This window comes from Nicotiana tabacum, chromosome 8, assembly GCF_000715075.1.
Source record: "Nicotiana tabacum cultivar K326 chromosome 8, ASM71507v2, whole genome shotgun sequence".
Lineage (NCBI taxonomy): Eukaryota > Viridiplantae > Streptophyta > Magnoliopsida > Solanales > Solanaceae > Nicotiana > Nicotiana tabacum.
The window spans coordinates 38,695,060-38,767,148 of NC_134087.1; the positions used below are offsets into that span (position 1 = coordinate 38,695,060).

The 72,089-nt window shown below is 36.6% G+C and overlaps 1 protein-coding gene and 1 non-coding gene across 2 annotated transcripts; both read right to left on the reverse strand.

Moving 5' to 3' along the window:
* Positions 1-7,875: 7,875 nt before the first annotated feature.
* LOC142163648 (small nucleolar RNA R71) lies at positions 7,876-7,982 on the reverse strand. The gene has a single exon (XR_012694594.1). It is a non-coding gene; the product is annotated as a small nucleolar RNA R71 (small nucleolar RNA).
* Positions 7,983-33,162: 25,180 nt separating this feature from the next.
* On the reverse strand, positions 33,163-36,589 carry LOC107790770 (cytochrome b561, DM13 and DOMON domain-containing protein At5g54830-like). The gene has a single exon (XM_016612731.2). The coding sequence runs from the start codon at positions 36,275-36,277 to the stop codon at positions 33,575-33,577; it is 2,703 nt and encodes a 900-aa protein (XP_016468217.1). The 5' UTR covers positions 36,278-36,589; the 3' UTR covers positions 33,163-33,574.
* Positions 36,590-72,089: the final 35,500 nt, after the last annotated feature.

A 72,089-nucleotide genomic window follows, 5' to 3' on the forward strand; every position in this document is an offset into this window, starting at 1 on the left:
ACCATCGGGCAAATCGATTGATACAAATAGACTGGGTCGGGAATCTATGGTGCACATCATGATCACGGGGACCAGTCATGTCCTCCAGATAAGTTCTTCTGAATTTCTTCTCCCAACAAATATCGGTTCAGAAAGATTTTTTTCCCTTTTCTATCTTTTATTTTTCTTCCTAAAAATTTTTCTTGAAAGAGATTTTTCAAAGCTTACTACCAAAGACCGAAGGGGGATTTATCCAATGCAGGATAACCCCAGCAGTCTTAAAGGCTGGCCCCAGGCAATGCAATGTTGTGCCCTGCGGTTTTGGAAGAAGTAAAACTCCTAAAGGGAGTGGTTTCGGGAGTAAAAGCAGACTCCCACAGCATGTACTGTAAAGAGAAAGAAGAAAAGGGGGATAAATTGAAAACCAACCCCCAGCAGGCCAGAAACCCCCAGCAAGCAATTTTGTCCACCAACCAATTATGGGGACATAGAGCAAGAAAAGGGAAAGAGAGGAAAAATCATCCGCCGGAAAGGCACCTCCTCCCACCACGATTAAAACTAACTAAATCCTTTTGTCTGCTGCAGGAAAACAAAGGATTGATGATGGCAGCAAGACGCAACGCCAGGGAAATCACCAAAAACCGGGGCAGAAAATTTTCTGCCGATTGTCAAAAATTTTCTCGGAAGAACGGGGAAACAATTTCAATACATTATGTTCTAGGTCGCCCACCAGTAAAATGCGGGAATACTTTTAAGTTCTAGGTCGCCCACCAGTAAAATGCGGGAATACTTTTAAGTTCTAGGTCGCGCACCAGTAAAATGCGGGAATACATTTAAGTTCTAGGTCGCCCACCAGTAAAATGCGGGAATACTTTTAAGTTCTAGGTCGCCCACCAGTAAAATGCGGGAATACTTTTAAGTTCTAGGTCGCCCACCAGTAAAATGCGGGAATACATTTAAGTTCTAGGTCGCCCACCAGTAAAATGCGGGAATACATTTAAATTCTAGGTCGCCCACCAGTAAAATGCGGGAATACTTTTAAGTTCTAGGTCGCCCACCAGTAAAATGCGGGAATACATTTAAGTTCTAGGTCGCCCACCAGTAAAATGCGGGAATACTTTTAAGTTCTAGGTCGCCCACCAGTAAAATGCGGGAATACTTTTAAGTTCTAGGTCGCCCACCAGTAAAATGCGGGAATACATTTAAGTTCTAGGTCGCCCACCAGTAAAATGCGGGAATACATTTAAGTTCTAGGTCGCCCACCAGTAAAATGCGGGAATACTTTTAAGTTCTAGGTCGCCCACCAGTAAAATGCGGGAATACATTTAAGTTCTAGGTCACCCACCAGTAAAATGCGGGAATACATTTAAGTTCTAGGTCGCCCACCAGTAAAATGCGGGAATACTTTTAAGTTCTAGGTCGCCCACCAGTAAAATGCGGGAATACTTTTAAGTTCTAGGTCGCCCACCAGTAAAATGCGGGAATACATTTAAGTTCTAGGTCGCCCACCAGTAAAATGCGGGAATACTTTTAAGTTCTAGGTCGCCCACCAGTAAAATGCGGGAATACATTTAAGTTCTAGGTCGCCCACCAGTAAAATGCGGGAATACTTTTAAGTTCTAGGTCGCCCACCAGTAAAATGCGGGAATACATTTAAGTTCTAGGTCGCCCACCAGTAAAATGCGGGAATACTTTTCAGCTCTAGATTTTGGAATCAGTAACCCCACCTTAAGGCGGAAGGTTACAACAGAGATCCCCAAGCAGGAAACAATAAAATCCCCAGCACCAAGAAGCAGAAGGCTGCAAAGGCAAGCACGCGATTCAAAAGGAAGAAGGAACGCGTCTCGAAGGAAGCATTTTGGGGGAACGTTATAGCATGCCCAACATAACAATTTTAATGAAGAAAGTCATACCATTGAAGAAACCATTGAAAGGCTTAAAGAAGAGGGCCATGTTCCCAGCAGATCATGCGAAGTGATGAAAACTGGCATTTAGAAAAGGCGAAGGACCAGTATCATCCCCCAAGTTCACAAAATAAAGGCATCGGAGGAAAGCGCTAGCCGACAAGAAAGCAAGGCAACAAGAAACAAGTCGAGGATAGACGAGATCTCATAGTCTAGCTTAGCTTCTTGTTTTTCCTTTCAGAACAATGTAACAAGGAGATCGGTGAGCGGCAGCATCCTGCAGCAGCATGCAACAGCGCACAACAGCAGCGAGCACTATAGTCACATGGTAGTCCCAGCTACCAAAATTTCCCGAACTACATTGACCTGATTCCTGTTCAGCCCAGGATATGTAGGAAACCTCTGAAGCAAAGGTTCGGTCAACTTTTTTTCAAAAAAATGGTTCACACGGAGTACTCGGACGAGCAAAAATCGCCCGCTTTATCTTTGCGCGAAAACCCTTCGTATCTTTGGGCAAAGAGGGGCAGCAGTAAGCATGTGATTTTTGCTTCACGGACAATCGCTCCAAAAGAAAACAAAAATAGTGACAAATGACTCCGCTGTACAATTTTTCGATTTTTCGTGGCATGTGCTGTTAGTCATTTGTGGTTCGGTCCATGTTGCATTTGATCTTATCAATCAAAATAGAACTTATGTCTGTCATGGTAATCAAACCGTAATTCGGTCGTTGAAAGAAAATTCAAAAAATATATATATGCATCGTTCGTTCTAGGTTGTGATTTAACTTACTTAAACATTTTAATTTGGTGTGATAATTGTGTTGAAGTGTTACATTGTTGTTTGTTTTAATTTCATTTGTTTTATTATTTATTTTGTTATTTCATTTTTGTTTTAAAATAAGAGAACAAAGAAAAGAGTGATTTGGGCCCAAGAAATGAAACAAAAAAATAGGCCCAAAACCAGCACACAAGGACCCAGTCCAAGTCAGGCCTGCCCAAACACTGATTCAAACGACGCCATATCAGCGTCCTTATCATGACCGTTGATCTGACTCAAACAAACGGTCCTGATCAGGTTGATCACTTCATTTCAACGACGTCGTTTCAGGCAAATTAATCTAAGCCGTCCAACCCCTTGATCCAACGGACCCAGGCCTTTCCCCCTAAACCCGTCAAACTTTGACCCGATCCAGCCTTACCCGCTCTCACCCACTATCAAACCCAAAATGACACCGTCTTCCCTAAGTGAATAGATCCTGGCCATAGATCTCATTTGATCCAACGGCCAGGATCTAAACCCCTAGATCGTATATAAGCTTTCCCTCACACCTCACGCCCCCTATTCGAACCCCCTCCACTCATCGTCTTCACCAAATACTGAAACCCCCCAAACCCTAGCAGCCGCCCTGATTTCCCTTTCACCAGAACCCGGCGGCATGAACGCCGGTGACCACCTCCTGAACACCCTAGGACCACCTCACTGTCCTGAACATGGATCTGCTATCCATTTGCCTCGAATAACCTTCCTTCGTCTCGAATCTTCATTTGAAGATTCGAGTCGAACTCTGACCTATACCAAACCTCACCATCTTCATACCAGACACTCCCCTGACCTCCCTCGTGACCAAACCAGGCTTGGTTTGGTCCGAATCTACTCACAACTCCTAAAAAAACAGATCTGAAGATCCAAACCCTAGAACATGAATAGCCTTGGAAACCGGCCAGTATTAACAGGGTTTGAGGTCTAATAGGCCTTAATCAAGGTGTTCTCGTGTGATAACACCCTGATTAAAGTTTGTTCGGCTTCAAGGGGTCAAAGTTGAGTCAGATTTGGGTCAATTCTGTTTGGACATTTTTCGGTAAGTTTTTCTTTTCCTTTTTGTTTTATTCAACTGCTAATTAAGTTGTCAGCATGTTTCGTTGTGTTTGTTTGTTATTTTTGTTATTTTTCATTCGGATTTCTTCCATCTCTGTCAAAGACCCTTTATTTGGTCGATTGTTTTCTGTATATGCTTTGAACGTATCATGTGATAAACATGTTCAATTAGATTAATCGTCAAATAAGTTAACTCATATAGGTTCCCAGTAATTGAACAAAAGATATTTGAAGTCATTCGGGACCCTGTACGTGTTGTTTATATGAGCGACTGATTATTACCTGTTATAATTAGTATAGTCGATTCGATACATGTCGTTAAATAGTTTTAGCTGTTTGAATGGTAACAGCTTGATTTGTCTCGTTGAACATTTCTTGAATCAAAATTGAAGATCGACTATAGCTATTTACAATTGATGTATTTGAATCAGAAATATAAAGGGATTGATTTTGTTTAGTTGCAGTTAGAATTGGAGGGCATGTGCACTTGTGCACAACATGTGCACTTGTGCACAACATGTGCATAAAGCCCTTTCGGATTAAAATAGTCTGACAGCACATGCTGTCAGATTATATTCTTGCTGCCCATGGCCTGTTTTAGTTTAATAAATGTTAAAAGGGGGCTGTCAGGGATGTCATGGGAGTCTGTTTATTTAAAATAGCTGAGTGGAAAAAAACAGCAGGGAGGGGGAATTTTGAGTTGTCACACAGGCTGTAAAGTGCTGAATTCAGGCTATAAAAGAGGCAGACCTTCCATTGAGAAGAGAGAGATTTTTTGGAGAGATTTTTGGAGCCTGTGGAAAGGATTTTCTTAAAGGCTGGACATTTTTAGTCTTCAGGAAAAACAAGAAACATAAAGTCTCAGAATATCGTAACCAAACACTGTCTGAAAAAAATTACATAAGAGTTCATGTTGGTCTAGCTGTTTTGGCCGATTGATGTTGGTTGCCTGTTGAGCTGCTTGTGATTGTTGAATTGCTGGTGTGGTTACATTGAATACTCTGCTGTTTCTGTTGGTTCATTACTCTGTTTCTGGGATTGTTTGTTTGTTACTCGACTGCTCGTGAGCTTCATCATTGTTGGCTGGTTGTTGTTGCTGTGTTGTTGCTGTGCATCTGTTGTTGCTGTATTTGTTGCATACTACTCAGCTGATCATTCCCTTCTTCTTTTGCTTGGCTATACCAGGTACACGATTAGAACATTGTCAATGTAACTTGAAGGCTAAGCATGAATACAAAAGAGAAGATCTGAAGATTTTTTTATATATAGACTGTTATGTTAAACCTCATGTAATGCATGATAGTTTGCAGTGTTGTTTGGATACTGAAGATAGTTTGCATGCCTAGTAGATATCAATTGTAGGGTAATTAAACGTTAATTTGTATATGCAGGCTGGTAGATAGAAGTATTCCCAATGCAGTAGTTTGAATCTTAGATTTGGTTTAATTGTGTAGTATATTCTATAATGTATGCCAAGCATGAAAACTGTACATTATTAGCTAAGCTCTTTCTCTTCTGATAAATTGTCTCATATAACTGGTAAACCACACGTTAAGAAAAAAAAACACAAAGCTTGCAATCTCAACCTCATGAAGGTCGAGCCCAGGTCAAAACAGACCAAGCAGGCCCGCATCGAACAAACAGTGGCCCAGGTCTGGCCCATCCCGCATGAGCTGGATTTGGGCCCGTAATGTTCAATTAGTTGTCCGTGTGCGTAATCAGGTTTACTTATTCTGTAAAAGCATTTTGAATCCTGTTATAAATAAGCCTACAAGCATGTAATTAACTAGGACTATCTCTGTTCTTCTATTAGTAGAGACAAGCGCGATAAGAAACGTAGTTGCTATAGGATATCCTTTTAAAATAAGGACGAGATGAGCCTCGACAAAAAATAAAGAAAAAAAACGCACAAGCTGCGGGGCCCTCGTTAAATGTATATATCGAAGCATTTAGTTTCCAAGGTGGGTCGTTAAGCAAATCTCACGACCCTCCCGGAATAATAACGCGATAGTCTCTTTAAGCGCGTATTTAATAATTTTACCTTCTTAAATTCGGGTGCACATTTATGTGACCCAAATCCAAATCTCGACGGATTCGAGATGTGTTTCTAATCACGGGTACATTGATTGTGACGTGGTTCGAGATGCATGTCCATGACGTCGCAAATTCCTTTTAAAAAATAAGAATGAGACGAGCCTCGACAAACAAAAATGTACAAAGCTGCGGGGCCCTCTAAATGTATGTATATATTAAATTATTTAGAATTCGGGATGTGCCGTTTAACGAATTTTTACGACCTTCCCCAAAATAACAAGATGCTAGTTGCTTTAGGCGCGCCTTTAACAATTTATTTTCCTTAATTCGGATGCACATTTATGTGACCCAAATCCAAATCTCAACCGAGTCGAGATATATCGATAACCACGGGTACATTGATGTAACGCGGTTCGAGATATGTTTTCACGACGTTGCAATTCTTGTAAAATAATAATAATGACAAAAGCGATTAAAAGTTAAAATTTGCACATAAGTTCATATTGTATTTAAAATCAGATAAATAAGCCAAATATAACAGTTGAGCGACCGTGCCAGAACCACGGAACTCGGGAATGCGTAACACCTTCTCCCGGGTTAACAGAATTCCTTATCCGGATTTCTGGTACGCAGACTGTAATATAGAGTCATTCTTTTCCTCGATTCGGGATTAAAATTGGTGACTTGGGACACCCTAAATCTCCCAAGTGGCGACTCTGAAATAATTAAACCAATCCCGTTTCGATTGTCCTTTAATTGGAAAAAACTCCCTTGCACCCTCTCGGGTGCGTAAAAAGGAGGTGTGACAGAATGTACAATCTTTCCTAGTTTAAATAAAGGTAAGCATGACTTCTTTATTCCTATCGAGTTGGGTAGATAGCGGTTGATAAGGCTTGCTCAGTTGGGTTCACTCGATTGAGCGTCAGTCGCGCCTCCCGAAATTGGGGCGTGACAATATGGTACCCCTGCATACAAATACAGAATACATTATGAGTTAATTATATCATCTAGGGCATCAGTTGAAATTCGGTATTTTTACTCGGCAAATATAAAGAGAGTATATAACTTCTCTATAAACATTATAAAGAAAGTCTTAGACTCTGATGAATGGGGGCTCAGTACATTAAAGGAAAGGGAATACGCCCATCTAGAACAAAAGGTCTCAGTTAAATTCAATTACTAGGAGTATATTGATAGTTTTAATAAAATTTTATTATATGAAAACCCCAATAAGAAATATTCCTGGTTCATAAAATTATGTTCCAACATGTTTAGTCAATATATTCCAAATTGGTTTTGCAAATGGTTGATGTCATTTAGTCCTTTCTCTAGAAATTCTCCAAGATCAATTTAAAAGATTATATGCGGAATGGGTAGATATATCTCCCAAAATTATCAATGTCCAAAAGGAAAATATCTTTTTTAAAGAGATGGCTTTAATGTATTTCTTTGTAGAGTTCTCCATACCATGGATTATGAAATGGAATGTGGAGGTGAATCAAATAAAAGAAGGATTTCCTCGTTTAAACATAATTTTTTATACCAAATTCTGAAGTAAATTACTTCACAAAGATCCAAAAGATCAGGGGGAAATCCAAAAGATTAGTTGCAAGAGAGGCAGCACAACAAGAAGTTGCACGGAGAATTACTGATGAGGTCGTCAATAATGTTGGGGGTCGAAGATTCAATGTAAACCGACCCGTGTTTGAAGACCAGCTGAGAATGCAGCACATTGGCCTGGAAGAGTCTACAATCAATTACTATCAAGTTTTAGTCCTCCACCTATAGCAGCAAACAACTTCAAATTGAAGCAAGGCTTGCTTCAAACTAACCAAAACAACTGCATTTTTAGAGGGAAAGTGAACGAAGATCCTAATACTTACTCGATGGACTTTGAAGAAATCATGAACACCTTCCAATACAATGGAGTATCAAAAGATGCAACTTACTTAAGGGTATTCCCTTTTCATTGAAAGATGACGGGAAGCAATGACTTTGTAGCTTACTTACAGGTTCTATCAGGACATGGGAAGATATGACCAGGAAGTTTCTCAACAAGTACTTTTCAGCTGCAAAAACAGAGAAGTTCAGAAGGGAAATCCACAATTTCTGCCAGAAGGAGACAGAAACTATTTTTGAAGTTTGGGAAAGATTTAAGGAGATAGTCAGAAAGTGTCAGCACAATAAAATTGATTTATGGATGCAACTCCAGGATTTTTGGGATAGACTGACACCGTCATTGCGACGAACTCTGAATATTGTATATGGAGGTCCACTAATGAAGAAAACTCGAGAGGAGGTTGTCTTAATCCTTGATGAATTATATCAGGATGTTAATCAGTGGCCGATGAGAGTAATGATAGAAGAAGATCCGTTGGGGTTCACTAGGTGTACTCTAATACATCCATGCAAGCCCAACTAGACACCATGGCTAAGGAGATTAGAATGCTGACATTGACCAAGGTATAGAGTAAGCCGCAAGCAGCATATGATTTTTGTGGATTAGGACACCCTACACATGAGTGCCAAGCTACAACTGAGAAAGTCAACATTGTGGGGAACTTTAATAGATGAAACTACCAAGGTGGGAACAACTATAATGCTATGGGTAGAAAACATCCAATTGTTTTGTGGAGTTCACCTAATGTGAGCTTGAACTCATGGCAGCAAAATAATCTCAGACCACATGGTCAAGGACCACTAGTTTTTAGAACCAGCAGAGGCAGCAATACCATCCACCACAGCCAAATCAGCCAAGTATGGAAGATCTCATAAAGGCATTCATCAACAAAACAGATGAAAAATTCGCGACTCAGGGCACAACTATCCGAAATTTAGAAAGACAAATGGGATAGATTGAAAATTTTTTATATGAGAGGGCTTCTGGGACTCTTCCCTAACATTAAAAATAACCCAAAGGAAACAATCAAAGTTGTATCTCTGAGAAGTGGCAAAGCATTAACTGACCCAGTGGTGAAAGCTAGACCTGAGGTGGTTAACAAGCAGACTGAGACATCAACAGAGAAAAAAAGTGCAGAGAAAAAGGGCTAGAGTAGTGGGGTACAAAATGATATTGAAAAAAGTAGACATATGCCACCTCTACCATTTCCTCAAAAGATGAAGCTGGAGAAACTTGACAAATATTTTGGGCGATTCTTGGAGATGCTCAAACAACTTTATGTGAACATTCCCTTCACAGAGGTACTCACTCAGAGGCCTGCTTATGGAACATTCTTAAAGAAAATCTTGTCTAGAGGAGACAACAATGGTCAAGCTGAATTCCCACTGCGGTGCCATATTACAAAACAAATTTTCTCAAAAGTGTGGTGACCCAGAAAGCTTCACCATACCATGCTCATTGGGGAGTGAGAAATTTGACAAGTCCCTTTCGATTCTAGTGCGTCTATAAATCTAATGCATTTGTCTGTATTCAATAAATTGGAAGGTGAGCTTGAAGTGATCAAATCAATACCGATGTCCTTACAACTGGCTGACCAGACCACTATTTTACCTGAGGGAATCATTGAGGATATTCTAGTGCGAGTGGACATATTTGTGTTCCACATAGACTTTATTGTGGTGGATATGGAGGTGAACAAGGAGGTGCCTTGAATTCTAGGGAGGCCATTCTTATGTACAAGCAGATCTATCCTTGATATTTACGAAGGGCAGCTTATGCTCAGAGTGGTCAATAAAAAAGTAGTGTTCCAGATGAAGAGGATGATGAAATACCCCAGTGATGAGTCGTCTGCCTACTCGTGTTTCAAGCTAGATGTTGTTGGGAAATTGACTGAAAAATACAAGTTTGACAAGCTTGCAGGGGATACTTTAGAGAGATGTATTACTCAGTCTAGCACAGTGGAGGATGAAGATCCTGAAATAAAGAAAAAGGTTGAAGCTCTTGAAACCGAAGATCAAGTGGTTGATGAGGAGGAACTAAAAGAGGAGGCTTCTAAGCCTAGTGTGGAATTGAAAGTCCTCCCCACTCACTTAAATATGTTTTTCTTGAAACTAACAATTTTCCTATGATTATTTCTACTGATTTGACAGGTATATAGGAGCAAAAGTTGGTGAAGCTACTGAAAAAGCACAAGAAGTCTATTGGCTGGAGTATACCTGATATTCAAGGAATTAGTCCAGCCATTTGCATGCACAAAATTTTGTTGGAAGAAAATAGCAAGCCGGTGGTGCAGCCCCAACACAACTTGAACAAAAATTTGGAGGAGGCAGTGCGCAAGGAGATTATCAATTGCTAGTTGCGGGAGTGATTTTTCCCATCTCTGATAGCCAGTGGATTAGTCTAGTGCAATTTGTACCTAAGAAATGGGGCATGACCGTGGTGAAAAATGAAGACAATGAATCGATCCCCACAAGAACAGTCACTGGATGGAGAATGTGCATTGATTATAGATGGATGAATGATGACATAAGGAAAGACCGCTTCCCACTTCCCTTCATTGATCAAATGCTCGAAAAAGTGGTTGGACATGGATGCTACTATTTCTTTTATGGGTACTCATGCTACAATCAGATACCCATTGCCCCAAAAGATGTTGAGAAGACCACATTCACTTGCCCGTCAGGTATTTTTGCTTGTAGGAGGATGCCGTTTGGGTTGTGTAATGCACCTGCCACTTTTTCCAGATGTGCATGATATCTATATTCTTCGATTTAAACGGGAAGTGCCTAGAAGTATTCATGGATGATTTCACCCTTTTTGGTGATGACTTTGAGGATTTCTTGAAGAATTTAGAGCTTGTACTTGAACGTTGTGAATCCACTCGCTTGGTTCTTAATTGGGAGAAGTGTCACTTCATGGTGAAAGAGGGGATTGTCTTGGGCCACAAAGTGACTGCACATGGAATTGAAGTTATAGAGCTAAGGTTGATGTAATTTGCTAGGCTCCCTCCACCGACTTCTATGAAGAGCATAAAGAGTTTCTTGGGACATATTGGTTCTATAGGAGGTTCATCAAAATCTTTTTCAGCATTACCAAATCGCTGACTGCATTGCTAGTGAAAGATGTCAAGTTTGTTTTCAATGTGGAGTGCTTAAGAGCATTCGAATTGATAAAGGAAAAGCTTGTGAGTGCTCCTATTATGGTGACACATAATTGGAGCCAGCCATTTAAGATAATGTGTGATACAAGTGATGTAGCTGTGGGGCAAAGAAAAGATAAAATGTTTAGGCCCATTTACTATGCAAGCAGGACGTTGAATGATGCTCAAGTCAATTATACCACTACTGAGAAAGAGTTATTTGCTTTTGACAAGTTTACATCATACTTGGTGGGGAGTAAAGTGATTGTACACACTGATCACTCAGCTTTGAAATATCTATGGAGTAAGAAGGAGTCCAAGCGGCGTCTGATGCGGTGGGTGTTGTTGCTCCAAGAGCTTGACTTGGATATCAAAGATAAGAAGGGCATGGAAAATCAAGTCGCAGATCATCAATCTCGGCTGGAGAGACCTTCAATTGTAATAATTGACGTAAGAAAAGAGTTCTCTGATGAGCAGATTTTCTCCATTGATGCGGTCTCCGAAAGACCATATTGGTATGCTGATATAGCCAACTTATTGGCTAGTGGATGGTGGCCTCATGACTTATCTCGTGATCAAAGAAAGAAGCTTCAGGGTGAGGTAAAAAGTTATTTTTGGAATGACCCTTTCTTGTTTAAACTGTGTGCAGATGGTGTAATTCGAAGATGTGTGCATGAAGGAGAGATGGCAAGCATTCTTTCTCATTACCATGATGGAGCAGCTGGAAGACACTAATTCAACTGCAGTAAAGGTCATGGAAGCCAGTTTCTATTGACCTGCTTTGTACAAAGATGCACGGGCATATGTAGCTGCATGTGACAAGTGTCAAAAGGCAGGTAACATTAGCAAGAGGGATGAGATGCCACAAAACTCAATTCTTGTATGTGAAATTTTTGACGTTTGTTGCATTGACTTCATGGGCCCATTCCCATCATCTCATTCATATAAGTATATCCTAGTAGTCGTTGACTACGTCTATAAATGGGTCGAAGCAATCCTTACTAGGACCAATGATGCTCGGGTGGTGTGTGCGTTCTTACGGAAGAACATCTTTACCCGCTTTAGGACACCTTGAGTGTTTATCAGTTATAATGGGTCATACTTTGTGAACAAGCAGTTCGATGCATTGTTGTCTAAGTATAGGGTCACATACAAAAGAGGAACCCCGTACCATGACCAAACTAGTGGGCAAGTTGAAGTGGCTAACCGCAAACTTAAACGAATTCTTGAAAAGACAGTCAGTGCTTCTCGTAAGGATTGGTCTGTAAAGTTGGATAAAGCTCTATGGGCGTATAGAACTGCGTTCAAAACAACCATAGGGACTTCACCGTTCAAACTAGTGTATGGAAAATCATGTCACCTACCTGTTGAGATAGAATATAAAGCTTATTGGGAAATTAAAATGCTTAATCATGATCTTGGTCTTGCAGGTGAACACAGGTTAGCGCAGATGAATGCATTGGAGGAGTTTAGACTGGATGAGTACGAAAATGCGTGGATTTTTAAGGAAAAGAGAAGAAGGTGGCATGATCGTCTGATTAAGCCAAAGGAGTTTCATGAAGGGGACGGATTCTCACTACACAATAGTAGACTTAGGTTGTTCCCCGGAAAATTTAAATCAAGATGGACAGGTCCGTATGTGGTGAAACATGTCTCACCGTACGACGCCATTGAAATTTAAGATGAATAAGGGAATGAAAGCTTTAAGGTGAATGAGCATATGTTGAAACAATACCTTGTTAGAGGATCTGACAAGCAATCCTCTAGTATCGTGATCAAATGAGCCTAAGTGACGGAAACAAGCTGACGACTATAACTCAGAACTACTTCTAACCATTTTTTCTTGGTTTTGTAAAATAGTTAGATAATGTAGTATAATATTATTAGAGTTTAGGAATATGGGTACTTGTTTGGGCATGTATAAGCATTAATTAAACATAAAATAAGTACATAATAGAGTAAGGATGCAACACGTGGCCTAAAACAAAAAAAAATCGCCGAAACTCTGAGAAATTCGGCCTACCGTATCGCAGGGGGCGCTGCACTAGTCCAAATGGGAAAATTTGTCAGAATCAACTCTCTGGAAAATCCCACAGTCGCGCCGCATGTGGCGTTGCACCCAGCGATGCGGCAGTGTATTTTTTAAAAATAAAATAAAATGAAACACTTAAGAAAAAAAACGGACACCCATTAACACCCGACCCTTCCCCTCTTTCCCTAATTCCTTCACTTCCTTATCTCTAACTCTTCTCTCTCTCATTTCAAATCCCTCCTTCTTCCTCGTATCCCTCATTCATTCAACTTTCTCTCATCTCCATCACTCATCAAGGTAAGTTCTTCTTCTCTTCTCTTAATCGTGTTTTTCTTACCATTTAGTTGTAGAATTAGATAGTTTTAGTTTGATTTTCTTAACCCTAGGTAGTTGATTTTTGCTAATATTGTAGTTAGTTTTTTTTACTTTGGTTTAAAATTGTGCTTAACCTTGTGGTTTTTAAATTGTTATTATGCTTGGGGATAATTTTTGGTGTGCCTTGATGGTGTTGGGATTGTTTTGTGACAAAGCTCGAAGGGGGTGCCTTTATGGCCGGAAATTCATGATAATTTTGTGCAAATTTGAAGCACTTTGTGCTATTGTTACAATGTGGTTATGCTTTAATTGTTGTTGGGTGGTTGATTAATATATAAGTGTGGAGTTTTTTAACCATGCGAAGTGAAAATAAAGGGGTGAATTTAGTGCCTACTATGTGTTTGAAAAATGACTTATTGAAAAAAAAAATTAGTGAATTTTGTTGCTTAATTGGAGGATAATTGTTTGGTACTAATGTAATAATAGAATATAAATGTGGGATGGGCGGTCATGTTCTTAGGTTGTGAAGCTTCAACATGTTAGCCCTGAGTGCTAATCGATTGACTGCCACATGCTAATATATAGCTAGTTGCTAATTGGGATGTCTGATTCATGTGAAGTATTTGTGTAGGGTTGTATTGTACCATCGTAATTTTGTAGTGGTGAATTTGTATAACTTCTTTTTTTCTTACTTACTAGTTTAACTTTTTGATTTTGTATTTTACAGTATAGTCTGTGGTTATGTTGTTGTAATACTATATTGGTGGTTGGGTGAATTTTTGATTACTTGTAGCGTGCTTTCAATGGGGTAGTCTGAGTCCCCGATTTACATTGTACTTGTGAACGTGCCAATAACATAAGTATGGGGTGGTTACCCCGTAGGTATTGTTTTGTTTTAAGTGTTGTAGCTAAGGTTGTTCGTTTTGTGCAGGTACAATGTCTCGCCACCCTAGCAAATGTTCTAACACAGGTTCCTCCGAGGTTGCCTTTAGTAACCGTCGTGGAGGTAGGCGAGCACCTCCCCCCTCCCCTGTGCAGGAGGAAGAATAGCGCATTGATCCAGATGAGGATGTAGTGCCAGGCTGCAAGTATGTCATTCAGATTGTGCCAGCTCATGCTAGAATGTGGTATCGGACCTTTGTTCTGCCAGTGAGTCCCCACCCAGAAGTCGGTATTGATGTTGGTAAGCTCGCTAGAAAATACTTGGGGATTTACAACAACATCAGATACTTGAATTTTTAAAGCTTGTTCCATCCTGATGAGTCGGTGAATGTGAATATGGTCAAGGAAATCTACGCTAACTGACAACATGAGGTCAGTTTAGATGTTGTGTATGAAGTGGAGGTAAGAGGCTAGAGGATTCTATTTTTTTCCCAGATAATAAATCAAATTATGGGATTCACGGAGCACTCGCATAGGTTGTTCTTGAGGATGCTGTATTGTCCCCTTTATCCTAACATTAGACGCCAGCCCAGCTGTGTGGCGCGGGGTCTCTTTCCACATGGACACGAGATTCTGATGAGTTTCACGAAGACATGAAGAAGTGTCATTTCCAGCATCCCGTTAAAATCATTCTCCACTTAATTAATGCAAAGATCATACCTACCCAGAATGACATTGATGTCTCTTGGTTGAAGGCGTGTCTTATTTATGCTATGTTGACTCGGATGCCATTTGATTTGGGTAAAATTATGCTTGAGCACATGTCTCGAGTCCGACCACTTGGGGCCCACCGTCTGTATTTCTCGAGCATGATCACGCAGCTTCTGCGGACACATTATATGGAGGGGGAGTACTATTATGATCGGACGATTCCGGTTATGCGGCCTCTTAAGCCTTTTGATGTCATAGTTGTGACGGACCCCCGTCCCCCATGTTGATGTTGTTCCTGTAGACTAGAGATTTGTTCATGTTAAGGAGACACTGCAGCTGCTATTTGCTAATATGCGGGGGGAGATTGACATGGCAGAGCTGCAGGAGAACTATCTCCTCTCCGCGGACACTCAGTAGTGGTTGAGTTTAGCAGAGGGAGTATAGATGCCACCGGATGAGGACGTCAACTCTATTCCTTCTGATGATGAAGAGTACATGCGCACCTTTGAGGGTGGTGATGAGGAGTAGGCCACGAGCCTCAGAGAGTTACCTTTTCACTCTTATTTTATTTATTTGCATTGGGGACAATGCAATTCTTAAGTGTGGGGTGGGGTGCTCTAATTTGATTGTATTTGTACTTGTTTTCTATTTGCCAGTTGGTGTTGTTTGATTTGTTTCTTGCTTTGTTTGACAATATGGTCTGTAATCGTAACTCTGAATTCTATCGGCATGTAATAGTTAGTAAGCAAGTGTTTAGTTTCGACTCTTCCTAACGATGGATTTCGTCGACTGGCTTCTTGAGGGATTTGAAGTCGAACGGGGGAAAACAAAAAAAAAACAAAAAAATTAAAATTTGAAAATCCAAATATACGTCTTTTATTTTATTTTACTTTCTTAGGTAGTGCAACAATTCCCCCTTGGTTTTTCTTTGTGTCACAGTTCTTTTCCAGGGCTTTTAATTGAATCGAGTGTAGTTAATTTTTTGTTTTGTTTTGTAGGAATAAAGAAGCATGAGTCATCATGCTAAGTTGAAGCAATTTTCCTTGACTGCATATGCCTTGAGAGTGGTGAGTGCCTTAGTTGTGACGCCTAGGCTCAGTTCTTGACTCTTAAGTAAGTGCCTTAAATTGGTTAATTGTAACTTTGCGTAACTGATTTGACTAGAGAGTCGGGCTAGATCCGATCCTAAGTGAGTTATGTGTCAATGTGTTTGTGAGGTTTTGTGATATTCTGTGCATTTCAGTGATGTCTAGAACTTGTCTTGTGTGTTTCCAAAGCGAAATAGAAATCTTGTTCAGTCTAGGAAGTGATATAGGTATTTCTTTATTGAGCCAAGTATATGTCTGTGACCCACCTAGTTGTTGTGCATCCTAGTTAGCCCTTTAAGCCTTGTAATCCTATTTTCTTTGGCAACCACATTACAAGTCTGACCCCCTTTTTTGAATTGACTATCTGTTTGAACCGTCTATCTCTCTTGAGTACCTGATATATTTATGAGCATGTTAAAATCTAAGTGGAGGCATGGTTGGATTTTTGAGTGGAGTTATAGAAAAAAAAAGAAAGGTGCATTGTTTGAAAAAATTGTGAGAGCCACTTGTAGGTAATTGAGAAAAAAGAAGAGAAATTCAGAATCTAGAAAAAGAAAAAAATTGTTGGTGTTTGTATACATTATAAAGAAAATTATTGCTTGCTAGTGGTAAATCTTGCTTTGTCTGTGCTTAATGAATTTGGAAGCTTGATGTTAATATAATGTGAAGGTTGGGTTTGGTTCAATATAAGTGTGGCGTTTAATTTGTGAAATTATAAGTATTAAAGTGCCCATTGAGGTGTAGCCACTATATCCATATATATCATACCCGTCCTGCAGCCTACATTACGACCAAAATAAAGTCCTACTTGATTTTTGACTGAATTAGCTCAATTAGTAGAGTATTACACTACGAGCAATCTTATGGTACATTCTCTGTGGTGCATGAATTTTATTTATGAGAGTGAGTGAATTCTTTCTATCTTGAGTTTATATTTGTTCTCGAACTTTATTGTGTGTGGAACTACTCTCTATTGTTTGTGTGAGGGCACGTAACTTGTGAAGGTAAGATAAAGTCTTTGACTTCTATGTTAGAGTAAGTGAACATGTTATGAAAAAAACGTGTGGTGCTTTTGTGTCGAGTCTTGAGGGCAGGATGTTACGATATGGTGTTTAGTCTATTTTAAATATTCTTGGCATGGTGTGTTAGGGAGGTTGTTTAATGAAAAGGTCGTCTTTATACGAAGTGTAGTTTGATTGCTCGAGGACGAGCAATAGTCTAAGTGTGAGGTGTTGATGGTAGGCTAGAAACTCGTGTTTTAGCCATAGTATTTCACTCTAATTACTGCATTTTACGTGTTTTTGAGCTTAAATGATCGTGAATTATACTTATTACGTGTTTTATTCCTTGTAGGAATGATTCCGAGTTATTAAGGTAATTTGGAGCTAAATCAAACAAGTTGGAGCTTTGAAGTCTGAGTAGAAGCCCAAGAAATTAAGTCGGGATCACGTTCGGGGGTCGAGGACCAAGTCCGGGTGTCAAAAAAATAACAAACAAACTTACACTGAAAAAAAGGCACAGTCGCGTCTCATGGGGTTGTTTGATTTGTTTCTTGCTTTTTTAGACAATATGGCATATAATCATAACTCTAAATTCTATCGGCATGTAATAGTTAGTAAGTGTTTAGTTTCGACTCTTCCCGATGATGGATTTCGTCGACTGACTTCTTGAGGGGTTTGAAGTCTAACGGGGAAAAACACCATTTTAGATGGATTTGGATACAATTTCGACCTAAGGAGGCTAAAGAGGAGATGTAAAACACAAGCACAAGGATTCCATCATTCCTTCCTCACTCAAGATCCGGTTTGGATTGAATTTATGTTTTCCTATACTTTAATTATATTTGTGAAGAACTTCTCCGTGTCTATGGAGTGGTTCCTTTTGGATTTTGATAGATTTTGTGTATTGATGATTGTTTGTGGATTATAACTCTATTTTATGTATTTGAATCCTTTTGGAAGATTTAACTGTTGTATCTATATTCACTACTTGTAATCGAAAGAGGCATAACTCGTGATATCTTTACATTATATTGTTGGTTGAGTTCATAGATTATTCTAAGTAATCGAAAGGCTAGATGAATCATTGAATAAACCTAGTTAGGAGAATAACCGAAAGAGGTTTTCCTAAAGACCAATCCACTATGAATTCTTGCATATCTTCATAGTGCTTAAATTGGTTCATCTCGTAAGGTTAAGACTTAATCGAGAAAGGAGTTTTTGTTGAACATTTGAACTAATAATAGAGTGAATTCAAGAGACTCACTTGAACATTGGAAGTAAATTATCTAGAGTTAGATCCCGAATAATTATCTTGCACCTATTTTGTCAAAACCCTATCCTCTCCAACTGATAACCTTAATTACTTATTCCTTGTTTCGATAGTCACTAGTCAATAGCTGTAGATTTTTGATTCTTAGTTGAATTTTATTATTAATCATATAAATCTCAATTGTTGAGCCTCCTGGATAGCAATCAAGCTAGAAACTACGAGAATACTATTTAAATCCAATCCTTGTGGACACGATATTATACTGTACTATCTTTGATTTGCGAGCACAATTTAAGTGTGTGTTTTGCGCTCGCCAGGACTTAATGAATAGGTAGAGGTATCAGATGATATCTCAGTGGCATTCGTAGGCAATACAACAGATTATGAAATATGTGTTGCAGGAGAAGCCCCAGAGAAGCCAAGAAGAAAAAGTAAATCTCTATAATATTGAAGAATACTTGCACAAATTCAAAGAAAGTTTAGAATAATCTTCTACAACGGAAAAAGACAAGGGAAAAGCAATCATGAAATGACTCAGATGACCCAGCAACAATAAAACAAAGACCCTGTTTTAATAATGTGACTAGAGTGCCCCTCGTCAATAATCGAGGGAATCAACTTTATAAAAGTTGTTTGTCTTATTTTTGGCCATTATAAAGTTGTAGGCCAGGGTTTTTTGTTTTTCTTGTCGGCCATAATTTTTTTTTAAAAAGTTTGGTGGCCATTTTACTATTAGAGTTTTATTTTTTTAGAGGATCCATTATAAAAGGATCATTGAATTCTTAGAAGAGGAAGGCTTTTAGAAACTCCTCTCTCTTATTTCTTTGTGAAAACACTCTCTTGTTTACAGTTTTATTAAATAAAATCTGAAAAGGTCAGGCATTGGCCGCAATCTCGGCTTGTCCAAGTACTTCAACTTTAATATTATTTAATTCCTATAGTATGGATATTCATTTGGCCTAAATGATAGGCTAAATAGTGTTGTGTTGAGCTTAGACACACTAAGCTACTACTAACATGTCTTGTTATTACTAAGTACTGCATCATCCGACGGTTCTAAGGTGGAGACTCTAGAGCCCATGCAACATGATAGTCAAGGCAGTAAGTCCAGGTTGTGGTAACATAACTATCGGTCCTTTGAAGACCCGTTATAGCCGAGGGGGCATTAAGGATCGATTGGGATTCAGGTTTTGGACTTGCTTGACAGGATTATTGTCTTGACAGCATAAAAATCCCAAACGATTGTAGATCTCATAATTAATATGGCTTGACAGCATAAAAACCCCAAACGATTGTAGAGCCAATAATTCTGTCAAGCAAGTACAAAACCTGAGTCCCAAACGACCCTTAACGCCCTCCTCGGCTACAACGAGTCTTCAAGGGACCGTCGGTTATGTTACCATAACCCGGACTTACTGCATGGGCTCTGCAGTCTCCACCTTAGAATCGTCGGGTGATATAGTACTCAGTAATAAAAAAACATGTTTGTAGTAGCTTAATGCGCCTAAGCTCAACACAACACTATTTAGCCTATCATTTAGGCTAAATGAATATTCATATTAGAGGAATTAAATAATATTAAAGTTGAACTTGGACAAGCAGAGATTGTGGTCAATACCTGACTTTTTCTGATTTCATTTAATAAAACTGTAAACAAGAGAGTATTTTTACAAAAAAAAAGAGGGGTATCTTTTGTACAAAAACTAATTTTTATTTTTAAATTATGTCAAGACCCAAACCGATGGGACGCGATGGGCACCCGGTACTTTATTCAACCGAGTACCAACATAACGTATCTTTTCATGTAATACTATCATGGATAACTGAACTGGAGGTTGTCATGAGATAAGTAAAATACAACATATGAAACCCACTTATACATAAGACATATGGGCCTATAAGGCCAAAATAACCACTCGTACACTGAACATAGGCCGACAAGTCCATACAATCTTTTATGTATATGACATTTGTCTACAAGTCTCTAATAATACACGTCTAAATCATACTAACCAAACAAGCAACTCCGAAGTAATGGAGCGCACCAACATCTTCCACTGAGCTGATAGCCTACTTGGAGGGCTCTCGACCTGTCTATCGGGACCTGCAGGCATGAAACGCAGCGCCCCCAGGCAAAAGGGACATCAGTACAAATAATGCACCGAGTATGTAAAGAATGAAAATTAGTAAATAATAGACATGAGAGAAACATGGAGTAAAAGACTGCACATGTACGTTTTCATAACTCTGTAAATCATTTCATTTTTTTTATATAATGTCATGCATATGGGTATAAATGTCATACCATGCATGGCTGTATGTGTTAATAACATCATCAAGCCTCTGAGGACATCCCATCATATCATCTCGGCCATTGTGGGCAAATCATCAACATATACCAACTGATCAGGTAGTGGTGCATATATAACGCCGTACCTTTTTCCCATATCCCATATACATATATATATATATATATATATATATACCACTACCTGATCAGTTGGTATATGTTGATGATTTGCCCACAATGGCCGAGATGATATGATGGGATGTCCTCAGAGGCTTGATGATGTTATTAACACATACACCCATGCATGGGTCAATGTATATGAATGCAATGTATGAAAAGTATGTCAGTAAAATCTCTTGGAATGTCATAAGACCATTATACTTTTGAATAATATCATAAAGTAAACTTTTTCAACTTACGTATTTTTTTGAGATCCATGAACAGATGATAGAATAATATGACACATGGGGAATTAAGAACATAAACATCTCTAATATTTCTATGAATGGAGTCATTTATGGGAATTGTGCATTTTTCATTGTATCATATGGAATATGCCAAAAGAAAGAAGGGATGGCCTTAATATACCTGAGCCAATTCTCTTTACAATCCCTCTAACACACGTTAATTGCGATAACACGTAACGGCGGATCGGAGTAGATGAAAATTCGTATGATATTCTTGAGAAAAATTGCACCATATTCTGTTATAATTGCAAAATCTCACTTTGATTTGAATTGTTGAAAGTATTTGCGTTGCTTATGCGATATATGCATATTAATTGAACCAAAAAATGTGATGAAGTTCTTTAAGAGTCATAAGACTCTTAACTTAAAAATGATAGCGTGATTTCAGATCTGGATGATAACGTGAGTTATATGACTCACGTTCTTTAAGAGTCATAAGACTTAAGTTTACGACTCTTTAGCTTATTATTTCTTATACAAAGATGTGGGCCCACTTTTCTAGTGACTAAGCTACAAAAAGGCTCTCTTAATGTCACCTTAAAATCAATAATTACCGGATTATCTTATAATTAAGAATTATCGCAAATTACTTATTACTACTCACTTTTAATACACCTTATACACCTTACTATCATGGTCATGTGGTACCTTGTATGGTACTAGTCTATAAATACCGGGTATTTTAGCTCGGTCTGTATTTTATCCCAAAATGTCGAACCTCGATGAAATTTATTTTCTTCGACTTGCTTACCCTCTAAACTTCACGAATTTACTCATCACTTGTTTAAAATAGCATAATGCTTATAATCTCAAAATAATCCAATTCCCGAACTTACGTTGATTAACTTATGACGAAATTTTAACGTACGAAAATGCGAGATGTAATATTTTATTTCCGAGCTTTCATCAATTTACTTATACCGTACTTTTACGTACGAAAACATAGGGTGTAACATTATTCTCCCCTTTGGAACATTCGTCCTCGAATGTTGACGGATGCACTTATCATTCCCCTAACCTATAGCTCTTGCGAATACTCTAATATTCTCCTTTTCATTCAGACAACTGTTCTTGGATTAAATCCAAAGTCCAGGGTATTCTCACCTATAGATCTCTTTATCACACCACGAACTGTGGTCAGAATTCTTCTAATCTCGTAACTCCTGTTACCTTCTATCATGCAGCCTGTACGACTTTTTCCTTGTATGTGTGCCATCTATAGGCCTCGCTTTGGGAACATATACAGAGCTTGATTAAATGTCCCCCCGGGCATCTGTAGGTATACTGAAGTTCTTCGTTGGGTACTTTGTTGAACTCACGAATATTGCTATACCTTATTTCGTTTGTCAACCCATATGACTTTACTGCACATAGGTAGGTCATACTATACCATAACTTTTACCTTGATTTATCCTTACTAAGGTCTGCTACCAAACTCCCAGTTACTTTCGTTGCTTATCCCATATGTATAAATTCAAGTCCTTTAATGCTCCCTCAATACTATTCATCTTAAGAATGACAACCTAATCTCATCTTATACTTTGTGACTTTTGTCTATCCATTGTTGATTCACCTCAATATTAATCTACAATTTACCACTGATAACTTGCAACTTCTTACGTTATCACTAGGGCTCACGTTGCATTGAGGAACATTTGAAGTGATTTTCCTGACCCACCTAGGGGCAATACTATACTTCCATAACCGTATTTCATAGCATCCCAATATGATTCACCTTACGTGGGTAAATTAATCTTGTACAATTCATGAATCCCTTTTTTCAAATCATTACTCAATCGAAGGCCCAAACGTCATCTTTTATCTGTCACAATTACACCTTTATTTTTATTACTAGGTCAGCATTCCATTTCTTCTAAATTCTACTAATCATAGACTCCTTTGAACTTATTCAGTCTATACTGAGCTTTATATAATTTAGAGAACCCATCAGCTCTCTCTCATTTTCGTGGGCTTAATCCCGAGGTCTTATCCGTTCTCGTCACCTCCTCAATCGTCCTTTCTTATCCTTACTCCTCTCTTCCTACAATCTTGTTTCTCTACCATACTTTAGCTTGCGACCTATACATATCCATTTATACTACTTGCAACCTTCCTTCAACTTGTTTGCCCCATAGATTTTCTTATGTTATTCTGGAACATCAAGCGAGGGATCACATTGTCTCTAACTCTTCTTTACTCTCTTGACTAGGCCTCTTGATACCTAAAAACCATAGGCTGGAAGATATGCCACTATCGACGCCGCTATCATTCCTGGATGCCGAGGCTCAGTACTTGTGGCCTTTTGTCCGAAGTATGGACAATTCACAACCTTCTGCATTTGATTATCTCATAAGTTGTTCAACTTTATCTTACTTACCTTAAAATCTTGCATCATATCTTCTATTCCTTTCATAAGCTCCCTTCGACATAGGTATAATTCACATCCACAACTTGAACTTCTATTATAATCCTTGCACCTCTTTACATGATTCGGTGAGAGCTTCATACTAACTTCTTATGAGGCTGGTACTCTTTTAACTGGTTTTATCATAGAGCCATTATAAAATATGGCTATTGTACTGTCCCTCTTGTACCTCTAATATTAAGAGTGATTCTGCTATGTTATTCCTATAATTTTCCGGGTTCAATAATCAAACTCCTGATTTACTTAGTTGATGTAACTCTTTAGTTTCCTCTTTCCTCTGCTCAACTTTTATTGTAGGCTTAAGCTATCTTCGATCAGTGGCTCATGGTGTTAGTTATTACTTTTAGCCTTTCATGGCACTATGGAATATCCATGATAAAATTCTTTAACAATTTAATCTTTTGTTTATGACTCGGGCTCAATTCGTCCTTTTAACTTATACCGGAACCTTCTACGACTGTATGATTGTCGATATATATGTTGCATGGATAATAATCTGAACGCTTAAGTGCGTTCATAATGCAACCAACTCTGGATCATTGATCGATTAATTCTGTTCGTTCCATCTTAGCTTTCTTTAAACGTAAGCTATTACTTTTCCTAGTCTTTCTACCCCCTTGTTGCCTCCATACTAGATTATCTTAGTGCCCACACATATTAGAATTTCATATAATTCATATGACCTTGAATATCACTTCTGATTTTACTCCACGTTCATTAGCCACAGTAGGTTCCACTTTCTTATAGAGTGCATACAATATTGTTTTGAGACTATTGTTATAAGACCATTTCCTCTTTAGGTGATTGAGTTTAGGCTGAAGTCTTCTTCCTTATTTTCCTTAGATAGTCTTTCATTGTAGTGCTTAGGGAGGGCCCTCTAACTCTTGTAAAGCTATGAGCTTATTACACTGTATACTCGACGGACCTCTTAATGTCTTTCCTTTCCTATACTTATCCGTAGTTACTTACCTCCATGCCCTTGTGCTTGTGGGGTTGCTTCTGAACTGATATTTTGACTTTCTTCCCAATTGTACTTTCTTTTATTCCTCTAACACTCATATGGTACCTTTAACTACCCCATTGCTATCTGAATATTTCTCAAAGATTACAATATCATAACTGCGAGACTGAATTCATTATGTTGGGGTTTACTATGTTTATCTCGTACGATCTGCTGATTTGTCTATATCCTATTGTCTAGCCATAACTACGCTCTTCCTGAATTAACTACTAACTACTCGTTGGCCCATTCTCATATCAATATTCCGCGTAATCTTTCTTACATTATTTCCTTTATCTTAACTTTCGTCTCGCACTGGCTCCTTATCAATCAATAACACCTCGGGCAGGAACCCATACTTCCTCTCCTTGACATCGTGCTTGCATAATGTTCTGGAATCATAGCATATCTGTAGGCTTTGAATAAATGCAATTTCATCCCTCTTTCATTTTATCACATTCTTCCTTTACTATTCCATAATTACTAAAACCACTTAATTCTGACTTAGTGCCACGTCATTCCATATTCCCCCTTTTAGGGGAGTACTAATATTTAACACTACGATGATCTACCTATAGATGTTTTACCTCTTCATCTTTGGCGTCCTTTCACATCATCGATGACCCTTACTCACCTTGCGGTAATCCTTCTGTACCAAGGATAACAAAATTCCTTACTCGCGAGGGTGACACTTAGTATAACTGGCACATATAGTCCCTTAAGCTTAACTTTGCTCACATTGCTTTGCTTTAGGGAAGCGTCTTCCTGAATGACCATTCTCTAAATTTCTCCTGAATCTTCTTCTGTTGTCCATTCTACTATCGCCGGAACAAAATCTTAAATTCTCATGATGCTGGCTATTATCAAATCACTAAATCCTTAATTGGTGTTTAGTTTATTTTGCTCACTAGCCCGTATTGATTTCTATTATTTTGGGGTCTAGATTCTTCCTATTGGCAATTACGTTAGAGTCATGAACTTATTTCTCGAAAAAGGATATGACTTTATGGCTTATATTCTTTTGTTGTCTCAAGGCATGTCACCTTTAGTGTTTTTTTTCACCTGACTATGGACCCGATAATACCGTGATCTTTTTGATCTACCGTTGTCATCCATGTATCACATCTTACTCATAATTCTTCTTTATCTCTCTTCTCATTTCTCTGCTGAAATTTCTGCCTATCCCTTTCTTGTGAAAATTTCAACAAGACATTCTTTTGCTTTTAGCTCCCCTTGCTTCATTTATCGGCTCTTCGGGTGGCTCAACATCCTTGCTCTACTAGGAACGAGAGTCACACTAAGGTAATATTTATCTCTTCCAGGCTTTCAGTGCCTATCTTCTTCTTTTTTGATCATGATAGTATTCACATCTAATTGTAATATTCTAGAGTGCACTATCTCGGTGTCTCACAAGGAGATCTATTAGCATATTTGCACTATCCTTCAGAAATGTCAATTGACGCAAACAATTCATTAACCACTTTGGGTTACTCTAAACTCAGCCGGATTCTGATATCCCGTCCTTCTCTTATACTACTTCTGTTAACTTACATAAGACATAAATGAGATGGGTGTGGCCATTTGTACGTGCCTCTGTTACCAACCGTCTTTTTGGATGCATCTATTGTTGTATTACGAATTAGATAGAGTTTAGGAAATTGAGTTCTTACAACCGAGCTCTACCACACGATCTAGAGTATGAAGAAAGAGTGACAATCTTAAATATCTTGTAGCCTCCTGCTTATAAGTGTGGTGCACGACACACCCATAAACAAGACTCTATTAGACACGGCTTGTAGACTCCCTAGGACAAAACTGCTCTGATACCACTTCTGTCACGACCCAAACCGATGGGCCGCGACGGGCACCCGGTACTTTACTCAACCGAGTACCTACATAACGTATCTTTTCACGTCATACTATCATGGATAACTAAACTAGAAGGTTGCAATGAGATAAGTAAAATACAACATGTGAAACCCACTTATACATAAGACATACGGGTCTATAAGGCCAAAATAACCACTCATACACTGAACATAGGCCGACAAGGCCATACAATCTTTTACGTACATGACATTTATCTACAAGCCTCTAAGAATACACATCTAAATCATACTAACCAAACAAGCAACTCTGAAGTAATGGAGCGCACCAACATCTTCCGCTGAGCTGATAGCCTACTTGGAGGGCTCTCGACCTGTCTATCGGGACATGCGGGCATAAAACGCAACATCCCCGGGAAAAAGGGACGTCAGTACAAATAATGTACCGAGTATGTAAGGAATGAAAATCAGTAAATAATAGACATGAGAGAAACATGGAGTAAAAGACTAGACATGTACGTTTGCATAACTCTGTAAATCATTTCATTTATTTATAATGTCGTGCATTCATATACATTGACCCATGCATGGGTGTATGTGTTAATAACATCATCAAGCCTCTGAGGGCATCCTATCATATCATCTCGGCCACTGTGGGCAAATCATCAACATATACCAGTTGATCAGGTGGTGGTGCGTATATAACGCTGTAACATTTTCCCATATCCCATATACATACGCGTATATAACGCCATCTGGTCATGGATCATTGTATATGGATGCAATGTATGAAAAGTATGTCAATAAAATCACTTGGAATGTCGTAAGACCATTATGCCCTTAAATAATATCATGAAGTAAACTTTTTCAACTTACGTATTTTTCTGAGACCCATGAACAGAAGATAGAATAATATGACACATGGGGAATCAAGAACATAAGCATCTCTAATATTTTTATGAATAGAGTCATTTATGGGAATTGTGCATTTTTCATTGTATCGTATGGATCATGCCAAAAGAAAGAAGAGATGGCCTTAACATACCTGAGTCAATTCTCTTGACAATCCCTCTAACACACGTCAATTGCGATAACACGTAACGGCGGATCGGAGTGTCACACCTCCTTTTTCACACCCGAAAAGGGTATAAGGGAGTTTTTTCCAATTTAAGTCACAATCGAACCAGGATTATTTTATTTAAAAATTAGAGTCGCCACTTGGGATAATTTATGGTGTCCCAAGTCACCGGTTTAAAATCCCGAATCGAGGAAGTTGACTCTTATTTATGGTCTGCGAACACAGAAATCCGGGTAAGAAATTTTATTAACTCGGGAGAAGGTGTTAGGCATTCCCGGGTTCCGTGGTCTAGCACGGTCGCTCAACTATTATTATTGGCCTATTTATCTGATTTTAAAATATTTTTTGAAACCTATGTGCATTTTATCCCTTTTAACCGCTTTTAATAATCCAATTGCCATACAACTAGTTACTTGGTTACACATTGTGAATTGTATCACGGGAACCGTACCCACGATCTACAACGTATTTGTTTTATTAACAAGATTAAATTGTGGCCGGGTCACATAAATGTACCCCTCAGATTTTAGAAATTAAGCATCACAACTACGTCACGGGAACCATACCCGTAGTTATGACAATTATTTAATTAACGTGCCTAAAGCAAACTATGAAAGTTCGAGGCATTTTCTACACTAGTTAAAATATCGATGTGAGGGCCATAGACTAGGTGATTGGATAGCACACCTCAATTTTATTAAAAGAAAAGCATTCAACTAAGTGAACTATGGATATTTATTTTTAAAACTAATTTGAAATTAAGTATCACAACTATACCACGAGAACAATACCTGTAATTGTGATGATTTTTATTACGTGCTTAAAGCAAGCTACGATTGAATTATTTCCTAAAAAAGCTACTTTGAGATAATTGAGGTTATTGATTATGAATAAGATATTATCGGAAGAAATGTATGGCTTCAGCTATCATGAAGTTATTTACACACAAAAAATACTTAAAATTAAAGCTAATGTTGCAACCCAACCTACAATGATCTGATGAACAGTCCAAAATCAAACGAGACAAATAGTGACCTACGTTAATTTTATCAAAAAAAAAATACTCCTTCCAATTCGAGATATCCAGCTAACAACAAGGGAAAGGGAATTGCTAAACATGGTTTATACGTTTAATTATTCCAAAATAGAAGTATATATCAATTTATTTATTTTCAAGTAAAAATAGGAAATAAAGAAAGGAATAAAATAGAAAACAAAAAGAGGCAGTCAAACTTAAGAAAAGTCCAAAATTTTCTCATTTAAAAGCAATAAATGTAATTTCTGGATTGCAAAATTAAATAAAGCAAGCACTTTATTCACTAATCTTAACCAACGTTACAACCTCTTTCTTTTGCTTTCTTTTACCTTTTACTTTTTGACATGACTCACTACTTAAAAATACACTACACCTTAACAAGAATTAATGTCATTACTTCCAAATTTATGAACTATTTAGCATACCGCCTTTACCAAAATCTGTCTTTTACGCAACAAGTTTAAACCAATCTTATACATTATCCGAATGAACTCAACTAATTTGCTCCATTTTTTTTCTTCCGAAAAACAAACTCAATTACTCTCTCTATTCACTATCCGACTGAACCATTAATAAAACCAAATCCAACAGGCAACATCTGAACAAGTTAAAGACTAAATATAATAACAACAGGGCAAAAACATAAATCAGAACCATCAGACGGAGCAACTTAAGCATTCTTTGACTCGATCCATGTCAAACTCTTAAGTTCATTCTTAGCAAAATTCAAAATTCCACGACATAAAACAAAACTGAATTAGCAACTTATGACAATTGAAATGGCATTCAAGCACACGAAAGTGTCAAACAGGGCCTCTCACAAAATCACGAGTAATAGAAAAATGGAGAAGAAATGAACCTGAAATCAGAAATATCAATCAACTAAAAGATTTTGACTTCAAGCGAGGGGAAACAACGAACAGTCTGAACAGAAAAACGCGAAAAATGAAAAGGGAACCACGAACAGAACAACCTCAGCTCCGGCGAGTTCGAAACAATAAATCAGATCACTTCCATTTTAAACCCAGATTCATAGTTGAAAACAAGTAACAAGAAACTCTCCTTTTTTCCGTTTTTGATTTTATAAAGAAAGAAAGAAACAACCAGAAAAAAAATTCTTCAATTTCTCTCAAGAATTCTCCTTACAGAAGAGCTCTCAATTGTTAAAATCCCGAAAAATCTTAGATCTCTCCTCTCCAAAAACCCCCGTTACCTCTGAAGAGAAGTCCCCATATATAGGGGAGTCTCGAACTTTCTCTCTTCCTTCCCAATAAATCCCCCAAATTTAATCCCAAATCCAAAAAAAACAACCCCAATCTCACATAGAACGAAATCCGGACAAATGGAAAGAGTGGATGTGATTTCTCACATCCAACCGCTCCCATTTACCCGAGATTTGTCCCAAGAAATCAAAAGCGCGTGAGAATGGCGTAATGCTGAAAATATTCTGTCAGAGAACAGTTATGCCACGTTGGAGAGATGAAAGAAAGGGCCATGTGCAATGCGTTTAGGGATGAAACTCGTCTGAAACTCAAACGAGTTTGGACGAGTTTGGGCGAGCAGAATCGGGGCTGGGTGGGCGTCGTTTCAATGTCTCTAGGCTTAGGGTTTATTTTGGGGACAATTTTATAAGGGGGTTTATATATTAGTGGTGGTGGGGCGGGTCAACAAGGCGGGTCAACAAGGATGTTTTGGGCTGGGGTGAGGGCTGGGGAGGTTTGGGCTTCAACACATTGGGTCCAAATTACACCTTTTTTCAATTTTCTTATTTTTTTTTTCTTTTTCTTTTTCTAATTAATTAAAAATCTAAATTAAAATCCTAAATTTAAATTGTAAAATTAATAATTATCTAATTACACAAATTATAACAATTGCTTGATCCTAAATTCAAAGAGAAAAAATCAATAATCTAAAAGTTAAAAGGGTAAAATATAGAACGAACCATTTTTGTGATTTTCATTTTTAATAAAGCAATTAATTAATTAATTAATCCTAAAATGTGAACAAACAATCTAAATGCAATGCATGGTATTTTTTTGGTATTTTTTCATGATTTTAATAAAATAAATATGCACAAAAATGCAAACAATTAACACAAATTCTTACAAAAATCCTAAAAAATTGAAAATAATTGGAAAAAAAAAAAGAAATTAAAAATTATTTCTTTATTTTGTAGGAGTATTTCATATAGGGCAAAAATCACGTGCTCATACGGAGTAGAGAAAAATTCGTATGATATTCTTGAGAAAGATTGCATCATACTCCGTTATAGTTGCAAAATCTCACTTTGATTTGAATTGTTGAAAGTATTTGCGTTGCTTATGTGATATATGCATATTAATTGAACCAAAATAAGACTCTTAAGTTACAAATGATAAGCGTGATTTCGGATCTGGATAATAACGTGAGTTATATGACTCACAGTTTACGACTCTTTAGTTTATTATTTCTTATACGAAGATATGGGCCCCACTTTCTTAGTGACTCAGCTACAAAGGCTCTCTTAATGCCACCTTATTCTATAGTTTTAAGAGTCATATTTCCATAAAGCCTGGGCTGTCACGTCAAGTTCTTATCTAATAATTAACCACTAATCATCTTAATTAATTTTAATCTCCCCCTAAAATCAATAATTACCTGATTATCCATATAATTAAGAATTATCGCAAATTACTTATTACTGCTTACTTTTAATACACCTTATACACCTTACTATCATGGTCATGTGGTATCATGTATGGTACTAGTCCATAAATACCGGGTATTTTAGCTCGGGCCGTATTTTATCCCAAAATGTCGAACCTCGACGAAATTCATTTTCTTCGACTTGCTTACCCTCTCAACTTCACGAATTTACTCATCACTTGTTTGAAATAGCATAATGCTTATAATCTCAAAATAATCTCATTCCCGAACTTATGTTGATTAACTTATGACGAAACTTTAACTTATAAAAATGCGAGTTGTAATATTTTATTCCCGAACTTTCATCAATTTACTTATGTCGTACTTTTACGTACGAAATCTCCCATCAACTAGTATTCAAATGGATACTGATATATCTGTTTCTTTTTTCACATTCTATTATATAATGCAAACAACGATTTACCAGAGTCTTGGGATTGACGTGAGAGTTTACATTGCATTATTGCCCTCCAATATTGTATATTTGAAAGAGGTTGTTTCTTTCATGGTTCATTGCATTTCCCAAGAGATTTAATCTTAGAGTTGAGAGACTTGAGACGCGGAGTAAACAACCATGGACTTTTGAATATTGCTTTTCTTTTCCCAATTTACAGATTCAAATTAATTAACCTACTGATGCTCTATTAGTCAACGACAAAATCTCAAGGCTCCATTTGGCATGACGTTGTTTTGCATGAAAAAATAATATTTAATGAAGAAAGTTAAATAAGTGTATATTTGAATGAAAAATGTTTTATCAAGATTCGTTATTTGAGTGTAATAAAAGTTGGAAGCGTGTGATAGTATGGACAAGGATGGGACAGAAAGGGGAGAAATTAAAAAATAGTCAGATTTATAAGTGGTCATTCAAAAATAACCACAGTTTCAAAAGTAATCGAAATTTAGCCAATTTTCATGTAAAGATAAATCTGAACGAAAACACTATTCAAAATCCGGAAAAATACTCCAGCATAATATACTGGAGTTCTAGTATATTATACTGGAACTCCAGTTTAATATACTAGAGTTCTAGTATAATATACTGCTCCAGCATAATATACTGGAGTTTGGAGCATCGGTGCTCCAGTCTCCAGTATATTATACTGGGGCCAGCAAAGTATACCGATCCAGCATAATATGCTGGAAATTCATACACAGGTGCACCGAACTCCAGTATATTATGTTGGACCGGTCTCTTTTGCAGCAAAATAGTGGCTATTTTTCAATGACTTGGCAAACGCTGACTATTTTTAAATGACCGATCCAAAAACTAGCTAGACCGTGCTATTTTTTGACACAGAAAGGTGGTTTAAAACTTTAAACTCATAATTTTGAGTTAAGAAGGATGATAACGTTTATATTTTATTATTGGTGATACATGTAGCAAGTGATGGCCAAGAGTGACAAAAAGACTGAAAACACAGTATGTCATGCGCAGGATAACCATATCAGCAGAATTCATCTAGTGACATTTTTGCTGATACTTTAATTTCCAATATTGTCACGCTAACTCTTCGACCATAAAGATATCTCTGTGCGACATATAGGTCTTATATCAAGATAGACTGTCTGCATCACACCTCTTGGGTGCGGCCTTTCTCGAAATCCTGCGTGAAATACTTTGTGCACCGTGCTAACTCGTCGACCACTAGACCAGTTCTGTTGGGTAACTCTTCTTGCAGAAGAGCGATGGAAGATACGAAAATCCCCAGAAGTTTCATTTGGTACACTATGGACTGCATCGCTAAATAAAACTGGTACTGCTGTAGCAGCAATTAGCTAGGCCTTTGTCAGTCACTCAGTCTTAACGAAAATTCCCACTCAAGGTAATTACTGGAGTCTATATGAAGAGCACCTGTTAACAGTTCCTATTCAGAAAGGTTCATCAACACCTGCTACACTTCTTTGCCGTTCAACAAGTAAATACGTCATTAGATCTTGATTCACATGCCTACTTTATGCTGATGATACGTGAAATTCTCAATAAGAATGCAGCAACTATGCATTTCTCCTTGTATATAAAGAGTTCATTAGTCATTAACACATACGAAATTGTTACGTGTAATTCTTGTGAAACAAAGATATCAATAATCTAATAATTCATGCAGAATACTTATCCACATATATAGATAAATCGTGCATGAATGGAGGGACAGCTCTACTCCAGTGCGCGTGGATTCAAATATCACTGAAATTGCAACAAAATGCCCGAACAATCAGTATAATGCATGAAGAAAAACTGAAATGCAACATAAATTTGTTTGTACCTACCCGCATAATTCCGTTTTATCCTATTTCTCATTGTTTCTTTTTCAATTTATAGACACAGGGTGGAGGAACATAGTTCAAATCCATTCTAAGAAGTATGAACTTAACCGTACATCACTAATGTACACAATATAACAATTTGCTGTCTCCTAGTTAGAACTACCTCAATAAACGTTGCTGGGATCAATACAGGCAGCTGAGTATCTCCTCCGGGACCCAAAAGTTGGAACAGAACCAATCTCTTGGCATATAGTAATATGTAGATCTTTATCAACAACAATCCTTGCGATCAAAACAGGCAACTGTTGGACTAGAAGCAACCCCAAAATTTGTGATAACAGATTTACAAACATGCCTATATGCGAATCTCTATCTGCTTATTGGTTCTAGCTGAACCTCCATGCGATCAGAGGACCGTGAGTCTTTCTCAGCCATTGCCTGGCTTGGACTGAGGAGGTCAATGTCCTCCTCCTCACCACTACCCAGAACCCAATTGCTTCTGCCGGATATTCTATCCCGCCTTCTCTTCCTCTCACGATACTCCAGGTACATCACTGTCAAAGCACCAACAAGAAACCACAGAATTAAAGCCCACATGAGCCTGTGAACATCTTCATCATCATACCTCTCTCCTAAATGCTTCATTCCAGTTATAAGTGCTGCAACCCCAACAACAATGGCACCCCTGCCTACAATGACATGGATGTACTCCCAAAGACGCCGTTTCGAAGAAACCTCCTCCCCTGCCACAGGTTTCTTAGGTCGTAAGTATGCATTGACAGGTTGTGCAATACAAAGAACTATGGCCAACATTCCAAACTTGACGTGTAGGGAGCTAAAACTCAAACCGCGAAGTTCGGCAACAGCAAAGAGAAAGCCAAGGAAGACAATTGCTAATCCCGAATACTGTAGATAAACATGAATCTGAAACCACCCATCTCCTTTTACATGTTTCAAGTATCTAGCTGCCAAAATTCCACCTGGCAGCAATATTCCCCAAGCCAGAAACATCATAAACCCATGTACAGCTAACACTGGCCGTAAATCCTCCTCTGCCTCTGCAGAACCACGCATGAGCAGCACCCTGATAGGCCTGCTGCTTGTGACGGAGTGCATATTTCTCACGCTCAGATGGTCATCTGACCATTGAGCACCCATGGCCCAGATGACTTTGAGGGGTGTCGTAGGATCAACAATATTTTTGCATTCTGGTTTATCATCCTCGCAGGATGGACGTAGTGGACGGGTGAATTCCATAGTAACAATGCCATTCTCTAACTTGCATCTTACGTGTGTCAGATTCTCATTTGTTGGGTGAATACTGGAAGCATCTGTTCCATCAATCCAGTATGTGCTTACCTTCCCTTTACCAGTGTCATCAACCCATCCCACGTAAGCATAACTATTCACCATACCGCGGCCAAAACCAATTGCCAAATAACCACTCTTCTTCTCCCCTCGAGCTGCAATGGAGATTGAATTTTCAGCCAACGTCCAAAAGAAAGTAACCTGCTGATCATCCAGAACTACACTGTTGTTATACATATCAGGCAAACCTGCATCTACCACTTGAACTTTCCACCCCATTTTCTTAGCATATAGAGACTGATAGTAAACTAAATCTGGCGTGTTCCGATCAGGAGCCCAAGTTAATTCCGTTGGACTGGCTTGAACTCCTTGTGCTTCAGGGCCCCCAAAGTAGATAGTCTCAGAGATATTCCTTAATGTGGCATTTCCACCAAGTGGATCTGATGTTATATAGAATGCAACATCATGCCCAGCCTGAATTGAAAACTTCACTGGAACACCCCTCTCTACCCTGAGAAGAGGTGCCTCTTTCTTGTTGATATAAAGGACCTTTGAAGGGTTTGGAGGATTCGGATAATACACAGCTGGACCTGTTGAAACAACAAGTGGTTCTTTTTTATCCGCGATGACAAGGTCTTGATCTTGTTTATCTTCCGCATCCAGCGGACCCAAGCAATCATCAACATGTTCCGAGATATTAAGAGTCAAGTGCCCGTAACTACCACCATGGTTCTGTGGAAGATAAAAAGGGCGAAGGCTATCCGGAGGCTTTATCAAACCTAAAGCCCATATCACTCTCATCGTAGCCTTTTGATTCAATGCCAAATCATACTTTGTATCAATGGACTTCAACGGCCTCCTAAACCTAATAAAGGACACACCATCCCTCCTATGCCCATAAACCAACCTCGTATTATTCACTAACCCGACTGGATCAGACCCTTCATATATTGTATCAGGACAAACACCCTCAACCCTCCCATCCTTGCTAATCATACACTCACTATACTTAGTAATGAAATAATCATCAGCGAATGGCGATAAATCCTCCTTAAACCCCGTGACAGTAACATCACCACCAATCATAAAACTACTAGAAGCATTCGGATTCGCCCACCCGAATGCCATGTAAGTCAAGAACCCTATTGCTGCCTCTAATCCAATCTCAACCACATCCTCTTCCTCATTCAGAGTCCACCTAACCCTATAATTATCAGCTAACACCTTACAATTATTAAACATTGTAGGCATCCCATTTCCCTTAATCACCGTCCCATTAACGGAACTCGGCAAAGGAGCTAAAAACTCAGTCCCATTCGTCAAATTCCTCAGCACTACGTGCCCAAAATCCGACGCCATGGGAAGATCCCACACCGCAAGCACATTTATATCATCCCACGTCACATTCTTCATCAATTTCACAACAAATCCATCACTTTTATAAGTTTTATTCAACTTCAGCTCGGAAATTACAAAACCCTTCGTAAGGTTTTCCAAATGGGGACCCACCGCACCCCACCAACGCACATCAGACCCCTCAAGCATATCAAATTGGCTAACTTTAAACGAGCAATCGTCTATTACATTAATCACACCACGTAATTGATGCTGTGCCATAGAAAACTGGTATGTGAAGTTCATGAGAGATGCACTGCGGATCTTCGGGCAACCCGAACCCGGATCCGAAACGGAAAACCGGATCAAATGACAAAAACTTCCAACAATAAGTAGCAGACGGCATAGTTTAAATTTACTTACGTCCATATCATATAGATCCCGAGTTAATCAATCGGGATTTTGAATAAATCACAACAAAAGAGAGTGATTTACCTCGAATTATTTATTCTTTGGGCTCCATATACAACAGCAAATATCAGGTGGAGTTATAGAATGAGAAAAATTGTTTGAGATCGGCGATTGGAAAGGAATAAAGTTGGAAAATGGCGGAATCGCCAGATTTCGTTAGTTGGAGTTGACGTAAAAGCCGGAGGGGTGGTTTTGAGATTTGTAACTCAAATAGAGACCCTAACTAATCCAAACGTAAACGTCCCCGTCTTATTTCAAAAATACTTTTGATAAATGCGAAGCTTTTCTCGAGGCTTTTAAAAATATATGAGTATCCAATTCGTGCTCATAAATAATGTCAATCTTTCCATTTTTATATTGGTCTACCTTTTCAACAATATTTATAAATTTATAATATAGCAATAGTCCTAAATAAATAAATTATATACATAAGTGGAATACGAGTATAAGATACAAAATTATGGTCTAATTATACTAATAAAACTATTCAAAATTGAAAAGATAGAAATAATTATTCGGGTGCTCTAGCCTTTTCTTCAATCTCAATCTTTCTTTTGAGTTGAATTTATAATCTAATGACATAAATTAACTAAATCCACGACTAACTGATGCAAAATCAATGCAAGAGTAAGTAAATCATTTGTAATTCAAAAAAAAAAAAAAAAAACTACTGCAATTTCAATTTAGTTGAGTTCGATAATCCAGGATAAATAACTACACATAAATTCTCTATTTGATCATTCACAATAAATTAATTACAAATAAAATTTAATCAAAGATCATGTACAAAAGGTTCATCACAATCCTAAAGTATAAAATTTATCCACTTATGGAACCACTCGTAATTGAATTACAATATTCCATGACTATAATTAAGAAAAAAAATTAGAGAAATTACTAATCATTTGCTCGCAGTTGTCTTGTAATTTCAAGACCAATTCTACTCTTTTGAATCCGAAAGATACATTACAAGTATTACGCCATATATAAAGACATCAATCCCCTGCTTGTTTTGGATAATTCCTACTTTATGCGATATATTATTGGGTTTTTTATATTATAAAGAGCTTGTTTAGATTGCTTGTTCTACTTTCTAATTTTTTACGTGACAAGAGACTATCATATATCACGAAATACCTCGTACAACAACGATTTGATCTTTTTCCACCTTCTTTCGGGTGACGCCTCACCGTTTTAAGACATGCCACATCATGGCTGCTTAGTACCTATAGAGTTCTGGTTGCGTCCATATGCTATTTAATTTTTATATATTGCAAGCTTGACTTTTTCCTCTTAACTTTCTTTTAACACTCAATTTCCTCCTTATATTGCACATTGGAATATAAGTATGTCTTTATTATAAATATTCATTCAAAATTATTAACACAAAATAAAAAATAAAAAATAAAAAATAAAGTTGTTAAAACGATGCAAGAACACAATAAAATCCCAATGTATCATGTTGTAACTTAAAATTTTCAATATTTATTCAAATGTCAGTCTTGAAAGTTGATAAATTTAAAAATAAAATTATTATTATTATTATTATATTCTATATCTATCTATCTATATTATTATAAAAACACGAATAATTTATTCTAAATATTGAACGACTAAAATATCCCCAAAATATTGATCGACTTTTATGACCTTAAATATTTGTATAAGTTAAGGATATAATTGTAAATCATTTAAGTGTGGATTACATCATTTATTTAAACTCTATTTTTCGGTTAAAAAGTATTATTACACATCCAAGGTGCTATATACGATAGAGTTCTACATATTATATTTTTTCTCTTTTGTCATACATAATTTTTTCTTGAAGTCTAATATAGAATCATTCACTGCAATTTATATAATAAACATAGAATATTTTTATAACATCGAATCCTACTGATAGTGTTAGATTTTAATAACTTATCCTTATTCTAAATCTAACCTAAACATTCATGAACAAATCACAAATAAAATTTATACGGATTAAACGAACAAACCTAAGATAATCCAAGGTAATAAATATAATAGATATAGATCAATATATGTTTTTTAAGAAAAAATTATACCCTATGACATCTTTTTATTTTTCAGAAAAAATCCTAAACCAATGGTGTCTTTAAGTTTTGCGATAGATTTAATTTGGACTCCAAAGAATCTTTTAGGTTAATGAGGAAAGGTGGGATTACGAGAAATTATTGACAACATTAGGAACTCAGCAATACTAAGGGAAAGAGTAAGATGTAAGGAGATGCTCTGGGAAACGATCGAGCTACTGCAATTTAAGGGTAATGAAAAATAATTACTGTAATAGTTTTTGCACAAATAAATCTCAGTACGCTTGTGTTTAAACAATAAATATTAAAGCATAGGGGCTGACAATCCCAAATATTGGATTATATTTGTCATTATATGTTTTCTCATACGAATAACTATATATTTGACCTTCAAGAGAGATACTAATGCCCTAAATAGATCAAGATAGAGTAACAAAATAATCAAAAGGAAAACTATATCCAAAATATTATCTTTAAAAAAGTATTAGATAAGATACCATCTCACTACATATTTCTATGATATAAATAGATATACTATCTAATTGACTTAACTAAATAACTTATATTTGCATTTTGACTTCAAGTACTATAACTATTTTTGCTTCTTCGTTTTTTCACTTCAATTGCAATATTAAAGATTCATATAAAAAAATTGATTAAATATTTACGTACAAAGCACGTACATAGAGACTATTACTATATTAAAAGCACGAAGGTCCTTAGTGAAATGTCATTCGCATTTTTTACCCTTTAAAAAAAGAGTACACATTAGACAAAATTGTCATTTAACTATTTTCCTAATATTTAGGACTTCAAAATCACCAAATTTTTCTATATTATCCTTTTCCTTATTTAAACTACATAATACCATATTCGTAAAAAAAAAAAAAAAAAAAATACTAGCAAAATCAAAGTAGAAACTAGCGTGTACTTTGAACTCCTATAAGGTAGTGTTGTCTTTGTACAGAATTATTGCCGGTTAATTCTTTAAAATTTTACTATTTTAGTAAAATAAAAGGAAATTAATTGAAAGATAATAATTAGAAAACAAATAAAGTCTTGTGCAATTAGAACTCCTTATTCTTTTTTTTTTCTTAAATGTAAGATGTTACTCTTGTAGTGTGAATGCTTCAAAGTTTATCACCATCCACTTTACAACAAATAACTTAAAATTATTTAAAGGGTACAATACACATGCATTAAAATTTACCCAAAAAAAACAAATTTAATTTTAAATCAAAAACTATTGAAGTTTCCTATACATCATAAATCAAAACCTATAAACCTAATAAAAAATATCTATAAATAAGTTTACAAAATATAGGAATATAATTTTTAAAATAATTATAATTATATTATAGTAATAATAAACTATAAGATATTTTAAAATTTTTATTAAATTTATACATGTTAAAGCACAAATCCAATTAGATAATTGAAGCATAAATAAGATAAAGAAATTTATATAACGAAATTAATAGTAATAAATTACACGTATTTCTTTATAAGATATTTAAGAATGAAATAGTGAAAAATAAGGTATACTATAAATAAGTCGTCATTTTAATGTTTTTATCTTTTGGCATTTAGTCCTACTAATGATAGCTTCACCATATATTTTTTATATTAAACTATTTATCGTAAAAATTAGCTCAACCGTAATATTTTTTTAGACTTTGTAATTTCAAGTTCATAACTATCTAAGTCTCCTATACATCATAAATCAAATCTATAAATATATTAGGACGAGTAAAAATATTATATATAACTAAGTTTACAAATGACAAGACTATATTTGAAAATAATATAATTATACTAATAATAGCTATAGTGTACTTTGAAATTTTTGTCGAGCTTTTACATGTTAAAGCACAAACCCAATCAAACAAGTGAGGCCTAAATAAGATACTGAAATATATCAGAATTATAATAATAAATCGTATGCATTTCTATAAGAAATTTAAGGATGACATAATAAGAAAAATATGTATTGTTAATAATAAGTTGTCATTTTTTTGTATTTTTTGGTCCAAAAAATGACGATGCTTAAATTTTTTATTATACGATATTAATTCAAGTATAGTAATTTTTTAGACTTTACAATATTATTTTTTGGGAAGCTATAAGAACAACCTTTTTATTCTCTTTTGTGTTTTGTTTTCTATATTAGACCATCAAAATAACAATAATTTTTATAAGACCACATACGTCCTCACAAATCACAATAAAGCATGTAAAAACTTATGTCGAACATGATTTTTTTCATTTATTTAGCTAACTAAATAGGAACAACATTCAAAATTTTAAAAATTTCTTTAACTTTTATTAGACAAATGCATGGTTTGATAATATTTACGTAATTTTAAAAAAATTATGTACTCATTAATATAGATACACACGCAACGCGCGTATCGTAAAGCTAGTATATTATATTAAAAGCACGAAGCCCCTATCGAAATGTGGGTTGCCTTTTTTACCCTTTAAAAATAAATTTCGCACTAGATAAAACAGTAAATTGATTATTTATCTAATATTTAGGATTCTTAAATCAACTAAAATTTTACTTATTAAATCTAACCTTATTTGAACTACTTAAAAGAGTCCTAATATTTAAGACTTCAAAATTCATTAAAATTTTGTATTATACAAATATTTCCTTATCTATATTATATTAAAAGGAGAGTAGTGAAGCATGAGGTTAAGCCAAGTGGCTTATTGAGAAAATGCCACTTGGCACTTTTAACTCAAAATCTAATATAGATTGACAAAATTAGGATAAAGATAATATGAAACATGGTATATTTAGGAACATTATGTTGATTAGAAGAATACCAAATTTGTAAATTGTTCAAGAAAGTTTTATGTAGTAAATATTTTTATTTAAGGAAGATTATTTCTTTAATTTTGGTCAAAATGAAAAACGAAAGGATTGAATTTGGACTGATTTTCCTTCATGATACCTTTCCAACTAAAACTTAGGTGATATTATCTTTTTAATTTAGGTACGTATTAACAAAATATTTAATTTGACAAATATGATATGAAATGTCATAATTAATTTCTCCTAAATTGTGTTTAAGTCAAATATATATAAAGGAATAAAGTTTGCATTGTGGTTAAGTCAAGGGGCAAACTACTATAAAGTTACTTGGCAATTTAGGACAATAGTTATAATAAGATTTAAATTAAATTTAAGGGTAAAATTATTTTTTCAATTTAAATGAAAAGATATTAAATAAGATTATTTTGAATCTGAATGGAAAGAAAGTTAATATTTTTCTAAGATACAACCTACTATCTTATCTTTACTGGTAAGATTTTAAAAAGGATAAAAATAATAACTACAATATTGACCCTTATCGATAATTACTTATCGATTATCGATTTGTAGATATGCTTATCGTTATCGTATCAATAAAGTTTCGATTTTTTCGATTTCGATTTATCGATTTTGGGGGCTTATCGATTCGGTTATTGATTACACCAATAAGAAAATTTGCAGGATTTCACGGAAAGTATATCGCTATAAACGCGTTTAACTAATATGGACAAAAAGAAGCTAAAATAAGACGAACATCGTTTATAACATAAAAATTGTGTCAACAAGCATATGCAACAAAACTAAAGTAAGGGATCAAATATATACCACCAACACTCCAACGGTATAAAAAAATAAAACAAAACAAAATACATCATCACGGCTAATTTTGTTTTCCATTAATTTGAACTTCATTCCCTTGATCTTTAAATATGATCATTCCTTAAATGTGGTAGAGGAAATAATAGGGTAAGGGACTTAGGGTAAAGGAAAGGGTATAGATTAGGGAAAATGATATTGTATAGCCGCTTTCAAAATAGTAGCGGAATATATATACATTTTGTATGTTATATTAAAAAATTATAATATAAATTTTATATACTTTTTCTGCTACTAAATGTCTGGCGTAGGCTAAAAGTGATAATACCCCTATAGATTAGCTATAAGATATTTGTGACAAATTAATTAATCTACACAAATAGGTAATTACTCATTTTATAAGTGTCTACACTAGGGGTGTGCATTCGATTTATCGATTCGATTTTGACCCTTATCGATAATTACTTATCGATTATCGATTTGTACATATGCTTATCGTTATCGTTTCAATAAGGTTTCGATTTTTTCGATTTCGATAGCAAATAATCGATTCGATTTATCGATAAACCGATTCGAATGCACATCCCTAGGTAAGATTTTAAAAAGAATAAAAATAATAACTACATAGTAAGAATAAGAATAATCTATATCTATTCTGTTAATTTATTTTCTTAAACCAAACCGCTTTTGAATTGAAAAACATATAAATCGGATCATATCCAAGTTTTTGAATATGAAAAAACTCCAAGGATGAAAAAATATGAGCAGATACTCTTCTATTTTTTAAATCTATTATTGACTTAAATACTAAATAGAATAACTTTATGAAATTTATAGTAGGAAAAATAATAAAGGAAGAGGGGGTGGAGATAGCGTGTGAAAATTTATAATTTACAATTACATAATAAATAAAATAAAAATAATAAATAATATTATTAATAAATTTAAATATTAATCTAAGTAGTAGAATAAAAGTTAACAAAAAAATTTACTATAGAAGTGACAAACTAATAAAATGTAATGAGATAATATTAAGTATAGTAGATTATGTAATAAAAAAATGATGAACTAAAAGTAATTCGATGACTATATGAATCCTTTTATAATTTTATAAGATTCTTTTATTGGGTATGTTTCCTTGGGTAACAAGAAGGTAATTAGAATTTGATTCAATCATATGATATAATGTGCTCAAACAAGTTAGATCACATGACATAATTCACATTCTTTAATATTATTCGCGCATTGCGCGGGTACTAATACTAGTTTAATTTATGTGACATAATGTTAGAAATATTAACGTGATTTAGAGTTAGGAGGCTAAAAGGATTTACTTTTGTAAGTTAAAACCAAGTTAGGGCGGGTTTTAGTTAGGTTGTACAAGTATTATCAAAAACTAGAGTCATGCCAAAAATAGGAGACAAGCATTTATACATCAATTCATGTACGTATTTTCAAAACTTGCCTTTCTCTATTTTTTCCTCCAAACTTATTAGTTTTTCAATAAGTATAATTTCTTTTATGTTTGGCGTGGATATACACATGTTCTTCCTGAGGCTTGGATATGGTAATATATTTTCAAAAATTATCCATCCATAGTATTTGAGATATGAAGTTACTTATGTATAAATTCTTTTTCGAAGAGCCAATAAATGAAAGGTAGAGGTACAATTATTACTTCAAATATTTTGTGCTTTGATTTTAAAATCGATTTCTTCAGAGTATGCTCATTTAGATAATCTTCTTATGTATGAAATTGTTGAGTTCCTTGAGTTTAAAGGACGCTTTTCCGACATAGCAAGCTAAAGTGATCATCTCGATGGAGAGTTATTGGCAAGAAATTTAAAAAATATGTCGAAGCGTATTATGCTGTCAATAGGTAATTTTTCCTCCTGATGTTGTAGACATGGAGTTAGTTTAATTTATTCAAGGTCGGACACGTTCCTTTTCTTCTTTATGGTTCCAAACTTTTAATTGTCTTTTGCATAGAGCTTTATTATTTTGTAAATTGCATGTGCATAATCTCTGTTTTTATACAATTATAAGGTGCATGTGAAAGAAAACTATATAATGAAGAATATATGAATAATTCCATTATACAAAAATGGCCGATCATATACAATAAAATTATCTCACAATTTAATCTCCATTGGAGATAATTTATATATGTTAATAAGATATTCCATTTTTAACACTTTTACAGATAGTCGAATACATAAGCATTCTGTGTACGAGAATGGTTAATTGTCTATCAGTTAGACCATCAAGATTCCATTCATAAATTTCGGAACCGTTATAAGACGTATTAGTCTGATTCCAGTCTCGTTCCTCAATCAACACATCTTGAGGAGTAGGACGAGGATAATAATAGGTCTGCATTCTTGGTTTATCAGCATACCTATGATTTTGTTTAACAATCCCTTTGAGTTTATTAAACTCTGACCAAGTCTCAGTTTTATAATCAGAAATGGTCTCCAAATTTTTTTTTGATAAATCCAGAAAGCTTTTTATCTAAAAGCTGAGCTAAGTCATCAAGAGATTTAAATTTAAAATCCTGAATCTCAGGAGGTCTTTGAATATGAGTAAGAATGTTTTGATCAACTGTTTTACTTCCTGAAGTGGAGGCAATATCAGTTGGTCCTTTCTTAGTACCCATTTCTTTTATTAAAATAGTCAAATCATCAAGTTTTTTATCAAGAGAACCAATATGTTCTCCTAAAATTTTAACATATAAACCCAAATAATTGTTTTGAGAAATCAATTTATTAATTTCTGCAATACTAATAGCTGCCACATTATCATCAATAAATTTTTGAAAGGCAGTGAAAGTAATACCAGTATTATTAGGTAAAATAAAGGGAGCCTGAGGAGGATAAATTGCTTTAGTAATATTACCACTCCCGTCTTTATAAGATCTTTCTAATACCTTTATATAAAGAGGTAAATATGTTGTTATAAACCAAGGAACAAAATACATAATTTGATTATGCAAGGCACAAGCTTCATAAAATTCTTGAGATATATTATTTAAATCATCTTTACTATAAGTATCAAAAAACCATATTTTAAACTGGTTCCATTTTTCACTAAAAAATTCCTTTTGAATATAAATACGGGCCCGAGAACCGGGGCTAAAATCAATTTGGTGTGGAATCATTAAATATTATTGGGGTCGAAATCCATCTCGGATAAAGAAGGAATATCCTTATCTGAAATATTGTCATTATCTTGAACAATATTTGTTTGAGGGTTAATCTTAACCCTTTCAACCCTTTTAACCTTTTGATCAGGCTTATCACTAGCAATAGTGTGTAAAGAAGCCGCACGATTGCGAGCTGGACCGTAAACTGGTTCAACAGGGGAAATATGTTGAATAGCAGGTAGAAGTCTATGATTAGAAAATGAATGTCTATTATAAATAGTAGACTTATCATCAAATTGAATACAAATCCTACCATCTGGATTTTGAGTAACATGCGAAAATTCAGTATTTGACAAGTCGTTAGTAATCTGACTTGGGGATATGACTGAATTTAAAGTCCATGTAGTTGGAAAATTAATTTCCTCCCACCTGATAGGTCTCCTAGTGGTAACCTTGGACTTTGCAAAATTGGTTTCGACCAATATGGTCTGATCCGAAGTATCGTATAACTTACATCTAGGATTCAAAGTAGATAATAGTTTGAAATAAATCCTATAGGACAGACATATAAGTTCAGAACCAGGCGCATAATTATAACCATGCGTTTTCACATTTAAAGTTAAAGCATCAAGAATATTAACATCAGAAAGAGATAGTTGCAAATTGGGTTGGGTATTAAAATATACTGGACCATAGGCCACTGTAGATTCTATCGAACCCATTAGAGACTGTCTGAAATTCAGATTTCTAGCATCTCTAAGAGCTGCTAAGAAGGTCTCTGGTAACCCTTTAAGGGTTAAAGGTTTAAAAGCAATTTGAACCATACCAATATGCACATAATGGTAATGATGCTTGTATAAATCTATATCATGTTTGTTTAACAAACGAATAGTCTGTTCAGACGAATTTAATGCTAAGGACTGTTCAGTCATTTTTATCAATTGTTTAGAAGAAAGTTTATCAAACCAACCATAATCATAAATGATTTTTATAGAAACTTTAGGAATTGTCCATTTATTTAACAAATCAAGGTTTTGAGGTATATCTACCTCTTCAAGTCTAGTACTTTTAGTACTTGTTTCTCCCAGATCCATTCCAAAAGCTTCATATCTATGTTGAATCTTTCATATCTATTACACATTTAGAAATTCTTAGTATGAATATATTCGATACTATACAATCTGCAAAAGTTCAGCAGAAGATTAAATTGATTGCTGAAAAAATGGCCGTTGATGTTTGCGCCGATCACCCTAGTGCCTTTTGGAACAGGAAAAGGCATATTGTAACTCTTCCATACGAAGAAACCTTCTCTAAGGATGATATTCCTACTAAATCTCGACCTTGCCAGATGAATGCTGAGCTAGTTGAATTCTGCAAAAACGAGATTGATAGTTTGTTACAAAAGGGTTTGATAAAACCCTCAAAATCTCCTTGGTCATGTTCTGCCTTTTATGTTAATAATGCGGCAGAAAAGGAACGAGGTATTCCTCGCTTAGTTATAAATTATAAACCATTAAATAAACATCTAAAATGGATTAGGTATCCTATCCCTAATAAAAGGGACTTGCTATCTAGGTTATATGACGCCAATATATTTTCAAATTTTGATTTAAAATCTGGTTATTGGCAAATTCAAATATTTAAAGAGCATACTTATAGAACTGCTTTCAATGTTCCATTTGGACAATATGAATGGAATGTTATGCCATTTGGTTTAAAAAATGCCCCTTCTGAATTTCAAAAAATTATGAATGATATTTTTAACCCATATTTGAATTTTATCATCGTTTATATTGACGACATATTAGTGTTTTCCAAAACTTTGGAGATGCATATCAAGCATCTTGATATTTTCAAGAAAATTGTTATACAAAACGGTTTAGTAATTTCTAAATCTAAGATGAGTCTATTCCAAACAAATGTTCGTTTTCTAGGTCATAATATTTGCCAGGGAAAAATTACCCCAATACAAAGATCTATTGATTTTGCCTCAAAATTTCCTGATGTTATCACTGACAGGACTCAATTACAAAGATTTTTGGGAAGTCTGAATTATATATCCCCTTTTTATAAAAGTTTGTCACGAGATCTAGCCCCTCTATACGATCGGCTGAAGAAAGATCATAAACACCCTTGGACTAACCAACATACTGAGTTAGTCAAAAGTATTAAAGGGCGTGTTAAATCTTTACCTTGTTTAACCCTTGCCAATCCTACTTGGCAAAAGATTATCGAGACAGATGCGTCTAATGTTGGATATGGAGGGATTTTGAAACAAGTAAATCCCAATAATAAGAGTGAATACTTAATAAGATTTCACTCTGGTAAATGGACCGAAGCCCAGAAGAAATACGCTACTGTGGCGCATGAAATGTTAACAATTGTTAAGTGTGTATTAAAATTTCAAGACGACTTATACAACCAAAAGTTTTTGATAAAAACTGATGCTCAATCTGTTAAATACATGTTTGACAAAGATTTTAAGCACGATGCTTCAAAATTAATATTTGCTAGATGGCAGGCTCAGCTAGCACCTTTCGATTTTGAAATACAATACAAAAAAGGAATTGATAATTCCCTTCCGAATTTTCTATCCCGGGAATATTTAAAATAGATTATGAATTATTATACCATGTTTTTTGATGATAAGGTACTGATCACTATTCTTAAAGTGATTAAATTAAATAGAGACTTACAAGAAGTTATACTTGATATTATTATGGCTGACATTATTAAAACAAGGGAAGAAGAACACTCTAATTTTCAAGAAGTTATTGATATTCTTCAGTTAATTGAAAATGTGTGTCCCTTCGGTCAAGATGATATCAGCACTAGAATTATGCTATCCTTTTTAATTAATAATGATTTGCAATCACTTTTTTAATAATGATTTGCAATTTCCGCAGAATGGACCCTTCATGGGTCACCAGGGGCAGAGGTAGGGGAAGATCTTCCCCTAGTAGGACTTATTCTCAGGGATCGTCATACGGATCCTCATCAAACTCTCCAGTAATACAAAAAGGAAAAAAGAGTTTGATAAACTCAAAGGTGCCGCATACAGGAGAATCCTCAGGACATTCTATACATCTGGAAGATATTCCAGAAGATAGTCCGTTATATGGACATCTGCAGGCTTATTTAGCATCCAAAAAGCAAAGTGATACTTTTGCTTCAATTGCTAAAGAGGAAGACAATGACGATATCAAGTCATATGAAAAGTTACCAAAGAGAGAAATGATATTTCTCCTTGAAAACTCTGAGATTCAGAGAAAAGAAGAACCGTGGAAAATATTTCAGAGATATCTGATTAATGGATTATACTATCCGGGTGAATCATATAAAACCCGCACCTATTATGAAACTATCCTGATCAGTACAGGTAGTGCAGAATTCCAGCACTTTTCGGGTTATAACACGAATGAAAATGTTTATAACTTTTCAAAAGTCATTATCAAACAGATTATATCTGTTGAAGAATGGGGTATTTCAACAATGAAAGAAAGGCAGATAAGCCTTAATAAATCACCTATGAATTTCACTTATTGGGATTATATTCAAGCATTTGATAGGGTGCTTTATTATAACAATGAGAGACATAAGCATACTTGGTTTATCAAAGTATGCGCAAAGGTATTTACAGGACCTATCCCTAACTGGTTTTTAAACTGGTGGTCATACCACGGTCCTACTACCAAGATTTTGCCCGAACCATTTCTAAAGTTATACAAAGAATGGACAAAAGCTTCGCCGTTCTTAACAGAGTTATACCACGCAGATCATATCTGCTACCTAGAAAAAATTGATCAAATCTACTTCTTTATTGAATTTTCAATCCCCTGGATCCATAAATGGACTCCGGAATTAGGTTATACGGAAGAACAAATCCTTTGTTTATATAGGGTATTCTACAATAATTTCTGGGACAAATTGATGAAGACTGATCCCAAAACAAAGACGTTATATGGACAAGAATTATTAGATTCTATTAAAACACAAGTCCATTTATATGTAACGGCCCCTCAAAAGAGGATAATAGAAGAAAGCACTGTTAAACATATTGCTCGGCGAATATCAATCCAAGACGGAGATAAAATTGATTTGATAAATCAATACTTAGAAGGATTGAAAAGAAATCTGCTCCAATCACTAGATCAGTGCGAAAAATCAGACACTTCGATGAGAAGTGAAACGAGTGGTGATGACCTCGTAGAAGATACACAACCTATACAGCCAGAAATGATATTATCTGACAGAGATATCGACAAGGTGGAAGAATTCCTCCAACAAATGCACAATTTGGACAAAAAGAAGACTTGACAGCTTATCAGCCGCCAGGACCCACTTAAACAGTAGATACACTGTTCATCCACAGTAGAAACACTGTTTATCTACAGTAAAAACACTGTGTAGGGACCCAGATGTGGGACCCATTTTACTATTCAAGATTCTTTTTTTTTGTTATATAAGGATGCTTCTTCATTTGAAGAAGGAGAGCCGAAAAACCCCCATCTCTCTCTACTTTCTCTCTCTCTCAACCAACCCCCTTTGTAAACACTTAGTTCATAGCTTAGTTTATAGTTTGTAAATCAAGTTCAAGAATTAATAAAAGTTTTGAAGTTCATCTTCAGGGCCTTGCTTCTCGGCCTACAAGGTACATATTTTTGTTCTTCTTTTTAGTATTTTTAGTCTCTCTCCCTAGCCGTGACTATGTCCGGCTAAACAGATTCATATCTATGTTGAAGAACTAATTTCTCTTGCATATTAACCATGAAGAATCCAGACTCTTTCAAAATATAAAGAAATTTTAATATAGTTTCTTGATTTGGTTCCAAGATGGTGGTACAGTCGGTTCTGGTACTACTCCTATTGGCTTTGCCTTAGTGGCTACGTCTAGCCAGCTGTGACATTAAAGCCCGCTGAAGTTGTCAAAAGGGCTACCTCTTTCACAGTTAGAACTGCTAGACACATGGGCTCAGTAAGAGTATGTATCGGGCTTAGACAGGCCCCTTGCTTGGGTAAAAGGATATAGATCCTTCCATACAGTCATTAAACTATAATAGAATTTTCGTATATTTCGAATCCTTATTGGTCGTGCGGACTACCGCCAACCTTTAAAGTGAACTAAAGCAGCTAGATCTGGATGGCCGTGCGGACTACCGCCCGCCTACCTAGATCCTGGTGTAAAGTTTTTTTCTTAAAATACTAATTTATAACTCAAATATATTTTTAAATAATATTAAAATTTGTATTCATTTATTTGAGATAAACGTGCAGCACGTATTTAAAAATTATATTATAATTATTATTATTGTTTATCTATCTATCTGTACTATTATTAATCAACTTTTTTGTTCTTTAAAAATAAATTTTACATTAAATGTTCTTATACATTATATCCGTAGTATCTTGAAGAGTTAAGAAAAAAATAATTTTTTAGGACTCAATGAACAAGAAACTCCTGATCCCTACTTTCTTGATTCTTTTATCTTTAACTTTTCTTTTAATATTTATTTTATAACTAAAATAAATTCTAATAATATTTATTTCTGCGAAATTAATAAATTTACATTTAAAGGTATTAGGTACACGCGCAATGCGCGTACCCTAAGACTAGTATTATAATAATAATTATCTTTATAATGATGCAAGTGAAGATATTATCCTTAATTATAAATTCACTTTAATCGACTATCTAAAAATTTAAATAATTTTTTGGCCGGACTAGCCCTACCAACTATTGTTTATGCTCGAATCGGCCCAGTCGAATAGGCTCTAATTAAACACAAAAGTCATCATATTTTAGTCCAAATCGATACTTCACATGCTTTAACAAATGGGGCACTACCCGAACTTAATAATTTTTGTAACTTCCAAACCCCATAACTCTTTTTTTGTTTTTGTTAAAGGGATGCATTTATATTGCTAATTGAACGGTTGAAAGAGATACATCAGAAGGGATATTAGGATCCCTTATCAAATCCAGAAATCGAAACAAAGTATGGAGGATGTTAATATTACAATCCAAAACATGTCTAGGAAAAGTAATTCCTAGGATATTTGCCCAAAAAACTTTATTTGTAAACGCCGGATGAACTACCAATATGGTCAATGATAACTATGGATTTTGATACATTTTATACTCCTTCTTGCTTATGTTTTGATTAGAAATTTGTACAAAATAGTCCCAAAAAGACTCACAAGTTATGCTTGATTGCAAGTTTGATCAACAAAGCGACAAGATGTCAAAGATCGACTCAAAAAGGAGTAAAACTTGCACAAGTACCAAGACAAGACAAGCTCAGGCAAAGCAGGCTCAATGCGGACGCACACCATTCTGTGTGGTCCGCACAAGTGAGGTTCAGAGAGGTGGACTTCCAGGCCACCAGGCAATGCGGCCGCATGAGATTTAATGCAGTCCGCATTGGAGTCACCGCGGCCGCACTCGATTTAGTGTGGTCCGCAAAACCAAGGATCAGAGAAGTGACAGTTTGGAGATTGAAGCGAATGTAGTCCGCGCTCCATTTCATGCGGACCGCGCTAGAAGCCACCGGGGCCGCACTCGATTCTGTGCGGTCCGCGTTGCCCGAGTTCAGAGAGCTGAATTTTAAGTCAAGAGCCTTAGTGCGGCCGCACATGATTTTGTGTGGTCCACACTAGCCCCGCAGGGGTATTTTTGTCCAGATTTTTCAGCTTAGTATAAATAGTTTCTTTCCCATTTTTTGGTTATCAAATAGTTTTGGTACTAGGTTGCGCTCGTGACTTCGAATATTTTAGCTATTTTGAGTAATTTTAGCTTAATTTCAAATTGAATCTTCTAGTTTATCTTAGCAATTAATTAATATGAGTTTTTCTTCATCTATTTCTTTGTTTTCTTCTCTAATTATGAGTAGCTAGACCCATAAGCTAGGGTTGTGGCTCAACCCTAGTGTGGACAATTGATAGGTCTTGTGTTTTCGGGCTAGATTGACTATGTGTGTTTGATATTTGGGCTAATTTCATGTTTAATTGCTGAATTGGTGGTTGCAAACACTAGTTTGTGTTTAGTTGACTTTGGCTCTTCTTGAGAAAGAGAGCCTAAGTCTCTGGAATCGGTCCAACAAGGAATTGGGGCGTACTCAAGAGATTGATATCCCTAATTAAAGGGTTAAACCTAGAGATAGTAATACCCGACTTGAACCTTGATTGCTTGTACAAATTTGCATACCCAATTGGTCTTGAGAAAATCAATTCGGGCAAAATCACTTGAACCACAGAGAGGTGTAGAGTGGGTAAAATCGTACAACGGTTATATCATACTCCCCAAACATGTCAATCATGCCTTAGACTCAAGTATCCATCAATTGACCACCTAGACGAAAGTCACTACCCTAGTGCCTTTTAACCATTTGAACAACTCGCAATAGTTTACTTTTAGCTTATTCTAGTTTAATTTAGTATCGTAGTTTGATAAAATTAGAAGTAAATTAAAAACCCAAAAATGTTAAGAAATGCAATTGGGAACACATACATAACTCCACTTTAGACAGACACCCAACTCCAACTTCTAGCTCCATGTGGAAATCGATCCCGACCTTAATCGGGTAAAAGCTGCTTCGACCCTCTCTCGCTACTCAATAGTAGTGCAGGGTTGGCCTCGATCAGTCAACCCTTGAACTCGGAGCTAACAGTTTCAGCTATCTATCTAAATAGTTTTGTGTATTGTTCTTCTTTCCTTCTTTGTTACTAATTTTGTTTGTGTCACAACTCAGGTACCAAATGGCAGCGAACAATGCCAATGACCCTCTTGGAAATGTGATTGCGGGGGAGGAGGTAGATGATGTCGGAGATGATGAGGTGCCTCTTGTACCTCAAGGACAACATAAAAGCCGCCAGGCTAATGCTAATGTTAATGACAATATCCCAGACCCTCCCCTGCCACCTCCAAGAGTGGCTCCTAAAGTGCTTACGAACCAAGGCTACGCAAGTGCTATTGTCCCACCCCGAATCCGGACGGGCAATTTTCAAATAACCAATGTGATGTTGACCTTACTAAAGCAACGTGGATACTTCACGGGCGCTGCAAATCAAAATGCTTACAAACATCTCAAGGGGTTCGTGGATACATGTTGGGGGAGCAAGCAAACTAATGTGTCCGAGGATGCTCTTAGGTTGAGACTTTTTCCATTCTCACTTAGAGGGAAGGCATCGGATTGGCTTGAACAACTTCCCAACCATTCCATCACTACTTGGGATGAGTTGATGGATAAGCTCATTGCAAAAAAATTCTCACTAGGGCATATGTCTGCATTGAGAGATGAGATCTTGGCGTTCAAGCAAGAGCCCACAGAACTTTTGTATGAGATTTGGGAGCGTTATAGAATAATGGTGAAGGAATGCCCCAACAATGATATGACTGAGGCGATGATCCAACAAACCTTCTACCGGGGCATTAATACAACAAACCAATGCATCGTGAACCAATTTGTTGGGGGCAACTTCATGAAGCTATCGTGTGATGAGGCTTGTGACATTCTTGACGAGATGACTGACACTTATTCCACTTGACAAAATAGAGCCAATGTGCCCCAAGGTGACCCCACGGTTATTCATTTACACAAGGAATTACATGATCATGGGCAGGCTATAGCTGAGTTGACAACCACGATGAACCAACTAGCGAAGGCACAATTGCAACAAGTTCAAAATCCTCGCCAAGTGAATGCCATGGAGGGTGTTAACATGCTTGTCAACAATAGAAGACAAAGAGGGAAACAAAATCAAGGGAATTCGGAGCAATCTGATAATGATTGTGGTGGATTTCAAAATGATGGTTATGATGAACAAAGTGAAGAGGTGCAATACGTGAATATTATCAAGGCCAAAGAGGCAATTTTTCCAACCAACAACAATGGAGAACCCAAGGCAATTGGGGTAATCAACAACAAAGCAATGGTAATTGGGGAACAACAACTAAAATAACAACTGAGGCAATCAAAACAACAATCAAAACAACCAAGGAAATTTGAATGGTAATAACAACAATTGGGGTAGTAATAACAATCAAGGTGGATGGAACAATGGAAACCAAGAAAACCGGGCGCAAGACTTTCAAAGCCCCCAATGTACCAACAACCGAACAATCCACCTCCATTTCCATCTTAAGGTCCTAGTTCTCCTAGCAATGATATGGGTAGAATTGAAATGATGTTCGAACAGATGATGAAGAAGAATGTGGACTCGGATGCTCAGTTGGCTTCCCACAATACCTCTATCAGAAACTTGGAGGTGCAGGTAGGCCAAATCTCACAGTCTATAAATACTCGCCCTAAGGGTGCGCTACCAAGTGATACGGTAGTGAACCCGAAGGGTGGGAACAATCATGTTATGGCGGTAACAACAAGAAGTGGGAGATGCGGTGATGTGCATGTCTCCAAACAAAAGCAAATTATGGATGATGATGTTGAGTTGCAAGAAGATGAAGTTCCTTTGGTGGTTGAAAATGTGATTGATGAAAATGTGAATGAAGAAGTGAGGATTGATATTCAAGATGTCGAGGTGGAAACCCAAAATGATGTGAACCCATCTAGGGAACACATAATAGACATGCCAGAGCCGGTTGTGCCTAAAGCCAAGGCTCCTTTGCCAAGGCCACCTCCACCTTATCCTCAAAGGCTGCGAAGCATAAAAATGAGAATCAGTTTAAAAAGTTTATTGACATGATGAAGAGCTTATCCATCAATGTGCCTTTAGTGGAGGCTCTTGAACAAATGTCGGGCTATGCTAAATTCATGAAGGACTTGGTAACAAAGAAGCGGTCTATGGATTGTGAAACTATAAACATGACTCACCAAGTTAGTGCAATAGTGCATTCAATGGCCCCGAAACTTGAAGATCTCAGTGCTTTCACCATTCCTTGCACCATTGGGAGTGCGGATTTTGCTAAAGCTCTATGTGATTTGGGGGCTAGTATCAATATGATGCCCTATTCCGTTTTAAGACTTTGGGTATTGGACAGCCGAGGCCGACTTCCATGAGATTACAAATGGCAGATAGAACGATGAAGAGACCATTGGGTATTATTGATGATGTGCTTGTACGGGTGGACAAATTTATCTTGCCAGCTGACTCTGTGATATTGGATTGTGAGGTAGATTATGAAGTTCCTATTATTTTGGGGAGACCTTTCCTTGCTACGTGGGAGGCCTTAGTTGATGTGGAAGTAGGGGAACTCACCTTCCGGGTGGATGACGAAAAAGTGGTCTTTCATGTTTGCAAATCGATGAAGTAGCCTAACAGTATCGAGGTGTGCTCTTTTGTGGACCTCGCCACAACAATGATAATTGATGACACCAGTGCAATGATCAATGTGGAGGACCCTTTGGAGGCCGTATTGTTGAATCTTGATGTCAATGATGATGAGGGCCGAGTGGAGTGCGTGAACGCTTTACATGGAATGGGCTCTTACTCTTATGAGCCTAGGAAATTGTCTTCGGACCTCGAGAATAGAAAGACTCCACCAACTAAACCTTCAATTGAGGAGCCTCCAGTGTTGAAGTTGAAACCACTGCCTCCAAACCTCAGGTATGAGTTTTTAGGCTCAAATTCTACTTTGCTAGTTATTCTTTCCTCTTGTCTTACTAACATGCAGGTTGATGCCATATTGGCGGTGCTTCAAAAGCAGAAAAAGGCAATTGGATGGACTTTAGATTATATTCGGGGGATAAACCCCGCATTCTGTATGCACAAGATTATTCTGGAAGATGATGCAAAGCCCTCCGTGGAGCATCAAAAGAGGTTGAACGAGGCAATGCAAGAAGGTGTGAAAAAGGAGGTGATCAAATGGTTGGATGTCGGGGTTGTGTACCCCATCTCTGATAGCTCGTAGACTTCACCGGTGCAATGTGTACCGAAGAAGGGTGGCATGATTGTGGTTGCAAATTCAAAAAATGAGTTGATTACTACCAAAATCGTCACCGGTTAGAGGGTATGTATGGATTACCGCAAGTTGAATAAAGTGACCCGCAAGGATCACTTTCCTTTGCCTTTCCTTGATCAGATTCTAGACCGACTTGCTGGGCGTGCCTTATACTATTTCTTGGATGGGTATTTTGGGTACAACCAAATCTTGATTGCTTCGGAAGATCAGGAGAAGACCACATTCACTTGTCCATATGGCACCTTTTCTTTCTCTAGGATGACTTTTGGATTGTGAATGCACCGGCTACATTTTAACGGTGTATGATGGTCATTTTTACCGATACGGTGGAAGACATTTTGGAGGTGTTCATGGACGACTTTAGTATTGTGGGGGATTCATTTGATGAGTGCTTGAAAAATCTTGATAGGGTCTTGGCTCGTTGTGAAGAAACCAATCTTGTTCTCAATTGTGAGAAATGTCACTTTATGGTGGAAGAGGGCATAGTTCTTGGGCATAAAATTTCAAAGCATGGTATTGAAGTAGACAAAGCAAAAATTGATGTGATTTCAAGGCTCCCCCCCTTCATTTGTCAAGGGAGTCCGAAGTTTTCTTGGGCATGCGGGGTTCTACCGGAGATTTATCAAAGACTTTTCGAAGGTGGTGAATCCCTTGTGTAAGTTGTTGGAAAAAGATGCTAAGTTCGTGTTTGATAAAAAATATATGCAAGCCTTTGAACTTCTCAAGCATGAGTTGACCACCACTCCTATCATTATCGCACCTAATTGGAGCTTGCCTTTTGAGCTCATGTGTGATGCGAGCGATGTTGCGGTTGGGGCGGTTTTGGGTCAAAGAGTGAACAAAATGTTTCATCTGGTGTACTATGCGAGTAAGACAATGAATGACGCTCAAGTGAACTACACGGTGACCGAGAAAGAACTTTTGGCTATTGTGTTCACAATGGAAAAATTTTGGCCATATCTTATGGGTGCTAAGGTTATTATTCATACCGACCATGCCGCACTTAGGTACTTGATGACGAAAAGGATTCCAAAACTAGATTGATGCGATGGGTCTTGTTACTTCAAGAGTTTGATTTGGAGATTGTGGACCGAAAGGGTAGTGAGAACCAAGTGGCGGACCACTTGTCCCGCTTGGAGGAGAAGGGGAGGCCTCGTGATGGCCTAGAGATCAATGATTCATTTTCCGACGAACAACTCCTTTCAGTGTCGATGAATGATATGCCATGGTTTGTCGATGTTGCTAATTTCCTTATGACTAGTATAATCCCGTGTGAGCTCTCTTCTAACCAAAGGAAGAAGCTCAAGCGGGATAGTTTGGATTTCTATTGGGATGAGTCATACTTGTTCAAGATTTGCACGGATGGTGTGATCCGAAGGTGCGTCCCGGAGGAAGAGCAATTGAGTATCTTGGAAGCTAGTCATTCCTCTCCCTATGGTGGCCATCATGGCGGGGCGAGGAAGGCTTCCAAAGTTCTTAGTTGTGGGTTTTATTGGCCAACTTTGTACAAAGATGCAAGTGAACTTGTGAAAAGGTATGATGAATGTCAAAGAGCAGGTGGAATTTCGAAGAAAGATGAGATGCCTCTCAATACCATTCTTGAGGTTGATATTTTTGATGTGTGGGCCATTGATTTTATGGGCTCGTTTGTTAGCTTGTGTGGGAACACATACATTCTTGTGGCGGTGGACTATGTTTCAAAGTGGGTTGAAGCCGTGGCTTTGCCTAACAATGAGGCTCGTAGTGTTGTTGCATTTCTCAAGAAGAGCACCTTTACAAGGTTTGGTACTCCTCGTGTAATCATAAGTGATGGGGGGTCTCATTTTTGCAATAGAGCTTTTGACACTTTGCTTTCAAAGTATGGTATCAATCACAAAGTTTCTACTCCCTATCATCCTCAAGCAAGTGGTCAAGTTGAAGTCTCCAACAGGGAAATCAAAAGCATATTGTCAGAGACGGTCAATGCAAATAGGACCGATTGGTCAAAGAAGTTGGATGATGCTCTATGGGCTTATAGGACTGCTTACAAAACTCCGATTAGTATGTGTCCGTATTGGTTGGTGTTTGGGAAAGCTTGCCATCTACCGGTCGAGTTAGAGCACAAGGCTATGTGGGCTTTGAGGAAGCTAAATCTTGAATGGGATGTTGCAGCAAATCTTCATGTGGAGCAGCTTAATGAACTTGATGAATTTTGATTCCATGCCTACTCCAGTTCGTCCTTGTACAAGGACAAGATGAATTACCTTCATGATAAATATGCTCGTAGCAAGGAGTTCAAAGTTGGTGATTTGGTTCTCTTGTTCAACTATTGGTTATGTCTGTTTTCGGGATAGCTTAAATCAAAATGGAGTGGACCTTTTGAAGTGGTGTGTGTGACCCCGTTTGGCGCTCTTGATTTAAAGAACAAAAATGGGAAAGTTTTTAGAGTGAATGGGCATAGGGTCAAACACTACTTAGGAAAAAATGATGACAACCACGTGGTGACGCTTCTTCATCTCAAATGATTTGATGGTAACCTGCGTCATGCCACGACGTTAAATCAGGCGCTTCTTGGGAGGCAACCCATGTATTTTTCTTCTTGTTTTTCTTTGATTTTCATGGTAGTATAGGATTTATTTTTGGACTAACTGGTTGTAAGATGCTACGGGATTATGTTGATGCAGTGTAGGACATAGTGGAAAAAGTATTCCGGTCTCTGAAGTTTTCAATGCGGATGTACTATATTTTGTGCGGTCTGCATTTCTTGGATACAGAGAGTGGGTAGTCCGAACCCCACCTTTGTGTGGACCGCATTGCCATTTTATGCGGTCCGCATTGGCCTCTGTGCGGCCGCACTCCATTTTGAGCAGTCCGCATTGTGTCACCTCTGCAACTGTCTGCAACTTTTCTTTTTTGCAACTCTGATCTTAATTGTTTTTACAGATACTAACAAGCCTAATGGATGATGTTTGCAGATAATGGTGAAACAAAGATGCAAGAGTTCTAAACAAGTTGGTCAAGGTGAATCCTCTCGGGGAGGGAAACAAAAAATGGTAAGATTGACTACTCAAGCCCGTCAAAATATTAAAAACATGAGGAAGACGCGGGCTTCCAAGGAGTTCGTAAAGGTGCTGGGGGCTGAGGTTGACAGGATAAAGGCAGATCATCTGCCTTTGTAGCTTATCCCCAGCTTGAACAGTCTTAGAGGCCTCCCAAGAGGAAGATGATGATTCCCCGAGCAGACGATGCAGTCATCCAGTTGGCAGACCCACCGGAGACTTTATCCAGTCAGCCACATGATGCACCTCCCAGCAGCAGAGCATCAGGCTGTAGGGAACCAGTCTAAGGTTCCCGAGTACATTGAGGACCTGGGGACCACTCAGGAGCCCATGCAGACAGATGGGACATAGGGAGTCTCTATATCCTTTTCTCCTTTTCTTTTTGGTCCTTATTTGGTTTAGTTGGCATTTGGGACAATGTCAGCTTTCATTTGAGGGGGTATGCCCTACTTTTATGGATTTGGATTATTGTATATATTTGACAGTTTTTATGCTTTCTTTATTTTTCATCTTTGGTTTGTATATAATTTTAACATTTCGTTACATTTCTCGTACTTTTATTTTACTTTGGGTTTGTATATAAAGTTATGTTACATTGTACATATCCATCCCATCTATTGTATATTCGATTAAATCCCCTCTTGTATATATTCATTTTACATTTCGCAAATTTTCTTTCTTAGCTTCTTATTTATGTTCGTAGCTTCTTGTTCTAAACGTTTGCAATAAGGCTTTTGTTTTCTTAATGCCATGGTTCTTTCCAAAGGTGGAGTTTGTGTGAATCGAGTGGCTCTTCCCAATGATGGATGGCGTGATAACCTTCTTAAGGGTTTGCGTCTGTTTTTCTTTTTGCTTTTTAGTAGTTAGTGGTAAGGGTACCTCAAACAAAGTTTCACTTGGGCCTAGCACATTTGCCTTTGACCTCATGGTCAAAAACAAATTGTTGTGTTTAGGATGGTGAAAGTCGTGACCTTGAGACTCTTGTGTTGACCGATAATCATCAAGTGGTTTTTCGGGACCATTGTGTGCTCAAATCTGATCTAAGGTTGTTGTGGGCCCCCGACTCTGTGTCTTTAGCAATTCCATAGCTTGTGTGGTGAGAAATTGCATTGTAAGTCCAAGTCCCGAGCCATTGGTCTAGAACATGCCCTGAATGTTTGTTGAGGCGAAATCCTAAGTGAATTTTGACTTGAGACATGATTATAGGCTCTCCTTGGTCCAAATGATAAGCTTGAACACTTCCATAACCTACCAATGATAAGATCCCTAGTCAACCCTTTTGAGCCTTAAAATTTTTTTTCCTTCAAAGAACCATGATACAAGCCTTTACCCGTTCTAAAAGATACCATCTCTTGACACCCGATCTTTCCTTTAGCACATGTCAAAAGTATAAGTTTGGGGGAAGAGACGAGGATGACAACAAAGTGGTAAAAAAATAAAAAAAAAAAAAAGAAAAGCAAAAGACAAAAAGAATGCTCAAAGTAGAATTGAATAAATAAAAAAGGGGCGGGGGGGGGGGGGGAATTCAATAAAAGCAAAGAATGAAAGACGTGGAAAGTTGAGAAAGGAGAAAAGATTTGAAATGTACAAGAAAGAGTGACAGTGTGTCTCTCTAGCCCCTTAGAAAGAAGTGAAAAGTCTCAAAAAGTCAAATGAATTTGAGCCAAAATGAAACAAAAGAAGTGCTTAAGGGAAGATAGAACCTACTTAGACCAAACCTTACCGACCCTAAACCAAAAGCCTTCACTATGTCTCCACAAAAGCCCTATATGATCTTGAGTTGAATGAAACTTACATTAGTTGTGACTCACATAAGGGGCAAGCATATGGTACTTAGAGCCGGATTCGTGACTTTTCCTTGAAAGAGATGAGTCATTTTCCATTAACCTCGTTCTGAGTGCTACTATTCTAAAGGTAAGGTTTGCTTAGGAAGAGTTGAGGATGTGTGAGTTTGGGTTCCTCAATGACCAAAGTAATAGAAAGAGTTCTTTGATGTGTTGAGTCAACTCTTGATGCTCTTGTGTCGCACTTAATCCATGGTGGTTCAAAGAGTAAAATGTTGTTAATTATTCATTTGTATTAAGGGCAATTGTTAGTCCCAATTGATGCTAGATGAGGGCACTTTAGGACAACTGAATCTTCTTGGAATTTTCCTTAAGGGGTATGTCTTATTTTGTTTGCTTGAGGACAAGCAAAAGCTTAAATTTGGGGGAGTTGATAACTATGGATTTTGATACATTTTATACTCCTTGTTCCTTATGTTTTGATTAGAAATTTGTACAAAATAATCCCAAAAAGGCTCACAAGTTGTGCTTGATTACAGGTTTGATCAACAAAACGACAAGATGTCAAAGATCGGCTCAAAAAGGAGTGAAACTTGCACAAGTACCAAGACAAGACAAGCTCAGGCAAAGCAGGCTCAATGCGGCCGCACACCATTCTGTGCGGTCCGCACAAGTGAGGTTCAGAGAGTTTGGACTTCCAGGCCAACAGACAATGTGGCCTCATGAGATTTAATGCGGTCCGCATTGGAGTCACTGCGGCCGCACTCGATTTAGTATGGTCCGCAAAACCAAGGACCAGAGAAGTGCCAGTTTGGAGATTGAAGCAAATGCGGTCCGCGCTCCATTTCATGCGGACCGCACTAGAAGCCACCGCGGCCGCACTCGATTCTGTGCGGTCCGCATTGTCCGAGTTCAGAGAGCTAAATTTTAAGTCAAGAGCCTTAGTGTGACCGCACGTGATTTTGTGCGGTCCGCACTAGCTCCGCATGAGTATTTTTGTTCAGATTTTTTCAACTTAGTATAAATAGCTTCTTTTCCCATTTTTAGGTTATCAGATAGTTTTGGTACTGGGCTGCGCTCGTCACTTCGAATATTTTAGCTATTTTGAGTAATTTTGGCTTCATTTCAACATTGAATCTTCTAGTTTACCTTAGCAATTAATTAATACGAGTTTTTCTTCATCTATTTCTTTGTTTTCTTCTCTAATTATGAGTAGCTAGACCCATAAGCTAGGGTTGTGGCTCAACCCTAGTGTGGACAATTGATATGTCTTGTGTTTTCGGGCTAGATTGACTATGAGTGTTTGATATTTGGGCTAATTTCATGTTTAATTGCTGAATTGGTGGTTGCAAACACTAGTTTGTGTTTAGTTGACTTTGTCTCTTCTTGAGAAAGAGAGCCCAAGTCTCTAAAATTGGTCCAACAAGGAATTAGGGCGTACTCAAGAGATTAATAGCCCTAATTAAAGGGTTAAACCTAGAGATAGTAATACCCGACTTGAACCTTGATTGCTTGTGCAAATTTGCATACCCAATTGGTCTTGAGAAAGTCAATTCGGACAAAATCACTCGAACTACCGAGAGGTGTAGAGTGGGTAAATCGTGCAACAGTTTTATCATACTCCCCAAATATGTCAATCATGCCTTAGACTCAAGTATCCGTCAACTGACCACCTAGGCGAAAGTCACTACCCTAGTGCATTTTAACCATTTGAACAACTCGCAATAGTTTACTTTTAGCTTATTCTAGTTTAATTTAGCATTGTAGTTTGATAAAATTCGAAGTAAATCAAAAATCCAAAAATGCTAAGAAGTGCAATTTGGAACACATACATAACTCCACTTTAGACAGATACCCAACTCCAACTTCTAGCTCCATGTGGAAATCGATCCCGACCTTAATCGGGTAAAAGCTGCTTCGACCCTCTCTCGCTACTCAATAGTAGTGCAGGGTTGGCCTCGATCAGTCAACCCTTGAACTCTTTACTTTTATTGATTTGACTTTAGATTATAATTATAATTTCGAAAAAGTATTTTTTTCTGAAATAATTATTCATGATTATTATTGTCAATTGGGCACAATATATTCTACCGCTAGTTAATTTTTTTTTTTAATTTATAAATTCACTTTATTTATAGGCTTGATAAAGTTATTAGCGTTCAAATGCTAGGAATATTAAAATACCAAAAATATGTGCAAAGATAGTGATCACGCCCAACTATGCCTTATAAAAAGGACTCTGCGGACGTTGCAAATATAACCCGAGTATTACGCCCAGGGTCGAATCCACAGAGAGTTGACCTATCAATCACTATCTTTAGACCCACTAAACTCTTCAGAACCAGCTTCCCAAATGTTTGAATCACAAGTTGATGGTTTCTATAGTAACTAAAATTGCAAGTAAATAAACAGTTGTAAACTAAGGATGCTAAGGTTGTAAACAATGATGAGAAAAAGCTAAGGTAAAAATTTCCCCAATTGATGGAATCCCTTATGTTTATGCGTCATACAAATTTACCAACACACCTCTATCAATCATGAACACTTTTCTTACCGTAAATCTCTCCCGAGTAATCACAGTAATATACTATTGCACTCTCCCGAGATACACTAGCTAGCTTTAATTAACACAGTTCACTTAAGATTGCACCCAAGGCTTCGTTATCCCTAATCCCGCCTTTAAACCCGCAGTTATAGATTCCTCTTATACTTTAGGAGTGGTGTTATTCAACAATAACCTAAATATGCACTCTCTCCCGAGTTATGCACACTAAATAGACACAGCTAATTGAGGATCCTGTCAATTAACTACAACAAGAACATAGTTGAATAAATAAAGATTGAAACTAGCAATTTGTATTCACATAAACAAGAAGTTCATCCCCCAATAGGTTCCATCAAAACCTTAGACAAACGATTTAGCTACTCATAACTATTGGTAAATAAACTAAAACAATATTCATCATAAAACTTGCAAGAAAAATAAAGAGAGGAAGAAACCAAGATGTTTTGGGTGATCTCTCACACTTGTTCTTCTTCCAAAAATGCTCTCCAAAAACAATACATACTCTCTTGGGCGGAGTCTAGTGTTTAAAATAGGGTTTTGGGCTAAAAATCCCGTATTTTGCACTTTAGTCCCTTAAATTTCCGCCTCCTGCCGCAGTTATACCGCGGTCACGGTCAAACCGCGGTCAAACATGGCCTCTGCTGCTTTAATTGTCTGCGAGCAGCCCTCACCGCGGTTCTGCCGCGGTCTCGGTAAAACCGCGGTATTTCATCCTGTTCCATTTGAAATATAGAAAAACATAAAACATGAAAGTTGTAGTCCTTTGAGTCAGATTTCCAACCATATATTATGGAGCCCAAATGGAGTTCCGAGTAAAAAGTTATGTCTATTTTACTAGACAGTGCGCAATATGCCTCTTCGAGTTTTCGTTTTGTTGTTTTATCATCCGTTGATCCCCGAACGCGATCCCGGCTTAATTCCTTGAGCTCTTACTCAGACTTCAAAGCTCAAAACCACTTAAATTTATTCCATAACATCTATATAGCTCGGAATCACACCTACAAGGCATAAAACACACAATTAGTGCAAAACACTAGCGATTAAAGCGCAAACTCAACTAAAGTGCAATAAATTAGAGTGTAATAATAGACTAAAATACGTAATTATTGCCTATCATCAACACCCCACACTTAAACCATTGCTCGTCCTCGAGCAATCAACCTACACTTTTTTTTTATAGACACAACCTTTTTAAACAATTCTCGTAATTCATCGCATCAAGAGTATTTAAAATAGACTAAGCACAAAAGTGTAACATCTTTACCTCAAGATTTGACTCCCAAGTACCACGCATTATTCACAACTCACCCACTTACTCTAACATAGAGGTCACTGATATTACCTTTTCTTCATGAATCAAGTGCCCTCACACAACAAAAGTGAGTAGTTCCACACAATAAAATTTAAGAACACTTAGGAACTCAAGATAGAAAGAATTCACTCACTCTCAGAAATAACATTCATATGCCACAAAAGATGCACCATAAGCTTGCCCGTAGTGTACTACTCTACTAATAGAGCTCATTCAATCTAGGATCAATTAGGACTTTATTTGGTTGTAATGTAGGCTACGGGACAGGTAGGATACATTTAGATATAAGAGTGACTCCAACTTCCTTAGCACTTTAATACATATACTTTAACATTCAAACCCCATACTTATGTCAAGCCAAACTCCACCTTCACATCAATATACATCAACTTCCAAATTATTTAAGCACAATTATATCAAGAGTCACCACTATCAAAGAATATTTTTTTTATACAGCAATACAATTTTTTTTTTCTTTTTCAATTCAAGAGACTCTTGCTTTTCAAATCAGTGCACCCTTTCTCCTTATTTCATTAGTTCCACTCAAAAGCCAAACCAACCACCCCACACTTTAACTTTTACAAAGTTCATAAATAATTCAAGTGCTCATGAGAGGTTACAATGGTTCAATAGATGGTTAATTCAAACAAATGGATAAGGCTTGTAATGTGGTTGCCAAAGGAATAAGATTATAGGCTCAAAGGGGTTAACTACGATACATAACAATTAGGTGGATAAAATATGCATATCTGGCTCAACAAAGAAATGCCTATATCACTTCCTAGACTGAATAAAACTACTATTTCGCTTTGCATCAAATGCAATGCACAGAATACAACAAATTCTTACACATATATGGCACATGACTCACTCAAGATTGGATCATCAAGACACTCTAGTCAAAGCAGTTAAGCAAAGTTTAGATCATACAATTTAAGGTACTTCTACAAGAGTCAAAAACTGAACCTAGGCGTCACAACCAAAGTACTCACTATTCTCAAGGCATAACAAAGTTAAGAGATACTGCTTCAATTCAATTCACAACACAATGGCTTCTACTCCAAAAAAAAAACTAACTACACCCGGTTCAAATAAAACCCTTGGAAAAGAACAGTGGTTTAAAGAAAAACCAAAGGGTAATTATTACACTACCTAACAAAAGAAAATCTTTTTGTACTTTTTCTTTAGACTTAAATCCCTCAAGAAAATTGTCTAATAGATCCATCATCGGGAAAAGTCCAATCTTTTCTATAAAAAAAAATTGTTCAATTAAACTAATACAACTAAAATAGCATAGAAAGTCCCCCAGACAATCTCCTCACCCCACACTTAAAATTGTGCATTGTCCTCAATGCACACCATAACTAATAAAAAGGGTAAAAGAAACTCCCTGGTAGGCCAAAGGCCGAAACATTAACAGCTCATGGGGTACTCAGACTTCTCTCAAGTTTGGTCCTTTGTGCGGGTACCTCACACTTAGTTTCAACCATTTGGTTTGCTGTTGCATCCTTCCAATACCTTTGCTTTCCATGCTCCTAGAAAATAAAAAATTGACACTACAAAAATAATACAATTAAAAAAATAAAAAATAAATAAAAGAAAGCAATAAAGTTAGGTTGCCTCCCAACAAGCGTTTGGTTTAACGTCGCGGCACGACGTGAATCACTTTTACCACTTTTCTCGCCACTTGGACGATATGAACTGTGCACCTAGCTTGGAATCAAGCTTGTGACCACGAGCGATAGAGGGTGGTAAGTTGATTATCGAGCCGAGCCTTAAATTCTTCATTTTGCACTTCTTGGCTCTCATGTGAGGAATGTCATCTTGTTTTTTTGTTTCCTCAAATTGTAAAATGTATGGTTGTTGTCTTTCCTCCTCGCAGTCCCTCACGGACTCATGTAGTTCAATTTTTATATCACTACACAATTCTAATGTTGAAAAATGCTTGGAATGTGACTTCAAACCTTCATTTTGCAATTTTTCTATTCTGACATCCTCTTCTTCCCCCGGACTAGAGTCATTCTCAACCAGATTTTTATTTACAACGGTTGATTCTAAGTCCATGTTTTTCTCGGCATCATTGGTACTCATGGGGTCGGTTGGCGGAGGTCCAATTCTTGACTCTTCAAATTTCAGCTCACATTCTTCCTCATTTTCAAGAATGGTCTCCAACATGAGCATTATTTTCTCATTTTGGGCATTTGAGAGTTCTTGGTTTTGATTAAGTGCCAAGGAATTTTGGAGACTATTTTCCAAAAGCTCCTCCAAGGCACTTTGTTCTTTGTGTCCTCCTTCAAGTAAGCACTCCAACATGAGCTTGAACTCTCCCTTTCGGCCATGCTCAACTTCTTCCAATTCGTTAGCCCTATCATTTTCATCAAAAACAATAGAATCATCATAGCGGGGGCTTGGGGAAGGGAAGGACCAATCAACACTGTCACACCTCCTTTTTCCGGCCCCGCGAGGGTACAAGGAGTTTTTTTCAATTAAAGGACAATCGAAACGGGATTTATTTATTTATTTCAGAGTCGCCACTTGGGAGATTTAGGGTGTCCCAAGTCACCAATTTAATCCCGAATCGAGGAAAAGAATGACTCTGTTTAACAGTCTGCGCACCAGAAATCCGGATAAGGAATTCTGTTAACCCGGGAGAAGGTGTTAGGCATTCCCGAGTTCCGTGGTTCTAGCACGGTCGCTTAACTGCCATATTTAACTTATTTATCTGATTTTAATACAATTATGAACCGATGTGCCAATATTAACTTTTTACCACTTTATTATTAATATTATTATTATTTTTTTTAAAATAAAATAAAATTTGTGAACATCGTTTAAAACATGTCTTTGGATTACGTCACATGAAATGCACCCGCAATCCGGAACACATTTTTATTCAATGTTTTAGGATTTAAATTTGGGTCGCATGAAATGCGCATCCGAGTTTAAGAAGGTAAAATTAATTAAATCGCGCCTAAAGAGTCTAGCGCGTCATTATCTTTGAGGAAGGAAGTGAAATTCACTAAACAATCCATCCCAAATTCTAAGTAAATTTTTTTTAAAAAAATAATTAAATAAATAAATGAGATTGGAGAATCCTGTAAATTTTTGTATTATTCACATCTATTTATTTTTAGCGAAATCCTTCCTTATTTTAAGAATATCCCTTAATGACTACCTTTTTATTATTACTAAGTTTATCTATAAATATAAAATCAATATCTACATTCTTGAAAATAACATATTAAATAGAAGAGAAAAACAAATATTAACAGAAAGTAATAAAAATTATAATCATAAATACAACATGGAATTGTCGAAAAATAAAATAAAAAATAAAATAAAAAAAATTATCCCATAGTTGGATTAAAATTCAAATTGTTAGTAAGACTTAAGCTTATTGAAACTAATTATTTACAAATACTGAAAATTGAAAGAAAGAAAAAAAACTTGATTACTAAACCATATTTCTAAAAAATTTAAACAATTTAACCTTAACTAACTTTGTTTTAATTCACATCATGTCCTAATACTTGTTCGCAAACTAATTCATGTTTTAACTGAAATTGACTACATGATTCCGATTAACTTATCGTTGACGAAAAACCTTATGAATAAGGAATTTAGTTAATTTGCCAAACTGATTTAATAACGCCATTTTTACGTTATTTCTTCTATTTTTTGTTATTAAACAGTTTTAGTTAATAATCAGGCTTAAATATATTTCCTAATAATCTGGTTAAGGCGTTATTTAATATATTGCTATAATATGCCTAGTTATGCCAAATGACAGTGATTTACAGAATAATAATACATGAATAACCTAATACAATACAAAAAATTAAATTAAACTAAATTAAAAATTTAACACTCCATTCTTCATTTCAGCTTACAAAATGCCAAAATTACAGTTGTGTACCTGATATGGTCAATATAAGAAGAAGAAAGTCAGCAACGTAATACGTAACACAGCAACAGCAACAATAACCAGCAATAACCAGTCAACGAAAATCCCAATGACAGCTTTGAAAAATTCAAAATAAAATCCAGGAATGCCGAAAATAATGGACAGAAACCAAGGGAAATTTTCAGATTTTTGAAAGGCTAGTTAATCTTCAACCCTTAATTTCTACACCTGTATACCAGAATATTTATCAGGTGTGTACTACTTTCTCTTCTAATTTTCAACTTTTTTTTTTATTTTTCTTTGTATGTTTTTCTTTTCTTGTCTTGAGAGTTTCAATGTTTTTTCGGAATAAATGTTCAGTTCCTTTTTTTTTCTCTAATCTCTTTTTTTTTCCTCTGTCTCTCTTCTGATTTTTCAGACCTCTCTATATATAATCCCCACCCTTTAATCAATTAAAATCAATCCCTTTCTCTACCAAACCCATTATCTTCCCACTCATCCCCATTACATTAAATAAATATATCACACCACCCCATTATATTTTGTCCCCCATGCTTCATTTAAAATAATGCAAGATTCCCCTTTAAATTAAATCTTGTCCCCCCTTTTATATTAAATAATCATATCACAACCCACCCCATTTCATTTTGTCCCCCATGCTTCAAATAAACAATTACAAAATGTACAATTCCTAAACTACCCCTTCCGACCTTACTGAAATTACCAAACTACCCCTGAACGTATTACAAATTTACCAAACTACCCATCAACTATAACACATCAATTAATCAAACTTAACCAAAATATAGACAATATGATCAATTTCTAACAATGTTCAAACAACAATATGAACCCGGATGAACATCATAACAACAATATCACATGAACATGATTTTAACAACATTTCAACAACAAATCACATGAACACAAATTGAACAACCAAGAACAACTAAAATTTGATTGAACAATATTTTTGGCAACAACAAACCTATTTTTCGGATTTAAACAACAACAACAATCAAACAAGTATATTTAGATTCTTAAATTCAATAATATTGAACTTAAAATCAACTCTAACAACATTATAACAAACAATTTTTATATTAAACTTTAAACAAGATTATGAGACTAATTCAAGAAATAATCACAAATGGTAAACAAGAAATCAAACTATACACATTTCGGATTCAAAATCAAACAAACATAATATGAACATGAATTAAATCTAAAAATAAAAACAACGGATTCAAATGACTAAAAACCAACATACTTCCCTTATTGCAACTAAATTCTTTTAGGCAAATGACAAAACAAAACTAAAAAGAAACAATTATGAATTTAAACTTGAACTTTAACAATATTAACAATTTCCGGAAAATACATCAAATACATAAAACAAATTGAGGAAACAATTAATTAAACTTCAATTTGTATCTAACTAACATTAAACTAACAACATTTACCTAAACAATAAAACAAACACGAAATAAACATGAAAAATTCACCAAATAATGAACAAACTAGAAAATTATTTCAACGAAGAACAAACCAAACAAGAATTGAATCATTTATCGATTTTGGATCCGAAAAATATCAAACAAAAATATGGACGATAAATGAGATTCAAAAAACCAACTAACCGGAAATGAAACGACGAACAACCAACGACGAACTCGGACAGTGATCGACGACATCGACCAAAACTAACTCCATGTACGCGAACTCGACTGGACTGAAGCAGTAGCATCCGCTACTGCTGGACATCGGCGCTTGAACTGAATAATGAAGACGAAACAGAAGCAGCTGATGATGAAGAGAAATGGACGCAGCGCAGCTTAATGAAGAAGCCATAGCCATCGAGGTTCGCGAGCTCGACTGGACTGAAGCAGTAGCATCCGCTACTGCTGGACATCGAAGCTTGAAATGGACACAGCAGCAGCTCGTACGCGAGGAGGAGCAGCGGCGACGGTGTGGTTTGGACGACGAAGCAGTGGCTATGGCTGTTCGAGCTGAAGAAGACGAAATGAGGCAGCATCAACTCGGTTGTTCGAGCTTGGTCGTTAATGGCGGACGTCTGGCATGGTCGTTCATGGTGAAGCAACAACGAGAAACAGACGATGTGAGGCAGCAGCTAGGAGGACGCTGAAGCAGAAGCAGCGGGCAGTCCATGGTCGAGCTTGAGCTCGTCAATGGAGAAACAACGCTGGGGCGATGGACTATCGTGGTGGTTGTGTCGTTTGGTTGTGTATGTGTGTGTGAGTGTGACGACGTGAGGGGGTGTTCGTGGGGGAGGGTGGTCGAAGAAGAAAGTAAAGGGAAGCCATGGGAGGTGTCTTTGAGTTTGGGGAAGAAGAAGCCAAAATGGGGGGGCGGATGCTTTAGGCATTTTTTAGGGTTTTCTTACTATTTTTTTTTCTTTGTTTTATTTTTTGAAATGCAAGATAATAGGGTGTTGGGTTATGGACCGGGTTGACCCAGTTCGAAATGGACTGGATCGTAGGGAAGATTGGGCCATTTTTTGGGCCTGTGGCTTGAAATTGAAGAAGAGGCCCAATTCCGACTTTCTTTATATTTTCGCTCTCTTTTCTTCTTTTATTTTTCTAAAACTAAATTATAAAAATACTTAAACTATTATTAAGAACTAAATTAAGTTATAAAAGCGCAAATTAACTCCCAATAACAATTAACGCACAATTAAGTATTAATTAAGCATAAAATTGTATATTTGGACATTAAATGCTAAAAATGCAAACGATGCCTATTTTTGTAAATTTTTTATTTTTGTAAAACAAATTTAATTATTATCAATTGTAGAATTAAATCCTACATGAAAAATGCGACATATTTTTGTATTTTTTATTAATTTAACAAATAAACACGCACAGACAAATACAAATAATTATTCAAAATATCACAAAATTGCACACCAAAGAAAAATCATTTTATTTTTGAATTTTTTGGGAGTAATTCTCATATAGGGCAAAAATCACGTGCTTACAGCTGCCCCTCTTTGCCCGGAGACATGAAGGGTTTTCGTGCAAAGATAAAGCGAACGATTTTTGCCCATCCGAGTACTCTGTTGAAGCATTTTTTTGAAAAAGATTTGACCGAACCTTTGCTTCAAAGGTTTCCTACATATCCTGGGCTAAACAGGAATCAGGTCAATGTAGTTCGGGAAGTCTTGGTAGCTGGGACTACCATGGGACTGCAATGTTACTGCTGTTGCATGCTACTTTTACTGTTTGCTGACCTCCTTATTACACCATGCTTAAAAAAATAAGAAGCTAGACTAAGCTAGAAATTACAGAATCTTATCTGTTTTCCCCTTGCTCCGGTTGCCTTGCTTTTTGTCGGTTTGTGTTTCCTCTAGTGCCTTTTTACCAAGACTTCTGGCCCTTGTTTTTTTTTTTACCAGTTT

Coding starts and splice junctions, on each gene's coding strand:
- LOC107790770 (XM_016612731.2), bottom strand. CDS start 36,277: ATGGACGTAAGTAAATTTAAACTATGCCGTCTGCTACTTATTGTTGGA.